A 51,943-nucleotide genomic window follows, 5' to 3' on the forward strand; every position below is an offset into this window, starting at 1 on the left:
GACCTTTGGACCCCTATGTCCCAGGCATTTTTAGGTGACTACCATTTTTTAAGATAACAACCCATTTTGCAAGTAAGAAATTGACAGTTCACGGGAGACGGCCCAGCTGGCTCGGTCAGTGGAGCATGCGACTCATAATCTCAGGGTTGTGAGTTCATGCCCCACATTGGGTGTGGAGCCTACTTAAAAAAGAAAATGAAATTGACAGTTCAGAGGTCTCGGTAATGAATCCAAGGAATCAGAGGTGGTAAGTGCCTCGGCTAGGTTTGAATTTAAGGCTGACCCATTAGCACTCGCTGTTAACTGCTCTGATACGAGAATGTGTTACTAAAGTCACCACTCAGCACCGTTAATTTGGGTTATCAGTGGTGATGGAACCATATTTTGCCAAAGGAAGATCATTCTAGTCCTTAATCGCATGTCTAAGAAGCTGAATAAATAATGGGAAGATTATGTTTTTCTCTAAAGTTTGAACAGGTCAGACATGTTTTAAAGCCTGAAGGTTTTTATTTTTTAAAATAGACTTTCTTAGAGCAGTTGTGGGTTCACAGCGAAATTGAGCAAGAAATACAGAGACTTCCCATATACTCCGGCTCCACGCATGCACAGCCTCCCCCACTATCAACATCCCCCGCCAAAGTAAGACAGTCGTACTAACGTATGACCCGATGTTGATTATTGTCATCACCCGAAGTATAGTTTACATTAGGGTTCACTAATGTACTAATGTTGACATTGTACATTCTTTGTAATTTGGACAAATCTATAATGACATGTGCCCACCATTACATGTCATACAGAGTAGATTCACTGTCCAAAAAAATCTATGCTCTATTGGTCCATCCCTCCTGCCACTTGTAACTCCTGGCAACCACAGATCTTTTTGCTGTCTCCCTAGTTTTGCCTTTTCCGGAATGTCGTGTAGTTGGAGTCCTACAGCACGTAGCCTTTCAGCCTGGCCACTTTTGCTTAGCAACATGCGTTAACATTTCCTCCATGTCTACGTTTATTTATTTATTTATTTATTTAGAGAGCAAGAGTGTGTGCAGGAGGGTCACAGAGAGAGAGGGAGAGAGAGAATCCCAAGCAGGTTCCACACTGTCAGTGCGTGGAACCTGATGTGGGGCTCAAACTCACAAACCCCTGAGATCACGACCTGAGCTGAAATCAAGAGTCGGACGCTTAAGAGACGGAGCCACCCAGGCGCTCCTGTAGCCATTATTTTTAAAGGATCAATTTTTAATTCTCTAGTTTCCATCATCATATGGGCATTATGAACAACTCTGTAATACACTGGCTAGATATGCCATAGTTTTTTTAAATCTTTCATCCATATTGCACCCCTGGATGTTTCTGCTTTTCAGTATTACAACAGTGACTACCTTTGGGCATAATATTGTTTTCTTGATCTCTTAGGTTACATTAGAAGGTAGGAATATTGAAGGCAGCGGTTCTCAACCGGGGAAATTTTACCAGGGGTCATTTGGCAATGTGTGGAGACATTTGGGGCTGTCAAAATTGGCAGGTAGGGGGCTGTAGAGGATAGGTTTATTGGTATTTAGTGGATAGATGTCAAGGATGCCACTAAACATTCTCCCATGCACAGGACAGCCCTCCCCACTGCAACAAATTACCTTGCCCAAAACGTCCATGGCAGTGATATTGAGAAACCCTAATCTAAATTCTCAAGTATTACCTTCTTTTAATTCTTTTTAATTCTTAATGTGTATGGGAAGCAGCGCTGTTCATTGATTAAGGACATGGGTTTTGGAGTCCAACAAATTAGGAACTAGTCAGTAACCTACACCTGAGACAAATCATTTGGCTTTGATTTTTCTTATCTTTTTAAAGCAAGACGAGACCCAACCCTACATAGTTGCTAAAGCCAACACAGTATTTTTTTTAACCAATACAGTATTAATACTGTAATTTTGCCAGACTGATAAATTAAAAAGTGGCTTCGATTTTATTTTATGATTGAGGTTGAACATCTTATTTAAGAGCCGCTTGTATTTTCTTTTGCCGTAAGCTATTGTTCCCTATCCGTTGCCCCTTTTCCTTATTAGGTGGTTGGTCTTAATGATCTTTAAGAATTCTCTCTGCATTAAGGAAATCAGTCCTTAGTCCGTGACTTAAATCTGTCTTACCCAGTTTAGGTTTTGACTGCGTATGTGGTCTTCAGCATGAATTTATTTTAGGTAGAATTTATTATTTTGTATTATTTTGTATGGCATACATTTATTTTAGGTAGAACTTACTATTTTTGTATGGCTTTTAGGGATTTGTTGTACTGAGGCCTTCCCCATTCCAAGATTACGTTGCCATGCTTTTGTCTGGTATTTTTGGTTCTACTTTTTTGTGTTTAGATCTTTTGATCCACCTACAGTTTATTTTATGGTAAGGTATGAAGCAGGATCCAATTAGCCAGTATTCCAATACCATTTATTGAAATCTGCTTTTTCTAGGCTGTTACAGAAAGCCACCTTTATTATATAACAAGTTCTCAGGTGGGTTTGAGCTTCTATTGGGATTTTTAATTCTGTCTCAATGATAGTTTATTTTATTTTAAGTTTTTAAAGCTTTTCCCTTCTTGTTTACATGTTTTTTAATGTTTATGTTTGAGAGAGAGACAGACAGAGCGTGAGTGGGGGAGGGGCAGAGAGACAGGGAGACACAGAGTCTGAAACAGGCTGTCAGCGCAGAGCCCTATGCGGGGCTCAAACTCAGGAACGGCAAGACCACGATCTAGGCTGATGCTGGACTAAGCGCTTAACCAACTGAGCCACTCAGGAACCCCTCAATGATACATATATTTTTTAATAAGGCAGAGGTTTGGGGCACCTGGCTGGCTCAGTCAATAGAGCATGCAACTTTTGATAAATAAACTTAAAAAAATAATGCACAAGCTTAATTATTGTAGTTTTAAATTTTTTTCTTGGGTAATCTTGCTTATTTTTTTCCTAACAGCTTTAGAATTGGCTTATCTGAGAGGTAGCAGGAATGAGTGGGTTTAAATCCTGACTGCCACTTAATGGCCCTATGATTTGGGCAAATTTCTTAGCCCCTTGCCTCAGTTTTCACATAAAAATCGTGCCACCCTCATACGGTTGTTGTGAGAATTAATGGAAATAACATAGGAAAGCTCTCAGGGCAGTGCCACGCACATAATGCATACTGTCTAAATGTTTGCTGTTTTATTAACCAGAATCCTGAAACAGGGCGCCTGGGTGACTCAGTCGGTTAAGTGTTCAACTTTGGCTGAGGTCGTGATCTCACAGTTTGTGGGTTTGAGTCCTGCGTCAGGCTTTGTGCGGTCAGCTCAGAGCCTGGAACCTGCTTCAGATTCTGTGTCTCCCTCTCTCTCTGGCCCTCCCCAGCTCATGCTCTGTCTCTCTCTCTCTCTCTCTCTCTCAAAAATAAATAAACATTAAAAAATAATTTAAAAAAAAAAGAATCCTGAAACAAAATGATAAGTGATGGCAACTGGAGATGGTAAGTAAAGGAATTTAAGGAATTTATCTTATTAAGGGGATATCAATTTTGGAAAGCTTAAGGAATAGAGAAAAAAATAAAGTCAAGTATGGATCTCAATAATTAAGGATACACTGCCTCCAAAACACTTTATTTTTTAAAATATTTATTTAAGTAATCTCTACACCCAATGTGGGGCTCGAACTCGTGACCCTGAGATCAAGAGTCACGTGCTCCTCCAACTGAGGCAGCCAGGTACCCCCCAGAAGACTGACTTTATTTTTTTATTTTTGTTGCTTTTTATTCTTCTTTATTTATTGGTCCTACCACGTGACCCATGTTCCTATGTGCACTGGCTACCAAAAAACTAACTTTAGGTCAAAAACAGTAATATGTTGACAGTGAAAAAATGGGCAAATTATATTCCATGCAAATAGTGACTAAAAAAGTAGCTGGAGTAGTTCTACTAGTTTCAGACAAAATGGACCAGAAGTCAAAAGAGACTTAAGAAAGACATTCTAGGGGTGCCTGGGTGGCTCAGTCAGTTAAGCCTCTGACTCTTGCTTTCAGCTCAGATCATAATCTCACACTTTGGTGAGTTTGAGCCCCGCATCGGGCTCCATGCTGAGAGTGCAGAGCCTGCTTGGGATTCTCTGTCTCCCTCTCTCTCTGCCCCTCCTACACTCACACTGTCTCTGTCTCTCTCAGGATAAATATATATATATATGTATATATATGTATATATATATGTATATATATATACATATATATACATATATATGTATATATATATATGTATATACACATATATATATACATATATATATACATATATATACATATATGTATATACACATATATACATATATATACATATATGTATATATATGTATATATATATAAAAAGAAAGACATTCTCTCTATATTTTTGTTACGTACACATTTTTCTTCATTATAAGAGACAAAGACATGATGTATTAATAAAAGAATCAATTAATTAAGAAGCTATAACAATTATAAACATATGTACCAAACCAAGGAGACCCCAAATATATAAAGCATGCAATGACACTCAATGAAAAATTGAAGGAAGAAATAGAACTTCCACAGTAATAGTTGAGATTTCACTACCCTACTTTCAATGATGGATATAGATCTTCTAGATGAAAGATCAGTAAGGAAACAGCGGGCTTAAAACTCACTATAAATCAACTAAACCTAACAGACTTCACCCAATAATAGGACACTCCGCTGAGCAACAGCAGAATATTCATTCTTCTCTATTGTACATAGAATATTCTTCAGCATGGACTATATTTTAGGTTCCCAAACAAGTCTCAATAAACTCCATAAGACTGAAATCATACAAAGTATCTTCACTGACACAACGAAACGAAACTAGACATCAGTCACAAAGAGAAAACTGGAAAATTCATAGATACGTGGAAAGTAAGTGATACCATCTTTTTTTATTATTATTAAAAAAAAATTTTTTTTAACATTTATTTATTATTGAGAGACAGAGACAGACAGAGCATCAGCCTGGGAGGGGCAGAGAGAGGGGAAGACGCAGAATCCGAAGCAGACTCCAGGCTCCGAGCAATCAGCCCAGAGCCCGACCTGGGGCTCGAACTCACAAACCGCGAGATCATGACCTGAGCGGAAGTCAGACGTTTTACTGACTGAGCCACCCAGGCGCCCCGTGATGCAATCTTAAACAGCCAATGGATTAAAGAAGAAATCACGAGGGAAATCAGATACTACCTCAAGATGAATGAAAAGAACACTGGAGAAAGTGAAAAAGATAAGTGGTTTCTAGGGGTCAGCGGGAAGGGAGAGAGGAATAGGTGGAGGACAGAGGATTCTCAGGGCAGCGAAATCTTCTGTACACTTTCATGGTGGCTACATGTCATTCCCAACCCAAAAAAATGTACAACACCAAAAGTGAACCCTAATGTAAACTGTAGACTTTGGGTGATAATGATGTGTCAGTGCAGGTTTATGGATTGTACAAACCATACGACTTTGATGTGGGACGTTGATGGGGGAGAAGACTGTGAGGGTGGGGGTGGGGGCAGGGGGTACATGGGGCCTCTCTGTACTTTTCCACTCAATTTTGCTGTGAAGCTAAAACTGTTGTAACAAATAAAGTCTATCGAAACACACACGCTTGTGTGTGTACATATATATACACAACATATCAAAACCTGTGGGGATGACTGAAAGCAACGCACAGAGGGAAATTATAGCAGTAAATGCCTACACATAAAAAGAATAAACATCTTTAATGAACAATCTCACTTCACTGCCTAAGGAACTAGAAAAATAAAAGTCAACTAAACTCAGCGTATCTGGGTGGCTCATTCGGTTAAGCGTGGACTCGTGGTTTCAGCTCAGGTCACGGTCTTGCAATTCATGGGTTTGACCCCCGTGTCCAGTTCCACGATGATGGTGAGGAGCCAGCTTGGGATTCTTTCTCCCTCTCTCTCTGCCCCTCCCCTCCTCGAAATAAATAAGTAAACTAAAAAAAAAAAAAAAAAAAGTAAACTAAACTCAAATGTAACAGAAAATAATACAAGTGAAAGCAGAAAGGAACAAGATAGAAAAAAAAAAAAATAGGGAATCACCGAAACCAAAAGTTAATGTTTTGGAAAGATCGACAAAATAAATAAATCTATTAGGTAAATTAACTAAAATAGAAGACAGAGAGGAATCAAATTACTAAAATCAGAAGTGAAAGAAGGGATATTACTCCTAACTGTACAAAACTAAAAAGGATTGTAAGAGAGTGGTACGAATAACTATGTGTCAACAAAGTGGATAATCTAGATAAAATGGACAAATTCATAGACACACACAAACTACCAAAACTAAAAAAACTCAGAAAGTCAGATTAGACCTATAACAAGTAAGGAGATTGAATCAATAATCCAAAATCTCTGGGGGTGCCTGGTTGGCTCAGTTGGTTAAGCATCTGACTTTGGCTCAGGTCATGATCTCACAGCTGGTGAGTTCAAGCCCCACATCGGGCTCTGTGCTGACAGCTCAGAGCCTGGAGCCTGTTTCGGATTCTGTGTCTCCCTCTCTCTCTGCCCTCCCCCACTCACATTCTGTCTCTCTCTGTCTCTTAAAAATAAATAAACACTTAAAAAAGAAAGAATATTCATAAAATAGAAGAATAAAAAAAAGAATGGAGTTCTTGGATGGCTCAGTTAGTTAACCTTCCGACCCTTGATTTCGGTGCAGGTCATGATGACACGGTTGTGGGATAGAGCTCTGCGTTGTGCTCCACGCTGAGTGGGGACCCTGCTTGGGAGTCTCTCTCTCTCTGCCCCTCCCCCAATTGTGCATGTGCGTACGCTCTCTCTCTCTCAACATAAATAAACATTAAAAAAAAATTTTTTTAAGTTTTTAAAAAGTTTTAATATGTATTTATTTCTGAGACAGAGAGACAGAGCATGAGTGGGGGAGGGGCAGAGAGAGAGAGGGAGACACAGAATCCGAAGCAGGCCCCAGGCTCCGAGCTGTCAGCACAGAGACACATGGGGCTCGAACTCACAAATCGTGAGATCATGACCCGAGCCGAAGTTGTCACCCAACCAACTGAGCCATCCAGGCGCCCCCCCACCCCCACAAAAATTTTTTTAAATCACAAATATCTGGAAAGGCTATAAAACTACTTCCTTTCCAGCTACATATCTGTGTGAGGCTCAATCTTCATATGCTTCAACCAAGCTAGCGCAGGCAGCAGTTTGAATGCAGAAGCAGATGTGAAAATACAGTGGTCTTCTCTTAAACCAGAAGTTAAAGAGATTTGCAAAAATGTAAAACGATCTCACTGTTCTCATAATTGTTTTTTTTTTTTTAATGTTTATTTAATTTTGAGAGACAGAGAAAGGCACAGAGTACGAGCGGGGGAGGAACAGAGAGAGAGGGAGACACAGAACACGAAGCAGGTTCCAGGCTCCCAGCAGTCAGCACAGAGCCCGACGCGGGGCTCGAACTCACAAACCGCGAGATTATGACCTGAGCTGAAGTCGGACACTTAACTGACTGAGCCACCCAGGCGCCCCTCATAAATTCTTAAAATATAATTATTTGTCATTTAAAAAGCTATTTACATTGATGTCCTATTTGGTTTATTAGCATTACTTTAAAATGTATTCATAAGTACTTTTTAAATCTCTCAGTTTTTTCCGTTTATTTTTATTTTGAGAGAGGGATAGACAGTGAGTGGGGGAGGGGTGGAGAGAGAGGGAGAGAGAGAATCCCAAGCAGGGTCTGCACTGTCAGCACAGAGCCCGAATTAGGGCTCAAACCCACAAACCATGAGACCATGACCTGAGCCAAAATCAAGAGTTAGATGTTTAACCCACCGAGCCTCGCAGGCACCCCTCTCTTTCTTTTTTAAGTTTATTTATTTGTTTTGAGAGAGTGAGAGAGAGACAGAGACACAGAGAGAGAGAGAGAGAGAGAGAGAGAGAGAGAGATAGCGTGAGTGGAGGAGGGGCAAAGAGAGGGAGAGAGAGAGAATCCCAAGCAGCCTCCACGCTGTTAATGCAGAGCCCAATGTGAGGCTCGAACTCAACAACTGTGAAATCATGACCTGAGTGGAAATCAAGAGTCAAAACCTTAACCGAGCCACCCAAGCACCCCCTAAATCTCTCAGTTTTAATAATGTGAAAAATATCCACAGAGATAACCTACATGGCTCTTTAGTGTCTTCAATGATACTTAAGAAGGTAAAATTATCCTGAGAATACCGGATTCAGATGATCTTCCTCTACCCTTAAAACTGTTTTCAGATGACTTTATATATAGAAAACCCTAACGACCACCAAAAAACTGTTAGAACTGATAAAGGCATTCAGTAGCCTTGCGAGGTACAAAATGAAGGACCCCCAAATCACTTGTGGGTGTGGTTTTTCTAAAGCCATATTGTTTTCCTTTTTTTTAATGTTTGTTTGTTTGTTTGTTTAGAGAGAGGAGGAGCACAAGTGGGAGAGGGATAGAGAGAGGGAGGGAGAGAATCCAAGCTGAGAGCGCAGAGTCCGATTCGGGGACGGATCTCATGACTCCAACGCTTAACTCACTGAGCCACCCAGGCGCCCCTCACTTGTGTTTTTTTATACACTAACCAGGAACCGTCCAATAAAGATTTTTTTTTTTTTTCCCCTGCAAAAAGCATTATTGCTTCTATCTGGCCTAGGGCTTGGGAGAAGGCTCCAGGGTGGTTAAAAAGCTGCCTAGGGGCTGCGGGGAGAGGCTCTGGCAGAAGCCCCCACGCCAGGGGGTGCAGAAGGGCCCCTCAAAAGCCGTGGGCTCCGGAGGCTGCTAGGGGGCAGGAGGGTGAGTCTCTGGAAGAGACGCTGCGCAGTCCGTCCCCGGGAGCTAGGCAGGTGCACCCCATCTTCCTGACGAGGTTCACCTGCTCCTCTAGGATCCGGTTTTCCAGCAAGACCCAGAGTGTGTGTGGGCGGGGCTTGCAGATCCAGAAGGGCCTGCTTGGGGTTTTCTCCTGGGCTGGGGCGGCTTCCACTGAGTTCAGGGTTTTGCCCTGTCAGTCTTGGGAGGCTTCTGCTCGTCCTGGAAGAGGGCACAGCCGCGGTGCGGGGTTGACATCGAGGGGCTCCCAGTGCCTTGGCGCTGGTCCTCTGCCCACTGGCAGAGGAAGTGCCCCAGCCGTCCAGAGCCACACCGTCGCGACGGAAATAGAAGCTGGGAGGGAGGGAGGGTAGGAGGCCCGAAGATGCAGGTTGATTAGGCGGCAGGCCACGTGGGTGGAATAATTCTGGCAAATCTGGGAGCTCAGTAGCTGGTCGACCACAAGGGGCTAATCTCAAAAGCAGGTGTTGGCTGGTCCCGGAGGCAGGGTGTGGTGTGAAGACGGTTCTGAAGGTTGCCTATGGACGTTGATCAGATGTTGGAAGAAATTGAAGCCTGGAGAGAGGTCAGGTAGGCCCACAGATGAAGGTTGATGAGGCAGTACCAAAGTATGGACCCACAGATTACTAATTACAAAGAGATACACTTGACAATAAAGAAATCAGGCGGACACCATTTTTTTTTTTTTTTAATTTATTTTTGGGACAGAGAGAGACAGAGCATGAACGGGGGAGGGGCAGAGAGAGAGGGAGTCACAGAATCGGAAACAGGCTCCAGGCTCCGAGCCATCAGCCCAGAGCCTGATGCGGGGCTCGAACTCACGGACCGCGAGATGGTGACCTGGCTGAAGTCGGACGCTTAACCGACTGCGCCACCCAGGCGCCCCAGGCGGACACCATTTTAACTAAATGATCAAACTTATCCCAAGCCTCCCGATGTGGTACACACATCATCATCTATACAGTACTTCTTCCAAAATTAATATTATCATCGCAAAAATAGTTGGACAAATATCGAGGGACAAAATGTAAAACAACTGACCTAGACTCTTGAAAAATATTAGCCATGAAAGATTTTTTTTCTCTTCTTTTTTAAAAATGGGAAACTGCTTTCTCTTTATGTAGGCCTTAGGAAGAAAATTAACTTTGGTCACATACTCCCTTTTTAAAAAATCCAGTTTTACATATAGAAGACCAATTGATCAGAGAAGTAATTTTTTTTATGTCAAATTGGGCCAAGTTTCATCAAAAATATAACACACTATGTAATTCATATTATGTAAAGATTGCTTGGGATCGTAACATTCCAAATGTATGACAGTTGCCATCCCTTCCTAAGAGATGTGGAAGTATTTCCTTTCATGTTGCTTTGGGTCAAAGGCCAGTACCTAATCTTATGCCAACAATAATTTAGATTGCTATTGGCAGTAGAAATATCCATGATGAATAGTACTACTATTACAAAGAATAATACAAGAATATTTTTCATGAACATATCACAGTATCAGGTAAGATTTTATAAGAGAAAAATATACAGGAACAAAAAAGGTGAAACAGTTACCACAAACTATAAAGTGTCCTCCCTGTAACTGTATTTGAAAGGTTGTAAAAGGATGGGATTGGAAATTTGACGGTGCTGGGGTACCTGGGTGGCTCAGTGGGTTAAGCAGCAGGCTCTTGGTCTCATCTCAGGTCATGACCTCACGGTGTCGTGAGTTCGAGCCCCACATCAGGCTCTGCACTGATGGTCCGGAGCCTGCTTGGGATTCTCTCTGCTCCCCCTCCCTCCCCCATACTCATGCTGTCTCTGTCTCTCTCAAAATAAATAAACTTAGACATTTTTTAATAACAAAGAAGTTTGATGGTGCCAATAAGAAAGAAAATTGAGGGGCGCCTGGGTGGCTCAGTCGGTTGAGCGACCGACTTCAGCTCAGGTCATGATCTCATGGTTTGTGAGTTCGAGCCCCGCGTCAGGCTCTGTGCTGACAGCTCAGAGCCTGGAGCCTGCTTCTGATTCTGTGTCTCCCTCTCTCTCTGCCCCTCCCCTGTTCATGCTCTGTCTCTCTCTGTCTCAGAAATAAATAAACATAAAAAAAATTAAAAAAAAAGAAAGAAAATTGAGTATTGTATTTATTATCTTCTACAACCCTTACTCTGTCAAAATGGTTATAGTCATACCCATACAAGTGTAACCCATAGTATCTGCAGGCACTCTTTTAAATAATTATAATGTAAAAGTCTGTGCTGTATAGTCCCCCACTGTCCATTATAATAAGGCTTTTATTTATATTCATTTTGATTCCAGTATAGTTAACATACAGCGTTACATTAGTTTCAGGTGTACAATAGAGTGATTCAACCATTCTATATCTATACATTATTCAGTGCTCATAACGATAGGTATACTTTTTTTTGTAAGTTTATTTGAGAGAGAGAGAGAGAGAGAGAGAGAGAGAGAGAGAGCGCACATGCACGGGGGAGGGGCAGAGAGAGTGAGAGAGAGAGAATCCCAAGCAGGCTCTTCCCTGCCAGCACAGAGCCCAACACAGGGCTTGATCCCTCGAACCATGAGATCATGACCTGAGCCGAAATCAAGAGCTGGACACTTAACCCACTGAGCCACCCAGGCACCCCATCATAAGAACCTTCTTAATCCCTTTCATTTATTTTACTTATCCTTCACCCACCTCCCCTCTGGCAGCTGCCAATTTGTTCTGTATGGTTAACAGCCTATTTTTTTGGTTTGTCTCCTTTTTCTTTGTTCCTTTGTTTTGTTTCTTAAATTCCACATATGAATGAAATCGTGTGATATTTGTCTTTCTCTGATTTATATCACGTAGCATTATGCTCTCTAGATCCATCCATGGTGTTGCAAATGGCAAGACTTTACTCTTTTTTATGGCTGAGTTACACACACACACACACACACCACATCTCTCTCTCTTTTTTTTAATGTTTATTATTTATTTTGAGAGAGACAGAGAGAAAGAGAATCCCAAGCAGCTCCAGCCATCAGCGTGGAGCCCGACACAGGGCTTGATCCCATGACCATGAGACCATGACCTGAACAGAGATCAAGAGCCAGACGCTCAACCAACTGAGCCACCTAGGTGACTCTATCACATCTTCTTTATCCATTCACGTATTGATGGACAATCGGGCTATTTCCATGATTTGACTGTTGTGAATAATGCTGCAATACACATAGAGGTACATATATCTTTTTGAATTAGTGTTTTCATGTTCTTTGGGTAAATATCCAGTAGTGTAATTACTAGATCATATGGTAATTCCATTTTTAATTTTTTGAAGAACCTCCATACTGTTTTCTACAGTGGCTGTACCAGTCTGCACTCCCACCAACAGTGCATAAGTGTTTCTTTTTCTCGACATCCTCTCCAACACTTGTTTCTTGTCCTTTTGATTTTAGCCATTCTGCAGGTGTGATGTGATATCTCATTTTTTTTAAGTTTATTTATTTATTTATTTAGAGAGAGAGAGAGAGAGAGAGAGAGAGAGAGAGGACGTGGGGGAGGGGCAGAGTGAGAGAGAGAGAATCCCAAGAAGGGACAATCTCTACACTGTCAGAGCAGAGCCCGACACGGGGCTGGAACTCATGAACTGTGAGGTCATGACCTGAGCCGAGACCTAGAGTCAGATGCTTAACCGACTGAGCCACCCAGGCAGCCCATCTCATTGTGGTTTTGATTTGCATTTCCCTGATAATGAGTGATGTTGAGCATCTTTTCATGTGTCTGTGGGCCATCTGTATGTCTTTGGAGAAATGTCTATTCATGTCTTCTGCCTATTTTACAAATTAATTATTTTTGAGTAATCTCTGTACCCAATGTGGGGCTTGAACTCACAACCTTGAGATCAAGAGTTGCATGCTCTACTGACTGAGCCAGCCAGGCATCCCTCTTCCACCCATTTTTAATTGGATTATTTGCTTTGTGGTGTTGAGTTTATATAAAGTATCTTTATATATTTTGGATACTAACACTTTATTGGATATGTCATTTGCAAATATCTTCTCCCATTGAGTAGGTTATCTTTTAGTTTTGTTGGGGATCCTTCACTTCATCCGGGTGCTCAGTTAGCTTGAAGTTCTTCAGCAGATTCTTCTTTCTCTGTGAACCACTTTCAGAGTCATTTGGACTTTCAGAATCAGGTGAATCATTATCATCATCATCATCATCATCATCTCCAGCCATATTACCTTCTGCGCCATGATCCTCCTACCTCACTGAAGCCAAGTCTACAATGTCCTCAATATCTTTCTGATAGTTTACTATCCGTACTTTGCTGATATTAAGACTCCCAGTTCTTCATTACTTTTATCTTCTCCTAAATCGGCTGCCTCCCAATTGCTAGATCCAAGATTGTCATCTGGGAGGCTGAATGCTTCATCTTTCTGCTCATGGGAATCCCTGGCTGCATTCATTGTTCTGGGTACCCAGACGGGAAATGAGGGGAAATACCGAACCCACCCACGATTCTCATCAGAATCCAATCAAGGGGCACCTGGGCGGCTCAGTCGGTTGCGCATCTGACTTTGGCTCAGGTCATGATCTCAGTTTGTGAGTTTGAGCCCTGTGTTGGGCTCTGTGCTGACAGCTCGGAGCCTGGAGCCTGCTTCAGATTCTGTGTCTCCCTCTATCTCTGCCCCTCCCTCACTTGTGCTCTCTCTGTCTCTCAAAAAATGAATACACGTTAACAAAATAAAAATAAAATAAGAGCTTTCATGAGGCATTCTGGAGTGGCACTGGTGGTGGCTGATTGCAGGCTTCTCCTCCCTTCCCTGATCACCTTCCTAATCTAAAAGATCTTTGCTGTCAACTTTGGAACACTTAGAATTCTTTCAGCAATTCTCCAGTAGTCTGTGAAAGCGATTACCTAAATTTTCTAAATTCTTATCTAAATCTTCTGTTGAGGGGCTCCTGGCTGGCTCAGCTGGTGGAGTATGTGACTCTTGATCTTGGAGTTGTGAGTTCGGGCCCCACTTAGAGAATATTTAGAAAAATAAAATCTTTAAAAAATAATAATAAATCTTCTATTGAGTCCTCACATGAACCTATGAGGTTGGTAAGAAACTGGGGTTCATAGAAATTATTACCCGAGGTCACATTGTTAAAATGTAGTGGGTCCAGGATTAGAATTTAAGGTTTATTCCTGGCCAGGCACTTTAAACACCCCGTGTATTTTGTCTTAACTTTGTCCCCAACAGTCTGATTACAAATCAAATGTTCATACTGTATTTATTGAAGACTGCTTTAATTTCTTACAGAAAAGACTGTGCTCTCTACAAGGCTTTTTCCAGACTGTTAACGCGGAACAGTGATTGGTAGCGGGAGGCGCTCACTAAAAACTGGTATGTTGAATGCCATCGGTTAAAGAAGGGACCTACGAGTCCAGCCCCTAAGGGGCGCTGTTCTCACCCAAGGACCAGTACTACGGGCAGCTTTGGACTACACCCTTGGAGGTGGACTTGGCTCTCAGCCAGCTAGGCGCAGGCGGAGGCCCCGCCCCCTAGCGAGCGCAGGCGCATGCGCATGCGGTCCCGCCTCCGGGCTCTGTCCTATTCCGGCTCCCGCCTGAGTGCAGGTAGCGGGACAAATGCTGGGGAGGGGTGCCGCCTGAAGGCGGGGCTGGAGGGGGAGTCTCGGGTCTTGGGGCTCCTTTGTTAGAGCCCCAGTAAAGGTTGCCGTAACTTCCTATCCAAAGCGGAGGTGTTCCTGCAGCTGCCCCTTCTGGGATGAGGGGCAGTTCCTGGGTCTGGGGGCCTCTGAGGCGCTGCTCTGCACCAGCATGCACCTGCTTTTTTTTGTCGCACCAGTCGGTGTCTCCGTACCTCTCCGGCTGCCGGGTCTGTGGCCTCGCAGCCCGAGTCAGGTGTCCTGGGTAGCTTGAGGACACGGGGCTGGGCAGGTGCCGAGAGCCTGCGCCTGGCCCCGTCCTGCTGGGCTGAGCCACTAGGCGCCTGGAGCGAGGAGCCTCCGGGAGACTATGAGCGGTCGCCTGCTCGGCTCTCGCCTACGCCTTCTGCTCCAATTGCTTTCCTAATCGAGCGGAAAAGCCGGGGGCGTGTTGCCGGGGCCCCAGAACGCTAGCGGGCTCGGCAGTGCAGCCTGAAGTCCGCGGGTGGACCTTCCCGCCCACGGGTCGTGCTGTCACTCGCCCTGCAGCCCCCAGCCAGCCAGAGGGCACCCCACACTGGCGTCATAGGGTAAAGGGACCCGAGGCAGCTGAGTGACCATGACCGCAGGCTTTACAGGGGCTTTCAGTGCAACAGGGGCTTGCGCTGGGAAGTTCCCCTCGCTTACAATTCTGCAACTATCCATAAACAGCTACATCCCGATGTGTGCTAGGCATTGGGAGTTACAGGGCTTGAGTCAGCAGCCCTAAGAAGGCTTGGAAGTGGGGGTATGTGTCTGAGTGTGTGTGTGTGTGTGTGTGTGTGTGTGTGCGCGTGTAGAAACTAACCGAGCACCTAGTGCAGTGTCTGGCAACCAGTAAACTTTGGCTGAATGAATGAGAAGGTAGGTGGCTGAGGGAGCAGGGCTAGAGAGGGCAGCTCTGTTTTATCCCACCCCTGCCTCCCCTGGGCTCAGGCAGACAAAAGTAATTAGGTTGAGCCTTTAATCACAGCTGGTTTCACAGGCAGGCGGACAAGGAAGAGCGGAGAAAGGCAGAAATTCTAGGGACACAGCGTGCTGGCTTATGGGCAGTGCCTCCCTCTGGGACCCCCTCCAGCCCCCACAGATTCTCCGACAGTAATCTCCTGTTTTCTTGTCTCCCTCAGGACACTGGGTTCCCTACGAGCTGCCCCAGGCTTAATGATTGTCCAGAAGGTGGCTATAAAGGGAGCCTGGGAGGCTGGGTGGAGGAGGGAACAGAGAAAGCCTAACTCAGCAGATCTGGTCACTGAGAGAGCCACAGGCAGGAGCTGTGGTCGGAGGCTTCGCGTCTTGGCCACTGGGGCCTGCTCCCTTCCACCATGGCCGCCCAAGGCTACAGCTATTACCGCGCTGTGATCTTCTCAGCCATGTTTGGAGGCTACAGCCTGTACTACTTCAACCGCAAGACCTTCTCCTTTGTCATGCCGTCGTTGGTGGAGGAGATCCCTCTGGACAAGGACGACTTGGGTGAGCCACGGAAGGGCAGGGTGGTGGGCCCTGGGACCCAGGACCCGTAGGACAAGTTGGTGTTGGTGGCAGTGTCGTGCATAAAGGCACGTAGCGTGTGTGGAGCGTCTGCACAGTGGAGGGTAGGGAGAGTCGGCACACGCCGACCGGACTCTGAAAACCATACGCCTGGCTGTGGGCTAAGCACCAGGAGTGTGTAGTCGATACGCGTCTGAGGAGGGCTGCCTGTGTGATGTGTCTTCGTGTGCCTGTGACCCACATGCGCCCCCAGAGGTCTGGCTTATTCCGAGTACGTTTAGGGGGCTTCTGGGCATGGTTTCCACACCTCGTGGGTGCGTGCTGAGACCACAGGGTGCACGCTGGCCACTGACGTCGTAAGCAATGGGAACTGGAGACCTGGCACAGGAACTTCACGTGGCCCCGCACGCTACATTTCAGGGGGAATAACGTCCTCGATTCCAATTCTAAGCTCTTTGCCCCATGCCCAGAGGTGGGGGTGACGGAATTGCTAGAAGCCCTGGGTCGGCATCCAGGGTGAGGAGGAAATGTAATCAGGCATGGGTAAATCCCAGGGTGGGGCTGCCCTGTTCTCCCCTTCTTGCCCCCTGACAGCTGCAGCGGGAACTCTCCAGGTTGAAAAGTCAAGGGTCAGCCTGGGGCTAGCGCCGGCGGTGAGGAGGGGTAGCGGCGCCCCCTGAATGGGTGCTGGGATTCCAACACAGGCTGCTTCTGGTCCCCTTGGAAGGAACCTATCTCACCCTGCCAGGCACCTCTACACCCGTGACCCCATGCCTTCCTCCGTCCCTCCTGTGCCCTTGCCCTGGCCCCTAACCCCCTAGGTGTGCTGCTTCCTGCTCCCCTCCCCTGCAGGGCTCATCACCAGCAGCCAGTCGGCAGCCTACGCCATCAGCAAGTTTGTGAGCGGGGTGCTGTCTGACCAGATGAGTGCCCGCTGGCTCTTCTCTTCCGGGCTGCTTCTGGTCGGCCTGGTCAACGTAGTCTTTTCCTGGAGCTCCATGGTACCTGTCTTTGCTGCTCTCTGGTTCCTCAATGGCCTGGCACAGGGGCTGGGCTGGCCCCCCTGTGGGAAGATCCTGCGGAAGGTGAGTGTCTGCTCCCAAGAAGCCAGTTGAGACTGGCCGAGGGGATGCCTACAGGGCATGTGGGAGTACCAGCACCCCCATCCCAGAGCGGGTTCCTCGGGAGTTCCAGTCCAACTCCTGTTGCTCGTCGAGATATTTTAGGAGCTAAACATGGTGGGATCAGGTGGCAGATGAGGGAATTGGCCCTGCCAAGTAGAGGCGCCCTCTTCCTCGTCCCTGTAATGTGAGCTTCTAGGTCCGCCCCTGCCCCACCTGACCCTCACCTTCAACGTGTTTAACGTGGGCACCTACTCTGAACCCTCTGCCCCACAGTGGTTTGAGCCATCTCAGTTTGGCACCTGGTGGGCCGTCCTGTCAACCAGCATGAACCTGGCTGGAGGGCTGGGCCCTATCCTGGCAACCATCCTCGCCCAGAGCTATAGCTGGCGCAGCACGCTGGCCCTGTCTGGGGCGCTCTGTGTAGTTGTCTCCTTCCTCTGTCTCCTGCTCATCCACAATGAACCTGCTGACGTTGGGCTCCGGAACCTGGACCCCGCCCCCTCCAAGGACAAGAAGGGTGAGCACGCACCCAAGCCGAATCCCTGGGGCACCTTCATCCACGATTCATTTGGCAGACTTTCACTGAGGTCTGGCTGTATGCCTGGCCCTGTGCTAGCCGATGGAGGCAGGGGGAGGGATGGTGGTGGCAAGTTGGTGGGGAGTAAATAAAACTCCGTTCCAAGAGACACTTAAGTACCAGACAAGCGGCAGAGCCAACAAATGCTGTGTGACTCATGTTATATCCCAGTCCTTCCTCACAGCAGAGCCAGGCTTCCCTGTCCTGTCCTGGACAGCATCCTAAGCTTAAGTGGCTTGGGTGCCTTCCTCCATGTGCCCTGGTCCCTGTTTCATTTGCTGAGGCCTATAGTGGAGGCGACAGGGTAGAACAGTGGGTGAAGGGGTGCCTTCCTGCTGGTCCCTGGCTGTGTGGATGGACTCTGGCCCTGTGGCTGGCTAATGAGTGGTGGGGGCTCAGTCGGGGCAGAGCAGCAAGAGTGGAGCCTCAGGCCTGGCTTCTCCTGCCCCCAGGCTCCTCGAAGGAGGAGAGTACTTTACAGGAGCTGCTGCTGTCCCCCTACCTGTGGGTACTCTCCACGGGCTACCTCGTGGTATTTGGAGTAAAGACCTGCTGTACTGACTGGGGCCAGTTCTTCCTCATCCAGGAGAAAGGACAATCCGTCCTCGTGGGTAAGATGAGTTTGGAACGGGGGTGGGCCTAGGGAGCAGGAGTCAATGAAGGGGATGGGAAGTTTAGGCCCAGCTTCTCTTTATCCCTTCCTTCTTTCCCTGAGGCCAGGCACTACTCAGACAGCTGTGGTCGGTCACCCTTGGGGACCCTGTACCTCTCTGGGTTTAAGCCAGTCTGGGACAACCCCAGTGTGTAACACCCACCCTTCCTTTCCCTCTTCCCACCACAACTCCCTACTCCAGGTAGCTCCTACATGAGTGCCCTGGAGGTTGGGGGCCTTGTAGGCAGCATCGCAGCTGGCTACCTGTCAGACCGGGCCATGGCAAAGGTGAGTGGGCAGACGGGACAGGAAGGAGGAGGGTCCCTTTAAATCTTCCCAGTGTGACTGGGACAGGCACCAGAGAGGCGGGAGCCCTGGGGCACGGGCAGGCTGGCATAAGCCAGTTTAGGTTGGGGGAGGTTGGAATGATTCCAGGCTGCCATTATTCGCTGGGGGTGTGAAGGTTAAGATTCTTGGGGAAAAGGCTTTAAATGATGTCAAGGAGAGCTGGAATGTCTCTCAGCCTGGCAGTGGGCTTCTCCACAGCCCCAGGAAAACTGGGGTTGAGGAGGAAGCAGGTGCAGCTTGCCAGCACATGTCCCGACCCTGCCCCGTGGTGGAGGAAGGGATGTTGTGGAGTTTGGCCTCTGAACACAACGAGCAGGTCCCGGGGCCTCCCAGAGCTGCCCGGGGCCAAGAGCTGTGGTGGGATTGCCAAAGACCTGTCAGCAGAGGCCCTGCTGTATCAGAGTCCAGGGGTGGAGGTTCTCTGCTGCTTTTAGGCCCTGACATTGCTGGGACTGTATCCACAGGCAGGCCTATCCATCTACGGGAACCCTCGCCATGGCCTGTTGCTGCTCATGATGGCTGGCATGACCGTGTCCATGTACCTCTTCCGGGTCACTGTGACCAGTAACTCCTCCAAGGTAAATGAGGGCCTGGCCCACAACAGGCACAAGGATGAGAAAGCGAGGGCCGCCGACTCTCAGGCTTCCTCTCCCTGGCTCCACCCTGGCCCAGGCCTTTCTTTGCCTCTCAGATCTCCCTTTCCAGGTCTGTCTTACCTCGTGTCCTCTTTGTACTTTGGTGCCCCTCCTGGACTCGGGACTTGGTTTCCTTTTCTTTCCTGTGCTCCTCTAGGATGTTGTTTTCTGGACTCCAGCTCTTCACCCTCTCGCTGAGCTCACAGGCTTTACGGAGCACGAGGTGCCTTATCTCTGGTTTTCTTCCTGGTTTGTCTTACCCTTGTCCTACTGTCTTCCTTGCCCCTAGCCAATCCAGCTAGCATGAGCTCTGAGAAGAGATAGCATCTAACTGGGAGGGATGGCTTCTGTACCTCCTTCACCTACCCACACAGGCCCTCGGGTTGGCTCGGTGCGGCACTCACTCCTCTAGCTCTGCCCTGTCCATTATATCAGAAAGTGGGGTGAGGGAGGTCATTTCCTGTGTCCTTACTACAGTTATTTGTTCTGTCCTCTGGCAGAGGTAGATAGGTAGGTAGGCTCTCTCAAACTCTGAATGCCACTCTGTGCTGCCCTTGCAGCTCTGGATCCTGGTGTTGGGAGCTCTGTTCGGTTTCTCCTCCTATGGTCCCATTGCCTTGTTCGGAGTTATAGCCAATGAGAGTGCTCCTCCCAACTTGTGCGGCACCTCCCATGCCATCGTGGGACTCATGGCCAACGGTAAGCGGAGTCTCCATCTCACCCCTACTTGTGCCTCGCACTTAAGCCAGCTATAGGCTGGGGCAGGCCCCGCCGGCCCTAGCCTCACAAATGACCCAGACTCTTCCCCTCCTCCTTGGCAGTGGGCGGCTTTCTGGCTGGGCTGCCCTTCAGCACCATTGCCAAGCACTATAGCTGGAGCACAGCCTTCTGGGTGGCCGAAGTGATCTGTGCAGTCAGCACAGTCGCCTTCTTTCTGCTACGAAACATCCGCACCAAGATGGGCCGAGTGCCCAAGAAGGCTGAGTGAAGACAGTACAGGCACCTGTGCATCCTCTCCCACCTGTGGACCTTCCCCTGCACAGGGCTGGGGAGGTGCGGGGGCGGGGAGAAAGAAAGTGGGGCTGCTCTGGCTACCGATGAACCTTGGATCGCCTTTTTTGCTCCTTTTCCCTCGCCCAGGTGGCGCTGGAAGTTATCAGTGGCTAATGAGGTCCCAGCTCCCCATCCTGTGCTCTATTTAAAAGACAACTTTTGTTCTTGGACTTCATTAGCTCCAATTTCCTGCCTTCAAACAGGAAACCCCTACAGTGAGGGAGTCTCCAATACCCTCTTCCTCTCCTGAACCCTGCCCCACCCCCACCCCACCCCACCCCACCCCACCCCATCCCCACAAGAGGTGAGGCTCCTCCTGTAGCTGCAGGGCACCAATGGGCCATGATTTCTGCCCTAAGGCCTCTTAGCACACGGTGACTGTTCTTGCCAATACCTCAAGATTCCAGGCAGAGAGGAGGCCATCACTCTCACCAATACCCCGGGAACACCGGGGCCTGGGTGGGAGGGAGGAAGACTTGATAAAGAGATTAAAACTAGATTTGATACTAAACACAGTGAGCCATTCTTTCAAAAGGGGTATTACAGACCAGAGACAGTTTTCCTTGGAAAATATTCTCTTGCTACCTGCTTTTTCCACCCCAAAAAGGACAGACTTCATTTCCTTGGAATGGGAGATCTGACATATACTCCTTTTAGCTTATGTCTCCTTTGCCTTCAACTTTACACTGTATAATTCAATGATCATTTTAGAGATGAAGCTACTGGGTTTCAGACAAATTAAATACTTTGATGGAGGGAATCAGTAAACAGTGGCTTATAATTTTTTTTTTAATGTTTATTTATTTTTGAGAGAAGGAGATAGAGGGTGAGCAGGAGAGGGCCAGAAAGAGGGGGAAACAAGAATCGGAAGCAGGCTCCAGGCTGTCAGCACAGAGCCCGACACGGGGCTCGAACTCACAAACTGTGAGATCATGACCTGAATTGAAGTCGGCCACTCAACCGACTGAGCCACCTAGGCGCTCCGAACAGTGGCTTATGATAGCATAGTCAGAAAGCCTGGGTTCAAACTCACGCAGTTAGTAACTAGCTTTGAGACTCTGAGGCATAGAGTGTCTGTACCTTGCTAAATCTCTTGTCCATAGTAGAATGTACCCCCTGAGATTAGGGTGAGGTTTAAGTTTGATAAAGCAGTAAAGGCTGGCTATAAACATTTGATAAATATTCCACCATCACCCTAGAAATCAGCAATTCTGGAACTAGACCAAGGTCCTGACTTAAAGCCCCAAGTTCATTCATTTAATGAACACTTATTTTTTTTCTATTGGAACATATCTCATCTCAGAATTCTCTTCTCATTCCTGTCTACCCACCAGATCCTTTCCCCCCAAACCATCAATTAGGATAGCAAACACAGATCAAAGGAATGTTTATTTAGCATTTATGGACCTACTCCCTCCATAAATAAGTCTGTACAGAGTTGGGAAATAGGCCCACGATAGACACGGGAGGGCAGAGAGCAGTATTAAGGCTCAGGGATCAGTATGTGTCATCAGGCTCTGCACCCTCCCATTGTCAAGTGCACTAAGGAAGCTGTGAGGATCTCCATCGGAGTGGATACAGCAGACTTCCTGCTGCAGGATCTCTCAAAATTTGGGAGATCCATTGCAGGCTCAGCCTATGACCCAGGTCCAAAAGTTCCAGCCTTCTCTGCCACCTCCAGGGCTAACTTCAGGTTCTGGTCAAACAGCTCACACCTAGGCCAGACCCAAGTGGCACAGATGAGGACAAAGTGTAAAGTCTCAGACTCTTCCCCACTTTGGGTGCCGAGGTAGAGCCAGTGGAAACTCTTCCGTGAAGAAGGATATGAACCCCATAGGAAAGTCTTTAGTCTTTCAAAATAGCAAGAAAAGGCTAGTCACTTTTGTTTTATTTGAAAAATAACTCTTCTTACACTTTTGAAAAATATCCTTGGGGAAGAGCACAAAGAGAAGGGCGAGGACGCTTTGACCAATATCTGGGGAGGGCGACTACCTACCTGATAGGCATTTCCAGGGAGTAGAATGGATTCTTGAGGGCAAAGTCTGAGTAAATCTCATAAATCTTTCGGAGAAGAGAATCTATTCCAGCTTGCCTGGGATCTGCCAGTACCACAAACTTGATCCCTGGAGAAGGGCCAGGAATGGTTACCAAAGAGTGGAGAAAAGCAAATAACATCATCCTGTGTGTGTGTGTAGCATTTTCATAAGCCCATTTTTACTTTTATCCTATTGCTCCGTAAAGCAGGAAAACCAAGACTGTGGATCTGTAAGACCAGAGCAGTAACATGACTTTATCACATCACCCAACTGATTGAGACCAAGCTTTGATTTCTAGCTCTGTCACTTAATTCCTAGTCTTGTGGTCCCTCGGCAGCAAGTGCCAGGCAGGAAACAAATTCAGGAAGTTTTCAATTATCCCCATTAAGGGAGTGAGGCAATGACATGATCCAAAGGTCATTTCCATTTGGCATTCAAGTTTCATTTGGAAACACTTACCAAAACATGTGCAACATTAAGGTTTTATCTGCACACAAGATAACCATGGCTGAGCGTGCTGGGTGGTGTGGGCAAAACTGGCATCAGATTAAATATTGGTTTTAGAGTTGCAAAACAGATGTGTCTGTGCAATTGTCCCAGGAAAAGCTAACCACCACCCCCTTGCTTACCAAAGTTGTCTCTGGTCAGTCCCTTCCCCCAACCAGCCCCCAGTGCATCCCTTTGGCCTATCTGAAGACGCATACCTGTCAGTGTCTGGAAACAGTGCAGTTTGAACGTGTCGGTCTCCAGCATCTCAATGCCTGAGCTGCCCTGTTCTGGAGACAGCTGGGAACCGATTGCGAACAGCCTATTTGCAAAGGAGGTAAGGTTGGGAATGCACCCCACTGTTTTAAGGGAGGGGTGCTGCTCAAACTTTTCCACTGAAGTAACCCTAGCTGCTGAGGAGTTTACATTACACTCTGAGAGGTCAGAAGAGGCAGTGTGATGGTTTGTGAGTTTGAGCCCCGCGTCAGGTTCTGTGCTGACAGCTCAGCCTGGAGCCTGCTTCAGATTGTGTCTCCCCTCTCTCTTGCTTGGGAGCTCTCTCTCTCTCTCTCTCAAAAATAAACAAACATTAAAAAAAAAAAAAAAGGAAGAGGCAGCTTCCTCAATTGCCTAGCAGAAGCACCAAAATTTCTTTAAAATTCATTTGAACTTTGCATGTAGTTTACACTCCTACTCTGCTGTAAAGCATTTTACCTTGAAAGCTTTGGGTGAAATTAACACTGGGACTATGCGCCAGGGTTACTTACCCCATGACTATAATTATCCAGCATAGGTCATACTATAGTTGAGAGCAGGAAAAGGTCTTAAAGATCATTTAGTTCAGTTACCTTAAAGACTTAGAAACTAAAGCTGAGGGAAGTTGACTTACACAAGATCACACCATTGCCAGTATTATCTAAAGCCTAGTTATACTGGACTCGTTCTTTTTCTTTTCATAACACAAGAACTGATGACCTAAAAGGAGGCAAAGAGGGGCGCCTGGGTGGCTCGGCTGGTTGAGCGTCCGGCTCTTGGTTTCCGCTCGGGTCACAATTTCCTGGCTCCTGGGTTCGAGCTCTGCATCGGCTCCCTGCTGACACTGCAGAGCCTGCTTGGAAATCACCCTTTCCCTCTCTTTCTGCCCCTCCCTTGCTTGCGCGTGCTCTCTCAAAATAAATAAGCTTAAAAAAAAGAAAAGGCAAAGAAAGGTAAGCACTGCTGCTCAGGAGACTTCCCGCAGAACCACACTAATCCAGCTAGCCTAAGGGCCAAGTGAAGGCCAAAAGGCACTAGACAGGGTTGGGGGACTTACGAGTGAAACATGGAGGCCAGCATGAGCTTCTCATTGGAGGTGAGGCGGGGTCGGCCGAACCGAATGGACACCGGGTAATTAGCAGGGTTGCCCAGGTACTCCAGCACCTCTTTCCCATCGGCCGTGTACTTGCCGTTCACGTCCACGCCATTGATGGCCAGCACTGCGTGGCCCACTGTAGAGGTGAAGCTAAGGGTCAACGAAGCCCCAGCGTGGGGACTCCGCTGATGGGACCAGCGACCCGGCCTCACCCCCTCTCCCCCCACCCTACTGCCCAGCAGAGACACCAGCCCACTCCGCAGCACCGGGCCCGCCCATCGGACGCAATCCTAGCCCACCCCGGATGCCGTCGCGCTGGCCGAAGGCAACCAGCACACGCTCGTCGTGCAGCTTGAGCAGCAGATCAAGAGGGTAACTGAAAGTTTTCTCAGCCTCGGCCCGTGGCGCGTAGCTGTCCAACTGGTAGATGAGGCCGCCAGCTTTGTTCACCACGTACACGCTAAAAATCGCCATTGCGGCCGCTGCCCCTCAGAGGCGGGGATTCGGCTTCTTCCAGACGGCCCCGCCCCGGAACCGCAGTCGCGGGACCCGCCCCTCGCCCCCGCCCCCTCCTCCCAGCCTCGCAAAGCCGGCGCCTGCGCACTTGTAGCACCACGCTTAGCGGGATCGTGGGGGTAGTTACGGAGGCCGGCAGATTGTTTTCTCTCTTTATTAGTTTCCAGGACCAGGGGATAGCGACGTGTGACTACCTCGCAACTAGCGGCAAAGTCCAAAAGGCCGCGGACAGTGTTCGGGGTGCGCGGCTGGGGAACGACAACCACCCTCCCTGCCGCCCGCTGGACGAGGGGGCTGGACCTACGACCTTCCGCCGCTGGCTCCGCCCCTTGCCCCGGAAACGCTTGCTGAGGGTGGAGGTTTCTGGGCCCGTGCGTGAGCGCCGCTTCCTTTTTTGTCCGACATCTTAGCGAGGCTGCGGTGTTGGCTGTTGCTCTCTGAGCTTCGCTATGGTGAGCTCTTCCGAGTGGGAAACTGGTGCGGCTGCGAGAGCCGGGAAGCGCTGGGACGGGGTGGAGGCGGCACCAGACGCAGGGCCCCAGACTTGCCGGGCTGCTTCGGGCGGGCGGGGGGATTGCTTCACCCATGTGCTCAGGTAGTGGGGTTTGGGCGGGGTGGGGGCGCCGTTGCAGACGGAGCGTGGGGCTGCCGTGTGATCTGGCTGCGTTCTCCCTTTTCCGCACAGCCGCCCAAGGACGACAAGAAGAAGAAAGATGCCGGGAAATCGGCCAAAAAAGACAAAGACCCAGTGAACAAATCGGGGGGCAAGGCCAAAAAGAAGGTAGGCGTGGAGTCCTCCAAGAGTGGGAGACACTGGGGACGCCGGGCCCGTGTAGCTGTAGTAATAAATGACGTGTATAGTAAATGGCTTTTAAGGTTGTGGCGTCTAGAGTCCGAGGACTAGAATTGTGCTCTCAAACCGTTTTGTGTTGGGAAGAATGGGGTGGTACACAGTAAGTGAATGTAGTCTGATGGTCACGTGGTGTTCTAATTGATTTAGTGGGGCTTAGCCTACACCCGAAACTCTTGCAGATGTGTTCGGGGGTGGTTGTTTTTTTTCTTTTTAATCTAACTTATCTTGGATAACGTAAATGGCAATGGGGTCTTTTTTTTGTATCTTGGTTTCAGATTACTTGAATCTTAGTTTGCAGAGTTGCTGTAAATTCTAAATTTCGTAGATTTCTGTAGGGCAAGAACAGACAACTTTGCAGTATATTCCTATGGCTATGGAAGAAAAGTTCCGGTGACACAGATGGTTTGGTGAGGGAAAGAGTAATTTCTTCCAGGGAATGCTGACTGTCCTTTTTCTTTTGGGAGCAGAAGTGGTCCAAAGGCAAAGTTCGGGACAAGCTCAATAACCTGGTCTTGTTTGATAAAGCAACGTATGACAAACTCTGTAAGGAAGTTCCCAATTATAAGCTTATAACTCCAGCTGTCGTTTCTGAGAGACTGAAGATTCGAGGTTCCCTGGCCAGGGCAGCCCTTCAGGAGCTCCTTAGTAAAGGTGAGAGGGGTAAATCGTACCGGTGTGCTTTTGCATGTAAAACTGGCCTGACCATGTTAGCCATCTTAAATGTGTTTTTTACTGGAATTTATTAAAATGGGCGCAGGCTAACCAGTGATTGTAATATTCTAACATGCTATCTCTAGGGTAGACCTCAAAGCGGGGTTCTTGGCCAGTGTTGTGTCATGTGGTGAAGCACAGGGATTTCTTGTGTTCTCAAGTGAATAAATCCACTTTAAGAGTCACAGAATAGGGACATCAGTTGGTTAAGCATCCAACTCTTAATTTCGGGTCAGGTTGTGATCTCCTAGTTCATGGGAGGCTTTGGGCTTATGCTAACAGTGCAGAGCCTGCTCGAGATTCTCTCCCTCTCCTTTCTCTGTTCACACTCTCTTGGTCTCTCTCAAAATACAGTTACAGAAGTAACCCAAATGTACTGAAATACAGTTACTAAAATATTAAAAGCTTTGATAGTAAATCATTTTTTATTTCTGTGTTTTAAAAATCGAGTGGTGGGTCTACTCGTAATCTCACTTTAATAGGAATATATATATTTTAAGCCCCTGGAGTGTCTAGTATGGAAATATAGTGACTTTTAAGTTTTATTAAAGTGCAATAAGGGTAACCATCCCAAGAGCAGATAGTGGGTTCCTCGTTTAGAAAGGATAAATCAAATTAGATGATCACCAAGAAACATAGGCATGCTTGCCTTTGTTATTAAACTCTCATGCTCAAATTCAGTATTTCTCACGTCTGTGAAGTATTTATTTCATAGGATTGTGTGAAAACCTTATCCTTATTTTCTCCCCAGGACTTATTAAACTCGTTTCAAAGCACAGAGCTCAAGTAATTTACACCAGAAACACCAAGGGTGGAGATGCCCCAGCTGCTGGTGAAGATGCATGAACAGGTAGGCAAGAACCTACGGGCTCATCGTGTAGAAAGTATACATCCCCCTGCTGCATAAGGCTTTATGATTGTGATTTTTCTTTTTCTTTTGCAGATTCCACCACCAACTGTACATTTTGGAAAATAAAACTTTATTAAATCAAATAAGTGGGTATGTGTCTTTTCCTAAGAAAAGCAGTTACAAAGGATAAGAGAGAAGAGCAGGTATGGGTTTGTTGGCTTGGCTTTGTGCCTCATGGTGGTTGGAAAAGTATCAGGAAACATTTGGCTTTCTTTCTTTATGTGACTGTTTGCTCCTTGCCGCAGCTTCCGTTTTAAATTGATGTCTGAAAGAAAGTGAAGGGTTAACAGGATGAAGGCTGAGATCTCTCCAAAGGGGTAGTGGGTTGGGGTCCTGGCACTGGGCCCATACCTAGATTGCCAGCGGCGTCCATTATTCCAGACGCGGCCGAAAGAGGGCAGCCAGCCTACACTGGTGCTGGTGTTGTGATCAAAGTTGGCCCCAACTCTGTCTGGGGGGAGTTTCTTCAATTTCTGTTTTTCTTCTACAAAGAAGTAAACAGTTTTCTTTGAGTAGGAAAACTTAACCCATTCCCACTCTGGAATTTTTTTTACTTACTTTCTTTAAGAAATTCTTCATAGGAGGGCCCTATTTGTTGGTTTCCAGAGCTGTATTCCTCATCTTGGACCATCCAGGGAGGTGTAGCTCCTGGAAAAGACCCATTCAGCAGAAATTAAGGCAAAGTTTTAGGCTACTGTGAAACTGCCCAAGGTAAAAGCTCTTAACTGATTGGTAACTAGAAACGTTCAAAAACAAAACCCAGGACCTTGGGAAGTTGAGGGCCCTGGACTAATTTAAAGAAACACACCTTACATGTGACATGATGTGCTGATATTTAATACCTTCGTTGAGGCATAACTGACATACAGCTGCACACATTGAAAGTGTACGATCTGAAAAGAAAAACCCTTAGAAATATTTCCTGTACCTCCCCATATCCCTGTTCACAGCCCCAGGGAACCATGGGTTTGCTTCTGTTACTCTAGTTTGCATTTTCTAGGACGTACCTGGTTTTGGTCTGGCTTCTAACAGTTTTGAGATTTATCTATGCTGCGCTTAACAACAGTTCCTTCCTTGTTGGGCACTACTCTGTCGTTGCTTTGTTGAGGGGCATATGGCTCGTTTTCAGCTTAGAGGTACTACAGATAAAGCTGTGACCATGTGTGTTGTAAGCCTGTGCGCAGGTAAGCTTTCTTTTATCTTGTAACGTCTGTATCCTATAACAGTGGGTATGTGTTTAACTTTTTAAACTCCTGAGCTGTTTTCCAATTGGTTCTGCTATTCTACATTCCTGATAGCAGTATATGAGCGTTAACACAGTCCATCTTTAATTTTAGCCACTCTGATGAGCATCTTTTTACGTGACTTCTGAGTTTTGAGTTTTTCATGTATTCAAGATACAACTCTATCTTGTTACCCACAAGATAGTACTCCATACTGTACTTTAAAATTTTTTCTAAATTTATTTTGAGATAATGCGAGTAAGGGAAGGGCAGAAAGGGGGAGAGAAAGAAACCCAAGTAGGTTTTGCACTGTCAGTGCACAGCCCAACATGGGGCTCAAACTCACAAAATGAGATCGTGACCTGAGCTTAACTGACTGAGCCACCCAGGGGCCCCGGGTAGTACTTAATCAGTTTTACTCTTTAAAATAATTGTTTCTTACCATCTGAGAAACACTGCCTTAGGCCTTACCTGAGTGGATGTTACCAATTCCTGGCGTGTCCTGTAGTTAGAAATGGAGGGGAAAAATCCCAGATGAGAAGCCAGGACAGGGTGGATACTCCTAGCTAGAGAAAGGACAAACCACAGGAGGGGGGGAGGGGTAGTGGAAGCACTACAAGTGCTAGTTCTGTGCCCTGGTTTGAAGTTAAATCCTAAGAGCACAGATAACTGAGAAACAGTCTTGTCCTCAAGAGACTTCTGGGTCTCCGTAATGAAGATGTCCAAAAACAGAATGCCTGCTAGATGCCGGTAAGCAAAACCCTTTACTCATAGGGCGTATGTATCATAGGGGAAGAGAATTGAGCATAAATCACACATTATATTTGCAGCTTTTTACATGGTACTAAGTACATTTATAACAGGCAACCTGTTCAGATAGTCATTCCATGAAAAGGTGACATTTGAACTAGGCTGAAGGAAGGTAAACGTTACTTAAGGCAATGATAACTACATGTGCAAAGACAGGAAGCACAATATGGCTGGCGTAGACAACATAAGAATAGGTGAAGCAGTGACTTTCTGTGGGACAGGAGTGCAGGAGGAATTGAAACTTGCGGGAAAGTGTATGTATCTGGAGGCCACCTTCTAGTCAGGTGATGGAAGAGGAAATAACTCATCCACAGTTAATAGAATAATAGAATGGTAGAGGTTAGCTTCAAGTGCTTATGAGATATTTATAGATATCCTACATTGAGTGGGACTTGGGGGTTCTGCAAAGGCATTGGGGCAAAGGTGTGATGAGATCACTGGAGGGTGAGGAAATGGGTCTGAGAACATACTATGGAACAACACAGAAAAGAAAGGAAGGGTTAGGATAGGTACGAAACCCAGGAGAGATGGTGTCCTGGGAACTAAGGGGACATTGGCCCTTCCTGGCTGGCTTATCCATTGTACCTGATGGCCAATGAATGTCAAAGGTTGTCCTGTTTCCATCCAGTCAAGCTCCGGGGCTGGTGGCAGGTCCAAGTAGGAAGGCTGCTGCGAGGCGGAGGCCACTTGACTGAAAAAGACAGACAGGAGCCAGGCTGGCAGATGAGGTCCTTGAGCCATGAGGATGGCACAGATGAACTTTGTTCCCATTTCCCAGCCAGAAAGTTACAGAAGGCTCTAACATGTCAGACCCTCAACAAGAATCCTTAACAAGTTTACCTGTTGGTCCCTTTCCAGCTTCCAAGCGCTGAAGAGCCTTCTTCTGGGTCTGGCACTGCCTGAGGCTGAGTTTGATTCAGGAAAAATAAATGTGTCTAGGACCCTTTAACAGTCTGTCTTGGCCATGCTCCCACCCTTCAGAAGGAAACTAGCCTATGGAAGGTACTGTCCTCGCAAACTTCCCTCCGTCCCTCCCTCCTCCCTTCCCTGCCTTGCCCACATTGCCACTGACAAGGCCTGCCCCCCTGGCAGACAGTTAAGGGAATTCAAGCTGAGCAGATGAAGCATGGAGTCCATGAGTTCTCTTAGAAGAGCTGGTAGGTGAAATGCTGGACCTGGAGAACCAGGGATCAAATGGATTTGGATACTGCTCTGGCTCCTCCGAGGGAAACCAACCTCTAAGACGGACCGAACCAGCTCCCGCCGGCTGTGCTCCACCTCACGGATCTGAGCTGCCATCTGTGGGAGAGAGGCTGCTTAGCTAGGTACAAGGTCGTAAGGTTGGGTCCTCCAGAGGCCTTTCTTTCAACTCACCTCTTTGATTACTTCATCCTCTTTTTCCTCATAGGAATCCAAACCTTTCACCATGGATTTCTTGAATCTAAAGAAAAAGGGCAAGTCAGCCAAGAACTCCAATCCCTGCCAGTTATGAAAAGACCTTCAGATCACTTTTTCTTTAAGTTTTGGTAATTTCAAAATCAAAATAGAACGAAGAACACCAATGTACCTTTCAACCAGATTCACTGTTAACATTTTGCCATACTGGCTCCACTTCTCTTCTATGCACACATTTCCTTTTTCCAAATCAAAAATGGGCTTTAGAACATCATGAGACTTAACTGAAAACTTCAGCATGCACCTAAGAACAGGAAGAGCCTAAGATACCATGAAACCATTACCATACGTAAGAAAATCAATGATCGGAGCACCTGGGTGCTCAGGTAAAGGTCCGACTCTTGATTTCAGCTCAGGTCATGATCTCGTGGTTTTGAGATCGAGCCCTGCACTGGGCTCTGTGCTGAGCATGGAGCCTGCTTGGGATTCTCTCCCTCTCCCCAACCCCCAACGTGCACATGTGTACTCTAAACATTTTTTTAAAAAAAATCAATTATCCTTTTTGATCAATTATCCTTTTGAATTGGTCCATATTTGGAACACCACCAATATGCTTGCAGTTGTTTTTATCTTACATACACATGTAAAGGTATCAGAATAATACCAATACTACTGATCCCACTATCACAAAAAAACTAAGCAAGCCTCAATTTCTTTGCAGTTTTTTAGTCCTTAGAGCCTTCTTGAGGGTATACGGTCCGAATTTTGTGTTCAAGTTACTTAAATTCTTATTCTTTTGTGATACCAATTTATATACAGTTATGATAACTTGTCACTGTTGGCAGTTAATTTTAGGATTTGCTTTCTGGCCTGATCTGAATATGTAAAACGCTGAGGGAGTGGCTCTACCACGGTGCCCCGGCAGCCTTGTGCCCATCCCTACGGGCAAAGCCTAGAACTGTAGCATCAGAGTCTTAGCCGGACGCTTGTGTGATGCCCCTGGAATACGAGAGGATGGCGGAGCTGAAAAGCTGCTGTGGGGCCATCTGCCACTCGCCTCCCGACCTCCCCCAACACCCCCGGGCCGTCATGAGAGTCTGTCATCGCCTCCGGGCTCTGATGGCAGTATGCTGCTTTCTGCCCGCCCAGATTAAAGCTGTAGGCCAGACTGGGCTCCCCAGCAGCAGGGTGTCCCGTGCTCACACTGCAGTTAGCTAGCTCTTTGTGTTTCGGGGTGGTTCTTTCTGGAGGGTGGGGCCAGGACCTGGGAAGTGGGCACTTGAGGTGTATTCTTTTTGCTGCGTATGTGATGAACAGTCTAAAGAGGGCTCGTGGTATCTTTACTGGTCAAATTAGGCTTGGTTTTGCCTTGTGCGTGTGACCTTGAAATTTGTAAGATTCAGAAGTCAAAACTAATAAAAAGTTCAGGGGCGCCCGGGTGGCTCGGTCGGTTAAGCGTCCGACTTCAGCTCAGGTCACGATCTCACGGTTCGTGGGTTCGAGCCCCGCATCGGGCTCTGTGCTGACGGCTCAGAGCCCGGAGCCTGTTTCCGATTCTGTGTCTCCCTCTCTCTCTCTGCCCCTCCCACTCTGCCCACTTGCACTCTGTCTCTCTCTGTCCCAAAAATAAATAAACATAGGAAAAAAAAAAAGTTCAAAGTGTCCATCCTCGCAATTCTCAATTATAACCTTTTCTGCTCAGCTATCCTTTATTCACCCACCAAAACCATCTGGAGCTGGGTCAGGATGTAAGGAGTGAGTGCTTTTTGGCCTCAGTTTCCCATCTCCTGCCTGTATGAACCACAGATTTGAAGGCAAGGTAGTAAGTTTTAGGCATTTCTTACCAGCCCCTCATCATTCTCCACACTGAGGACAGACATGAGTTTTTCTGTAACTTTGGCTCTGGGATCCCCTTGGGCTCCGTACCCCATAATCTCAATATAGTCCCAATAAACATAGTGTGAGGCTGCCTGTGTCCTCTTCCTGAAGCAGTCAGCACTCACCCCCACTCCGTGCTGACCAGCTTCCTGCACTCCAGTTTCTCAGGGTCCTTCAGAGGCCAGTTAAAATAGAGTCTAAAACTATTGACACTGGGGGAGTACCAGTTTCTTGCACACTATAACAAGCCTGTTCTATTTCTAAAGGACTTCATCTTCTCTGTACCACGCATTTAAATAGTTGGTTATAGTCAATTTTTGTTATATACTATTCTCCATTTGCTAACGGCATTGTAAATCCCCCCCCCCCCAAGTAGATATAAACCTTTCAAGGACTGTCACACTTTTGTGTCCAGTATAGTGCCTAGCACCATGAGTGCTATGAAAACGATAGATACTTATGAAGTCCCTACTGAATTTTCCAATTAGTAGAGGAAGCTCTAGAACCTGACCCAGACCCAGAGAAGCCCTGTTCTGTTAGTTCACCTTTCATTACCAATGACTTACCGTGCATAGTCTTGGGAGGAGATCAGAAACTTCTCTTTCATCTGGAACTCCGCCTTGTTCTCCCACCAGAATCTGTTGGTTGCTTTCTTGTGCTCCGGGCTGAGAAGGAAGGAATCATCTCAATGATCTATTACAAAACATTACTCAGCTATGCAGACATCAGATACGTAGTGCACACTGACATCGGGGTTTCTGCCTCTGGGCAAGGCGGACGATACTGTATCAGTCTCTTCCAGATGTCCAGTCTCCCTCTTCCAAGAAAAACAGAGGCATCTGATAGACGATGGGAGGTAATCCCGAGCCAGCTACCCAGCTGGCTTTCCCACCACTACCGCTGGGGCCATGGAAGCCATAAACCCTTCTACCCCTAGAGAATGCAATGCCTAAAGGTGACTCAATCCACCCTCATCAAACCATCAGAGCGTTCTTCCTCTCCCCCACTCCTAAACCCTCCCTCCCACACAAGCAGGCGAGTGGGCTGGATGAGGCTCCCAGGCCGCTTCTCACCTGGCCAGATGCTCCAGCAGCCCCCCGTGCAGCACGGTCAGGTTTCCGTGGCTCAGGTGTTTCCGCACCTCACGGCCGCAGCACAGGCACCAGCAGCACCGCTCGTGCTCCGGCACGTAACGCTCCACCTGAGCGGCGCGGATGGCTTTGCGGGCGGCCTCCACCTGCGGCGGGGAGAGGCCGTGTAGGACCCCAGGGGTCCCCCCGCACCCCACACCCTCGCGCTCTCACCGCAATGCCCGCATCCCCGCCCCCAGGCGGGCCGCGGCCCCCTTCCGCCTCCCGCCCGCACCTGGGGCAGGAGCCGCTCCAAAGCCTCCTTCAGCTGCCGCTGGTGCTTGCGACTATACACGTGTCCGCGACCACAGAAGAAGGTCTGGCGGCACAGAGGGCAACGCTGCGCGGGCGCCATGGGCCCAAGACCGCGTACCCGCGACGACCTGCCGATCTCCGGCCATTCGGTGACCCCTGACCCCCTCGGGGCGGGGCGAACCCAGCGGCCCCTGCGGCCCCCAGCGGCCGGCAGGCGCCACTGCAGGCCCTTCTGCGGCTGCGCGAGTCCTCTCCGGGGCTCCCCGTAGACGCGCAGACCCAGCCGTCCTCAAGATCCCCAGATGCCGTCTACCTAGAAAAAGTGGCAGCACCGCTGTACAGATGCACCGAAAGGACACACGCAACAGGTGACACTGCAGGACCACAGATCGCACGCATGTCGGGGCATCGTCAAGGACCCGCATCAGACACTGCAACAAATCGTAACTAGTATTATTAGGGTGCTCACTAATGTCCAGAGCTTTACGTTACCTGCCTGACCTGATCCAAACAATGTGACGCACTACCGTTACCGGCATTTTACAGATGGGAAAACAGGCACGGAGAGAAAGGAACTTTGTGGAAGGTTGCACAGGTGTTAAGCATCAAAGGCAGCACCTTGGGTTTCAGTGTTCATCAGTACCAGCTGGCAGTAAGGAATACATGCTGGAGGTGGCCTTAATTTAAGACCTAATCACAGCTGTACCCTTGCGGGGTATTCTGAGCAGCTGTTCCTGTAAAGGGGAAGCTATAAAGGGTACAGAATCATGGCTGAGGGTTAACAGACATTTTTATTCTGTAAACATGCTCATCTAGTGGAATTTTCATTCTTTACAAGCTGCTTTTCCCAGAAGGAACAGCCTTCCTGTCTGTCCTGCTCCCCTGAGCCTGAGGGTCTAAGGTGAATTGCTCCCTTACATGGCTGGAATCCCCAGGCTGTGATCTCCACCTTAGAGCATCCCCCCCCAAAAAACCTGAGGCCCAGCGCAGACCTTACTTACATAATGTGTAATGTGCCTGGGTGGCTCTGTCCGTTAAGGGTCCAACTTCAGCTCAGGTCATGATTTAGCTGTGAGTTCGAGCCCCACGTGGGGTTCTCTGCTGTGAGCACAAGGCCCGCTTCCGATCCTCCATTCCCCACGCTCTCTGCCCCTCCCCCGCTTGCACGCATGCACATGCGTGCTCTCTCTCAAAAATAAACATATAAAATTAAAAAAAATTTTAGAATGTGCCAGACAGGGGCACCTGGGTGGCTCAGTCATTTAAGTGACTGACTCTTGATTTTGGCTCAGGTCATGATCGCAGAGTTTGTGAGTTCAAGCCCTGTGTCTGGCTCTGCACGGGCAGCATGGAGCCTACTTGAGATTCTCTCTCTCTCTCTCTCTCTCTCTCTCTCTCTCTCTCTCCCTCTCCCCCCTCTCTCCCTCTCTCTCTCTCATGTACCCCTCCCCCACTTGCTCTCTCTCAAAATAAATAAACTTTAAAAAAAGATAAGAAAAAGAATGTGCCACACAAAACTAGCACAGAGTCCCAAATTTCCCTTACATTTGTTACCAGTACTGGTGCATTAACCTGGATGGGCCACCATGTCTGTAGGTGGATATTCAGTTAACTATACATAATTCAGGCCCAGAAAGTAGCCAGACTCCCCTTCAGATCTTGACTTCCTCTTTGAGCTCCCCTTTAGATTCAGGGCTCTGACAGATGTGACTCATTTTGAAGACCCCACAACACTCGATTCCTTGACCTCCCATCATTTCCCTGGGAGGGTCCATCCTGAATCTTGTCTGCCCCAAATTGCTCCTTCTCTGAATTCAAATTCTGCAGTTATATCCCGACCACCATCTTCCATTCTTGAAGATGAGCGCTCTAATCAGTTCACTCAGAAAACTATTCAGTATCTACCAGCGACTTTGGTCTAGGTTTTCAAAGTGTGGCCTCCGGGTCAGCAACAGTAGAGCCTGTCAGCTTGTTAGAAATGAAAATTCTTGGGCCCATCACAGATGTACTGAATCAGAAACTCTGGAGCGGGGCCCAGAAAGCTTCAGTTGAATGAGTCCTTCAGGTGATCCCGATGATCAAGCAAGTTTGAAAATTACTGGTCTAGGTCTTCGGTCCTTGGCTTTGCTCTACCCACCGGATCCCAGGACTATTTCTACCATACTTTTATGGCAACCTGTTACTTCACTTGACCTTCCAAAACTTCATTTCATCAAACCCCAAGTGCAGATCAACCCAGTCATCTGTTTTCCTCATTTGTTCCAAAGCTACTTAGTCTACATCGCTTCGACTTCTACCTTCTTAGCCCTCTGCAATTTTGCTTTCGAAGCCGTCTCCCTAAAGTTCTCCACTACCGAGTGTTCATTCAGTTGCCCACCGAACTTGACTTGTGTGAAATGGAACTCAACGTCTTCCACTTCAGAACATCCCCTATTATCATGCTTCCACTGAATACAGCCAAGCTAAAGCCTGGAGTTTGGGGGAGGGTTATCTTGACACTTGCTTTTAGTCAGTCCCCATATCCACCCCACCCAAGTTGTCTTCTTGGGTTTCTGAGATTTCTTTTTATTTTTTGTTATTTTTTTTAATGTTTGAGAGAGAGCGAGAGAGAGAGAGAGCGTGAGTGGAGGAGGGGAAGTAAAAGAGGGAGACACAGAATCTGAAGCAGGCTCCAGGCTGTCAGCACAGAGCCTAAGACAGGGTTTGAACCCACAAACCGTGAGATCATGACCTGAGCCAAGGTCGGATGCTTAACTGCCTGAGCCACCCAGGCACCCCTCTGAGATTTCTTGTATTTATTTATTTTGAAAGAGAGAGAGAGAGAGAGAGAGAGAGAGAGAGAGAATAAATCCCAAGCAGGGTCCATGCTAATAGCCCCAATGCTGGGCTCGATCTTATGAACCGTGAGATCATGACCTGAGCCAAAATCAAGATTCAGGTTGCTTAACTGACTGAGCCAGCCAGGTGCCCCTGGATTTCTGAGATGTTTAAAGCCTGTTCTCTATTTTTTTTTTTTTTTTTTTTTTACTCCTAAGAGCATACCTTGTTTCAATTCCCTTGCTCTCTTACTTGGATTCATACAAAATCTAACTGGTTTCCAAGTGTCTGGTCTATTTCAGCTCCATTTATCCTCTAGACTCTGGTTTTAAGAAAGTCTCTAAAATGACTTTCTGGATAGGGGCACCTGGGTGGCTCAGTGAGTTAAGTGTCAGACTCTTGATTTTGGCTCAGGTCATGATGTCACAGTTCATGGGTTCAAGACCCCATCGGGCTCTGCACGGACAGTGCACCTGCATGTGTCTGTCCTGTCTTTTCCTTGGAACAGGTCACTTTTCCTTCCCACCCCATCGCTGCTCCTCTGTACCTCCCAGCCTCCACCTCTGCCTCAGAGGAGCAGAAGCAGCTACCCGCAGAGCATGGCTGGCTTTGGGTGCTTCTGGACAAGTGCCAGCTATTGTTTTCTAGACCTGGGGAAAGACCCAGGGCTAACTCCTCCTGTGAGAATTTTTCCCTAGCTCTAGACAGAGCTCATTGCTGTTAGGTGTGCTTCCAGAGAATATGGAATCTGCCTGTTAGAGAAGTCACTAGTGGCAAATCATGCATTTTTTTTAATGTTTATTTTTGAGAGACAGACAGACAGACAGGGTGCAAATGGGGGAGGGGCAGAGAAAGAAGGAGACACAGAATCCAAAGCAGGCTCCAGGCTCTGAGCTGTCAGCACAGAGCCTGATGCAGGGCTCGAACTCATGAACCGTGAGGTCATGACCTGAGCCAAAGCTGGCCACTTAACCAACTGAACCACCCAGGCACCTCACAAATAATGCATTCTTACTGCCTAACAGGCCCCACGCTAGGCTTTGGGGGGGTAGACATAAACATGATTTATTCCATTGTCCTCACTGGTTACCAGTGTCACTGTGGGTGAGCACCTCTGGGCAGGGACTCTATTTTATATGTTGCTTGGTTCAGTGGTTCTCTATCCCATCAGCCTTAACACCCGAGGAACAGAGCAGACATTTTGTAGACTGTCTTTACCACCTTGGAATGAATCTTACTAATAACTGACCTACACATGCGATTTTGAAAAGATCAATATAACACTTTAACTGCAATAGAACAGAAAAATAAAGGGAAATTGTATTTCAATGGATAAACTGTATTTGAAAAGGAGATAGTTGGAAATTTGTACATACTTACAGTGAAGAGCTCAGATTTAAGAGCTGACAGTCATACGACTATTGACAATACTTTGTCTTTATATCGGCTGCCTGGATGTAATAAAGATTTGTTTATACATGCAGAATCCCCGTGAGTGCAGCAGACACAAACACAATCTGATACAGGCATGTGGTATTGGTGACTTAAATACCAGAGCAGCTTTGCTGTCAGTGAAGTGATTTTCTGAAATGGCAAACAACTCTTGGTCAACTTCCAAACCAAAAAAAGCACAATCATCCTTCATTTTACATAACAGTTGCATTCCCGGAAACTTCAGTGTATCTTAAAATGGTGCCACAAATACTTTCTGCTTAGGTATAACCCCAGGTCAGCTTCTTGGCTGATCTCATGGCCAATGGCCTGGGGTAGAAGGGTCAGTTCTTCAAGGTCAAAGACTGCCTCCTGCACTGAGGATAGCTGAAGCCCTGGGTTCTGAGGGTGGAGCCCTGTTTCTGTGCAGATCTCCTGGGGGGAGAGGGGAGAGCAGGAGAGGGAATGAGAAAGGTCATTGCAGCCCTGTGGGAAATTCAGTATTGCCTTCAAGCACTGTCTGAATGTCTGGGGTATCCCGATGCGGCTTTAAGCCTCATTCCTCTCTCACTCACTCGGGCATCTCCGTACTCCCCTCGGACCCAAGGCTGGCATCTGGCCCTGCCCTGGACACCGCCCCTGCCGCCAGGAAATCCACAGCGCCCAGCTGGGATCCGAAGTCTCTAAGGACTCCTAATCCAACCAGTGCTGTGGCCTCTGCGGAGCCATGGTGGAGACAAACAGCACGGGGAGGTACCCCATCTTGCCTCCAACTTCCCACCCCTCACTGCCACCCCTCCCACGCTCAAAACGATTAAATGGGGGTGGGGGATGAGGCTTGAGCCTGACCATCCTTTTCCCAAAGTCTTTCCTCTCGCCCTTCTCACTGCTCCTTCTTGGCCTCCTAGGAGGGTTTGCCTTTCCTTCAACAGCCCTACAAGTGATGTGCTTCCTTCTGCTTCTCTCCACTGTCCCCAGTTGATTACGTCCCCTCTGTGCGCGGGTCGTGCTGCTTTGGGCCTTTGGCAGGGCTGGCCGCTACGAGCTAGCATCTCCCGAGACTATCCTCATAATCCAGAAAAATGGGATTTGCTCCAGGCTCCTGAGCGGGGCTGAGAGTTTTCTTCCTTTGAGGAGAGAAGTGTAGGGGCTCGGCGGCGCGCCAGGCACCTGCCCTATTGCCTCTGGAGCATCCGTCAGCTCGAACGGCATCCCATTTCCAGCCCGAGAGTCGACCTCCACCTCCACCCCCACCCCGTCCCCACCCTCAGAGACCACACACACACCACCAGGCTGCTGCAGGTAACTTTAATAAGGGATGGGCTGACTCCTGCTTCTTGGATTTAAAGGTCAAAGAGGAAGGGCATCACATCTGTAAGAAAAGAAGAGAGTCAACAGAATCTACCTGCCCTTTGCGGCTGCCGTTCCCTCAGCCTGGCCCACCTCGCGGCAGAGGACCTATTTTTCCCCTCAAGGCCCAAATGCCACCCGGTCTCCGGAAAAAGAAATGAAACCTCTGCACGTCGCCGCTCATACCGTGCGTCTCTCGCTGCGCCGCCACCCTTTCCCTAGGCTGCCGGGCCGTGAGGCCAGCTGCACCTCAGCTGTTCCTCCGTCAACCCCCTGGACCTCAAGTACATGCCTGGGTGGCTGGGGTCCCACCGGGGCAGGCCCAGGGTCTCGGACCACCGCTATCCCCTCCCCTTCCTACAGAAGGTGTCCCCCGCCCCCACGGTGGGACCCGGTCTCCTTCCCCTCGCGTCAGGATGGTGCGGGGGGGGGGGGGGGTGCCCCTCGGCCCCACGCGTGCCAGGGCCTCACACCTGGCTGGCTCATGCACCGCTGGATGCTCTCCAGCCGACTGGAGGCCAAGGCGCGGGCCTCCTCTGCAAAGCGGCGGCGTCCCTCCTCAGTTAACTTCCAGAGGCAGGAGCGGGGCCGTGTGCCCGCGCCACCCTGCACGCTGGCCGGCACTTTCTCAAAGCTGTCTCGGAAACAGAGATTGTGACGGACGGTATTCTTCCAGCCTTCCGGGGCCGTCCGGAAAAAGGGGAAATGCTGTCTGCGGACAGGGGGGAACGGTGAGGAAAGATACGCTGTCTTCGGGAGACGCCCCGTCTCGAGACGGCTGTCCCCCAGGCGCCAGGAGCCTCGGCCCCTCTGTCAAGGTGGACGGTGGCCTGGAACAGCTCTCTGCTGACGGAGCACGCGGCAAAGCCCGACCCGGTGTGTTGCTTGTGCCAACCCTCATTTTTTTTTTTAATTCTAGAGAGGGCGAGAGAGCGAGCAGGGGACAGGGGCAGAGGGAGAGAGAGAATCCCGAGCAGGTTCCATGCTGAGCATGGAGCCCAACGTGGGGCTTGACCCCCAAGCCCCCGGGATCACGACCTGAGCCGAAATCAAGAGCCAGACGCTCAACTGACTGAGCCACCCGAGGCACCCCGCAAACCCTCGTCTTTTAAACCCAGTTTACTGCTCCCGTTCCGAGACTCATTTTGTCCTGCTTCCCTCTGAGGGCTCATGACTGTGACTTGTGACGTGAACGGACCAGAATCAGGCCAACCCATGCCTGTAAGAGGAATCCTGGTCAAGGAAGGATGCCGCTTGTGGATTAATATTCTGAGACTCTCCTGCTAGAGGGAAAGGGTCTGAGAAACCCCTCACGCTCACGTGTAGGCGACTGTCGAAGCTAAACGCACATCCCTTCTCAGCCGGGTGCCCCCCTGCTCCCCTGGGCGTGCGGGGACCTGTGCCAGGCAGTCTAGCCAAAGGGAAAGCATGTGAGAAACTGCTGGCGGAACCAGATTTTCTACTGGATCATCTTGACAGGGAGGATGGGAGAATTTCTGACCCAGGCGAATTTACGTTTTAAGGGACTAAGACGTAAAACGGTTAGGGTTTTCTAGACGTGAAAGGGGGTGGAGGTGGAGGTCTTCCCTAACGCAGGGTACGTGGACACCCACCTGGGGACAGCGCAGTACCAGTGACTGGGGAAGGAGGCCTGGGAACACACTTATCCTTTCAGACCCAGATGGGGGAACTGAGGCAGCAGCCCAGGGCCAGGGGCAGCTTGGAAGGTGTCAGTCCGAGGGCCCTGACCCCCTCCCGTCCCGTCCTTACAGGGCCCCCCCCCGCCCCGGGGCACCTACCGAGTGAAACTGTAGATCTGTTGCACGTTGAGGCCACAGGGGGCACTGTTTCTTAATGCCAGTGCAATGAGGTGGAAGTAATTGAGAGGGGGCCGGGACCAGAGCCTCCCCTCTTGGCTGCTGGCTTGCCGAAACCTCCGACTTTGGAGGGGGGCCCTTTTGTGAGGGGACGGGAGAGCCACAGAGGAGCTGTCATCCTGGTCCTCAGCCTCCTCCTCTTCTGTGAGCTAGAGGAGCACAGAGTAGGAACTGGTCCTAACCCCACCGCCTCTACTCCAGGGGTGCAGTGGCAGGGAGGGGGAGTGGTAGGGGGCCCTCCTCGGGGCTTCTCCCCAACCCAAGGGCACAGCCTATTTCTGAACCTGTTAACCCTCGGTGGTCCCTAAGGATCCCTCTCTGATCGCATCATCCCTGCACCCTCCCTGCCTACAGCCCAAGTCCAGCCCAGGACCCCAGAAACTCCTACCTCCCAGGTGCTGGGGGAAGAGGCAAACCGCTTCTGAGGGGGAGACTGCTCGCTGGAGGGCGAGGATGGTGGCAGTGACTCCACCGCCGTGGCTTCTGAGCAGCTGGCAAAGTCTTCCTCTTTGGGGGCTGGCTGAGGGGAGGGGAGTGTGCCTGGGAGATCCTCTCCCTTATGAGGTTCTGGGACCTCCAGCTTTCCGGGGGGATACACGATGTTGGGGTTTACCCACATCCACAGGTTGGGCTCAAGAGCTGGGCCTGTGTAGAGAAAAAGGAGACTGTGCGCCACAGCTCACTGGCTTTGGGGTCCGGCCCAGGCCGCGTGACCATGCCAGAGAACCCACTACCCCCTACTCACCATCTTTATCAGAGTTGGGCGTTTTTCCCACAGGTACTCTTGGTGGTTCAACTATTCGAAGTCTATACCTGGCAACTGGCAAAAAGAAAGAAGAGGGTCAAAATGTCCTAGTATTCCCGCTGTGGCCCCAGGGTCCTGGACCATGTGGCTGTGGGCCCTCCCTGGGGCGTTATGACACCATATTCGACTTCTCTGACCTCGTGCCACATACACTGTCCCGGAGCCAATTCATGAATGCCTGTGGCCTCAGCCACTATCTATCAACGTAGGGCTTCCAAATCCGTACCTCCAGCCCAGACTCCTCTGCTTGCCTGTAAGTACCACTGGGCCTTGGAGATCTTTCCTTGCATAACCCGCAGGTACTTCAGACTCCACATTCCTGCAACTAAACTCCACCTTCCTGCTCTCGCTCCTGTATTCGTCTCCGCAAGTGGCACCACCATCTAACCGAAGTGGCTTGGGTCAGGAACGCGGAAGTGTTCTTGCCTTCTCTTTCCCATCCAGCCACACCCAGTCAATCCCCAAGTCCAGCCATAACCCGAATGGTCTGTTTATCTGCTTTTCTCCAACTTAGTCCCCCTGCAGCTGGAGCATCTTCCTAAAATATTAATGCAATCCCGTCACCTTTCTGCTTAAACACTTTTGATGGCTTTCTATGACCCTTGGGCCAAACTGAAGTTTACTGGGACAGTCTGCAAGGCCCTGGCTCCTCATCAGTGTTGGGTCATTCCTCCCAGGCTCTCCAGGTCTCCAACAGACCACACTCTAGATCCCGGGCCTCCCCACAAACTATTGTGTCTTTGCCAGATACACTCTTCTCTCTTCCCGCTGCCCTAGTTAATTGCTATTCACTCATCATGTCTCTGTTGAAACATCTTTCTAAAGCAGGCCTTCTCTGCCTGTCCAAACACTTCCCTAACACACATTTTATCCTAATTACTTTGCTTAGAGCCAATCACCAGGACTGTCTTTTTCACTGCCTGGCACATGGGAGGAGCTCAGCTTAACCTGGAGGAGCTCAGCTTAACTGGATGAATGAATACGTGGTGGGCTAAGAGTAAATCATATGTTTTCACTCATATGTGGATCTGGAGAAACTTAACGGAAGACCATGGGGGAGGGGAGGGGGAAAAAATAGTTATAAACGGAGGGAGGCAAACCACAAGCGACTCTTAAATACAGAGAACAATCTGAGGGTTGATGGGGGGCTGGGGGAGACGGGAAAATGGGTGATGGGCATTGAGGAGGGCGCTTGTTGGGATGAGCACTGGGTGTTGTATGTAAGTGAAAAACCAGGGGAATCTACACCCAAAACCAAGAGCACACTTTACACACTGTATGTTCGCCAATTTGACAATAAATTATATTTAAAAAATTATAAAATCATTTGTGAAAATTAAAAAAATATCTGCATGATAATGTTCAGAGCAGCTTTAATCGTATTAGCCAAAAACCAGAAGTGACCCAGATGTCCTCCAGTGGGTGAACTGTAAACAAACTGTGGTCCCTCTGTACCATGAAATACTAAAAAATAAAAAGGAACAGTTAAAAAAAAAAAAAAGAAAAAGAGTAAATCGAGTGTATATTAGAGCTATCTGCTTGGCCCTATGCTGGCTCCTTGGGGGTTAGTGGCAACTATTTCCACCTCACCCGCCCCCCTCCAAAAGGACTCCTTGGGTGTCATCATACTGCAGCTGAATCTAGGTTTTTGTCTGGAAAATGATGATATATTTATTAGAGAGCTCAGTAATTAGAAAGAATGCCCATTACATTAATAATAATGTCCAACATAGTATTGAAAAGAGGAAAAAGTAGAAAGAGATGTAAAGTCAGAAAGAAACAGATATAAAGTCAGAAAGAAAAAGGCAAAACTAGCATTATTTATAGAAGAAAATGTTAAGACAGAAACCATACAAAATCAATAGACAAATTATCAGAACCGACAAGAGCCTAGAAAGTTTCTGGATATAAGAACAAATACTAATCGCTGTTCCTCCATAGCTGCATGAAGAAACTGGAAAAAATAAAAAAAAATTGTTTTAATTAAATTTAATTTATTTATTTTTATATTTACATCCAAATTAGTTAGCATATAGTGCAACAATGATTTCAGGAGCAGATTCCTTAGTGCCCCTTACCCTTTTAGCCCATCCCCCCTCCCACACCCCCTCCAGCAACCCTCTGTTCTCCGTATTTAAGAATCTCTTATGTTTTGTCCCCCTCCCTGTTTTTATATTATTTTTGCTTCCCTTCCCTTATGTTCATCTGTTTTGTCTCTTAAAGTCCTCATATGAGTAAAGTCATGATATTTGTCTTTCCCTGACTAATTTCACTTAGCGTAATACCCTCCAGCAGTTCCATCCAGGTAGTTGCAAATGGCAAGATTTCATTCTTTTTGATTGCTGAGTAATACTCCATTGTGTGTGTGTATGTATGTGTGTGTGTATATATATATATATACACACACACCACATCTTCTTTATCCTTTCATCTATTGATGGACATTTGGCTATTGTTGATAGTGCTGCTATAAACATTGGGGTGCATATGTCCCTTCGAAACAGCACACCTGTATCCCTTGGATAAATACTTACTAGTGCCATTGCTGGGTCGTAGAGTAGTTCTATTTTTAGTTTTTTGAGGAACCTCCATACTGTTTTCTAGAGTGGCTGCACCAGCTTGCATTCCCATATAAAAAATTTTTTTTAAAGAAGGTACTGTTTGTACACTGAAAACTATAGAAAGCTTATGAAAGAAATGGAAGAAGACACACACACACACACACACGCACACAAAGAAAAAATATCCCATACTCCTGGATACGAAGAACAAATATTGTTAAAATGTCAATACTACCCACAGCAATCTATACATTGAATGCAATACCTATCAAAATAACACCAGCATTCTTCACAGAACTAGAGCAAACAATCCTAAAATTTGTATGGGACCAGAAAAGACCCCAAATAGTCAAAGCAATCTTGAAAAAGAAAACCAAAGCAGGAAGCATCACAATCCCAGACTTCAAGCTGTATTACGAAGCTGTAATCATCAAGACAGTATGGTACTAGCACAAAAACAGACACTCAGATCAATGGAATAGAGAACCCAGAAATGGACCCACAAACGTATGGCCAACTGATCTTTGACAAAGCAGGAAAGAATATCCAATGGAATAAAGACAGTCTCTTCAGCAAGTGGTGCTGGGAAAACTGGACAGCGACATGCAGAGAAATGAACCTGGACCACTTTCTTACACCAGACACAAAAACAAACTCAAAATGGATGAAAGACCTAAATGTAAGAGAGGAAGCCATCAAAATCCTCGAGGAGAAAGCAGGCAAAAACCTCTTTGGCCTTGGCCACAGCAGCTTCTTGCTCAGCCCATCTCCAGAGGCAAGGGAAACAAAAGCAAAAATGAATATTGGGACCTCATCAAAATAAAAAGCTTCTGCACAGCTAAGGAAACCATCAGCAAAACTAAAAGGTAACCGATAGAATGGGAGAAGGTATTTGCAAACGACATATCAGATAAAGGGTTAGTATCCTAAATCTGTAAAGAACTTATCAAACTCAACACCTAAAAAACAAATCATCCAGTGAAGAAATGGGCAAAAGACATGAATAGACACTTCTCCAAAGAAGACATCCAGATGGCCAACCGACACGTGAAAAAAATGCTCAATATCACTCATCATCAGGGAAATACAAATCGAAACCACAATGAGATACCACCTCACACCTGTCAGAATGTCTCACATGAACAACTCAGGCAACAACAGATGTTGGCGAGGACGGAGAAAGAGGATCTCTTTTGCACTGGTGGTGGGAATGCAAGCTGGTGCAGCCACCCTGGAAAACAGTATGGAGGTTCCTCAAAAAATTAAAAATAGAACTATCCAAGACCCAGAAATTGCACTACTAAGCATTTATCCAAGGGATACGGGTGTGCTGTTTTGAAGGGACACATGCACCCCAATGTTTATAGCAACACTATCAATAGCCAAAGTATGGAAAGAGCCCAAATGTCCATCAATGGATGAATGGATAAAAACGTGGTGTGTATATATATATATATATATATATATATATACATATATATATACACACACACACACACACACACACACACACACATACACACAATGGAGTATTACTCAGAAATCAAAAAGAATGAATTCTTGCCATTTGCAACCAGATGGATGGAACTAGAGGGTATTATGCTAAGCGAAATTAGTCAGAGAAAGACAAATATCATATGACTTTACTCATATGAGGACTTTAAGAGACAAAACAGATGAACATAAGGGAAGGGAAGCAAAAATAATATAAAAACAGGGAAGGGGACAAAACATAAGAGATTCTTAAATATGGAGAACAGAGAGTTACTGGAGGTGTTGTGGGAGGGGAGATGGGCTAAATGGGTAGGGGCACTAAGGAATCTGCTCCTGAAATCATCGTTGCACTACATGCTAACTAACTTGGATGTAAATTTAAAAAATAAATTAAGTTTTTTAAAAAAGGTACTGTTTGCAGTAGCAACCAAAAGTATAAAGTAATCAGGAGTTAACCCATCAAAGAACGAACTAGACCTTCATGGGAAGAAGATGCAGTCACTATTTAAGGACATGAAAGCCTTGAATAAATGAAGACATAATACGTATTAAAAGATACCAATTACCCTCAAATTAATCTATACATTTTATGTAAATATGATACATAAAAATTAAAATGTTCTGCAGAGTAAAACCACGAACAACAAAAAAATCAATAGACAACAAAAAAAGCCAGAAAAGAACATTTCAACTCCTGAAGTTCTCAGCTCTCTACCAATCTTTCACTTACTGACTTGCAGAAGCTAACACAAACCTATAAGTGGGCAAAAGACACGAATCAGTATTCATAAGGAAGGGATACCTGAATTACTAACAAGATGTTCTTGGCCATACTAGTAACAAGAACACAATAAAATAATGAGATAACACTTTACATCATACTGACAAGTATGAAAACAGGTAATCCCAAGTGTTGGCAAAGATGCAGGGAACTAGAAGAGAATCCTTTCTCAGACTCCAGATCTGAACAGCAGCTGGTGCTATCACAGTGAAGGGCTGATTCAAGACACCAAGGTCTACTCCTGCGTGTGTCTATTCAAGTCAGTAGGGGAACTTATATGCTAATCTTCTCTGGTACGATCAGTTGGGTGTAGACATTGATTAACTGATTTCACAAACAAATTAAAAATCTTAAGTTTATTTATTTGAGAGAGAGAGAGAGAGAGCAAGTGGGGTAGGGGGAGAGAGAGAGAGGAGAGTGAGAGAATCCCAAGCAGGCTCTGCACTGTCAGCACCGAGCTCATGCAGGGCTCGAACTCACAAACTGTGAGATCATGACCCGAGGCAAAATAAAAAATCGGCCGCTTCACAGACTGAGCCACCCAGGTGCCCCGATTTAATAAACAAATTAAAAAAAACATACTTCACCTATCTTTCCAGCTAACTCTCCCCACTCCAACTATCCTTGGATACCATGATATCACCAATCCGTTGGTCTATGGCTTTGGAGTACTCTTTGGTAGAGCTGGCTTTAATCGGGGTGGTGGTTTGGCCAAGCGAGTGCTCCAAAGCCAGAGAGGGTCAAAGGAATCGATGGAGAGCATGTTTGACCACGGGATTACAGGTTGGTTAAAGAAGGAAAAACACCCAGGGCTCGAGAGCAGAAAAAAAAAGGGTGACATCAACAGGTTGGTGATCTCAGGGAGATCAGAGCATAGTGGCTCTGTTTCCCTCCCTCCCTCCCTGGCACAGATGCTCTTGAGCCTTCTCAGGGATAATGTTCCAACCAACCACTCCTCTATTTCCTGTTATTTGTGTGTGTGTGTATTTACTGGTGGATCATTCTTATTAGCATTCAAATATGATGTTAATTCTCTCATCTTATTGAGAAGACCTTTTGCCCTGGTTTTCTGTGCCAGGCCACTGCCCTATGTTTTTGCTTTCTTTTGAGGAAGAACTCCTCAAAAGAACTACCTGTTCTTTCGGACCCCACTTCCCCTCCTTCCACCCTTAAGCCCTTGCCAATCAGGCTTTCGTCTCCACCGCCCCACCATCATCATGGTCACCAATGACGTCTGCTTTGCTAAACCAAATTGTCCGTGTACCTCCCACCTGACCTCACAGGGGCAGTCCTCTCATCTGACCAGTCCTTCCATGACACACTTTTTTCACTTGTTTCCAGGAAACCACGGTTTCTTGGTTTTGATTCTCAATGGTCCTTTCCTTAGTTTGGGCTGGTTATCTCTCTTCTCTCCGGTATCTTTACAATGGAATGTCCCCAGGGCTCATGTTTGGTCCTTCTCTCTCTTCTCGCTTCTCATCCTTTAAACGCCACCCACATACCAAAGACTCTCAAAATAAACCTCTCTCCAGTACTCCAGACTTACACATCTACCTGCTCACTCAACATTTTTGCTTGGAAATCTAAAAAGTATCCTCAAACTCAGCAGGTCCCGAACAGAATTCCTGATCTTTCTCTCTGTCCGACCAGAAGCTTCCCCCATCTCAGTACTCCATCCTTTCACCGGATCAGCCAAAAACTTTGGAGGAGTCATCCTCTCTCCTTCATACACTCCACATCCGATCCATCAGCCAACCCAGCAGGTTCTGCCTTCTCTGCCACCACCCTAAGGGTCCAGCCTACCACCATCTCTGGTCTGGATTACAGTAGTGGCCTTCTAGTCTGCTGGCTTCTTCTACGTTTACAACGTACCCTCAACACAGCAGCCAAAGCGATCTTTTCAAAGTATAGATCACGCAGGATTGGGTTACCTAACTTGCAGAGCCCAGTGCAAAGTGAAAATGAGGGGTTCCTTGTTCTAAAATGAAAATTATCTCAAGTTAGAAATTATCCTCCTATATATCCTACAGAAATTATCCTCCTATATATCCTATAATAGATAGAAACTATTCCTCCAGCAGAGGAAGCAACTACATGGGTCACACACTTGGGGAGCCTGAATCATGGCACTCCACTGCTCAAAACCTTTCAACCTCAAAGTCAACCCCAAAGTCCTTAGAGTGGAAGATGGGCTTGTCCTGATCTCTGCTCCACATGCTCTGAACTTCCCTCCGTATTTCCTTTCATCCAGCTTCACTGGCCTCTTTCCCGCGCCTCCAGCACTCCAGACATATTCCTTCCTTAGGACTTTCGCCCTGGCTATTTCTTCTGCCTGGTAAATTTTTCCTCTAAATACCCTTCAACTCTCTGCTCCAAGGTTATGTTCCCAAGGAAGCCCAACCTGACGACCCTATTTAAAACCGTGGCTGTCACCACCTCCCCACATTCCTGAGCCCTCTTACTGTATCCTTTCTCCCCCATCTCAGTTATCACCTCATACTATAGATATATTTTTTATGTGGATTGTCTGCCCCCGGTGGAACGTAGGCTCCATGTATATTGTCTGTTCTGTTCATTATGTACCACGGGTGTCTAGAACATTGCCTAGCAAATTACAAGTGCTCAATAAATATTTGTTAATCAACGAAGATACAGGAATTCCTTAGCATTACTTATGGTGGCAGAGAGCTGGAGGCGATCCCGGTCTCCATCAGCAAGGTCCATGCAAAAGGTAGTATATGCAGATAACAGAATACCACCCAGCCATCAGAAATAATGAACCAGACCTTCACGTAGCAACCCGAGTAGCTCTCAAAAACAATGCGAGGAGGCACAAAAAAGCAATGAGCATTAAGTAAATGAAGGTCATCTATAAACATAAAATAACGTTAAATCGTTTTCAAAGATAAACCTATCTAAAGACATTAACTCACTTAGGGTAGTTACAAGGGAGTGTGCGAGGTGATGGAAGGCAGGGTAGGGGTGGAGGTGAGTGCACTGAAGTGGGGGTAAGGGGTTAATCCAAGGACCTTGCCTGACCAGATGGCAATAATATACCACGACCGACCGTAGGAGGGGATCGTCTTTGCCTCTGCCTTTGAGGTCCAAAGAAAAAAATCATTTTTTTAAAAGACCATAACGGTCAACCATCCGTTCGGCAAAAATCGAGCACCTCTAGGTGTCAGCCAATGTACTAACGGGGGTGGGGGTGGGGGTACAGCCTCGAACAAAACCGGTAACATTTTAAAAACAGAACGAGTAAAATGTTCGTGGCGCGCCAAATGGCGGTAGGCACCATGGGAAAAGGGCCGAGGTGAGGCCTAGAAGGTTCTGGGACGCAGCGGACGGTGGGGGTGGAGGTGGCAGGCGGTGTGCTGTGGCGGGACCCACTTCCTGGGGGCTCTGGGTCGAGGCCAGCGTCGCCATGGCCCCGGTGGGGGTGGGGCACGGAGGGGCTCCCGCTCGGCCGCGGTGGGGGGAGGGGGGGCGCGGATCCCGAAACCGCACTCGGGCGCCCAGCTAGTCCGCGGGGCCGAAGGTGGGGGGTGGGCTGGGGGCCAAGGGGCCGGGAGCCCCGCGAACACCCCACCCGGGCGCCCACCACGCCCCTCCCCCACGCCTCCCGCCCCCCACGCACTCACGGTTCTGCTCGGCCAGGGGCAGGTGCGCCGTGGTGAAGGCCAGGAACGACTCGTTGCCCATGTCCCAGTCCAGCAAGCCCGGAACCTGGCCATGGAGGCTGGCCCAGAGGTCGAGGTGCTGGAGTTTCAGGTCCACCTTCAGGGAGAGGAGAGGTCGCCCGGCAGGGGGTGGGAGAGTCCGGGGCTGAAGGCCTCGCACCACTTCCTCACTTCCACGGGCTCGATCTGGTTAGTTGGCGCCCGCTCAGGTGTGGAGAGTCCCCAATTTGACGCCTTTAATCGCCTCTGGCCTCCACCCGGTACTCCTGCGACGTGTCTCCTCAACCCCCTACGCTTTCATTTGGGGGCTTGGGGACCCTGGGGGTCCAGAAGGGAGGGATCCCAGGCTCTCCTCCCGCTCTGCATTTGCACAAAGCTCTTCCTGTGTTTAGTAAGTTTCTCTACCACTTAAGAATGATCCCGTGATAGTATTAATAGCTACTTTCTGATAGATTTTATGGCTTATCGAAGATCTCATCCGTAGCACCTATGGCGATAGGATTGGAGGGTGGTTTGTTTTGTTTTGTTTTTTAATTTGGTTTTTAATCATTTCGAATTTACAGAAAAATGCCAAGAATAGTATAAAAAATTCCTGTATGCCTAAATCCTATAATCCACCAATGACACTAATTATCAACATTTTATCACATTACAATTTTTCTTTCCATATAGAAGACATCGTTGTTGTTGTTGTTGTTGTTGTTGTTTCTGAACTCTTTAAGAGCAATTTACAGACAATGCCCCTTTCCTCATAAATACTTCAGCGTGTGTTTCCTAAAAACAGGGATACTGGCCTGTATCACCAGAAATGAGAACATAATCAAAACCAGTAAATTGAACACTGATTCAGTACTTTATTTAACATACAGATTCCATTCAAATTTCACTGATCATCCCAATGATGTCCTTTGTATAATTTTTTTCTCTGGTCTAGGATCGAGTTCAGCATCACGCAGGCATTTCTTCTTCATTGTCTCTTTAGTCCTCTTTTCATGTGAAACAGTTTCTCAGCCTTTTTAGTCATTCATAACATGGACATTTTGGGAAGAGTGTTGGCCATTTGTTTTGTAGAATGTCCCTCGGTTTAGGTTTGTCTGATGTTTCCTCATCATTCGACTTACACATTTTTGGCAAGAACACCACACGAGTGCTGTTGAGTGCTGTTTCTTTCTCAGTACCCTCACAT

General features: G+C 47.6%; 5 protein-coding genes across 12 annotated transcripts; 2 read left to right on the forward strand and 3 right to left on the reverse strand.

Annotated features, from left to right (window-relative positions):
* The first annotated feature begins 14,392 nt into the window (after positions 1–14,392).
* SLC37A4 (solute carrier family 37 member 4) lies at positions 14,393–23,203 on the forward strand. 3 transcript variants are annotated; one of them, XM_060604948.3, is made up of 10 exons: positions 14,393–14,459; positions 15,658–16,000; positions 16,871–17,103; positions 17,416–17,659; positions 18,172–18,330; positions 18,574–18,659; positions 19,184–19,297; positions 19,512–19,577; positions 19,915–20,053; positions 20,176–20,918. In XM_060604948.3, exons 2-10 carry the CDS (start codon positions 15,853–15,855, stop codon positions 20,340–20,342), a joined length of 1,356 nt encoding a protein of 451 aa, XP_060460931.2. In that variant the 5' UTR covers positions 14,393–14,459; positions 15,658–15,852; the 3' UTR covers positions 20,343–20,918. The 3 variants fall into 3 exon arrangements, with proteins under 3 accessions (XP_060460931.2, XP_060460933.2, XP_060460932.2); XM_060604950.3 differs by lacking the exons at positions 14,393–14,459; positions 20,176–20,918 and adding an exon at positions 23,092–23,203 and having other exon boundaries at positions 14,507–16,000; XM_060604949.3 differs by lacking the exons at positions 14,393–14,459; positions 19,512–19,577 and having other exon boundaries at positions 14,516–16,000.
* TRAPPC4 (trafficking protein particle complex subunit 4) lies at positions 21,778–24,834 on the reverse strand. The gene is made up of 5 exons (XM_060604958.2): positions 24,580–24,834; positions 24,242–24,416; positions 23,148–23,251; positions 22,404–22,530; positions 21,778–22,122 (listed from the first exon to the last, which is right to left on the reverse strand). Exons 1-5 carry the CDS (start codon positions 24,752–24,754, stop codon positions 22,044–22,046), a joined length of 660 nt encoding a protein of 219 aa, XP_060460941.1. The 5' UTR covers positions 24,755–24,834; the 3' UTR covers positions 21,778–22,043.
* Positions 24,835–25,131: 297 nt separating this feature from the next.
* Positions 25,132–27,356, forward strand: RPS25 (ribosomal protein S25). Its single transcript, XM_060604959.2, has 5 exons — positions 25,132–25,248; positions 25,482–25,577; positions 26,117–26,300; positions 27,112–27,210; positions 27,304–27,356. Exons 1-4 carry the CDS (start codon positions 25,246–25,248, stop codon positions 27,204–27,206), a joined length of 378 nt encoding a protein of 125 aa, XP_060460942.1. The 5' UTR covers positions 25,132–25,245; the 3' UTR covers positions 27,207–27,210; positions 27,304–27,356.
* On the reverse strand, positions 27,320–34,131 carry CENATAC (centrosomal AT-AC splicing factor). Of its 3 annotated transcripts, XM_060604952.2 has the most exons (12): positions 33,942–34,131; positions 33,650–33,813; positions 33,143–33,241; positions 30,871–31,002; positions 30,678–30,744; positions 30,540–30,602; positions 30,144–30,208; positions 29,889–29,994; positions 28,965–28,995; positions 27,829–27,918; positions 27,622–27,754; positions 27,320–27,535 (listed from the first exon to the last, which is right to left on the reverse strand). In XM_060604952.2, the coding sequence occupies exons 1-12, from the start codon at positions 34,059–34,061 to the stop codon at positions 27,463–27,465; spliced, it is 1,143 nt and encodes a 380-aa protein (XP_060460935.1). In that variant the 5' UTR covers positions 34,062–34,131; the 3' UTR covers positions 27,320–27,462. The 3 variants fall into 3 exon arrangements, with proteins under 3 accessions (XP_060460935.1, XP_060460936.1, XP_060460938.1); XM_060604953.2 differs by lacking the exon at positions 30,871–31,002; XM_060604955.2 differs by lacking the exons at positions 27,320–27,535; positions 27,622–27,754; positions 28,965–28,995.
* Positions 34,132–39,501: 5,370 nt separating this feature from the next.
* Positions 39,502–51,372, reverse strand: FOXR1 (forkhead box R1). Of its 4 annotated transcripts, none has more exons than XM_060604946.3 (6): positions 50,719–51,372; positions 42,182–42,256; positions 41,825–42,081; positions 41,359–41,585; positions 40,033–40,271; positions 39,502–39,581 (listed from the first exon to the last, which is right to left on the reverse strand). In XM_060604946.3, exons 1-6 carry the CDS (start codon positions 50,777–50,779, stop codon positions 39,553–39,555), a joined length of 888 nt encoding a protein of 295 aa, XP_060460929.1. In that variant the 5' UTR covers positions 50,780–51,372; the 3' UTR covers positions 39,502–39,552. The 4 variants fall into 4 exon arrangements, with proteins under 4 accessions (XP_060460929.1, XP_060460926.2, XP_081646314.1 ...); XM_060604943.2 differs by lacking the exon at positions 50,719–51,372 and adding an exon at positions 50,011–50,276; XM_081790188.1 differs by lacking the exon at positions 50,719–51,372 and adding an exon at positions 42,468–42,659 and having other exon boundaries at positions 40,033–40,193.
* Positions 51,373–51,943: the final 571 nt, after the last annotated feature.

Source organism: Panthera onca, chromosome D1 (assembly GCF_046562875.1).
Source record: "Panthera onca isolate mPanOnc1 chromosome D1, mPanOnc1 haplotype 2, whole genome shotgun sequence".
NCBI lineage: Eukaryota > Metazoa > Chordata > Mammalia > Carnivora > Felidae > Panthera > Panthera onca.

Bases quoted from the DNA above. Each gene is read 5' to 3' on its own strand.
- FOXR1 (XM_060604944.1), bottom strand. From the start codon at position 42,624: ATGGTGGTGCCACTTGCGGAGACGAATACAGGAGCGAGAGCAGGAAGG. The intron at 42,082-42,181 runs GTGAGTAGGGGG...TTCTCTACACAG, and splicing joins GCCCAACTCTGATAAAGATG to GCCCAGCTCTTGAGCCCAAC. The intron at 40,272-41,358 runs GTAGGTGCCCCG...CCCTGTCCGCAG, and splicing joins CAGATCTACAGTTTCACTCG to ACAGCATTTCCCCTTTTTCC.
- CENATAC (XM_060604952.2), bottom strand. From the start codon at position 34,061: ATGGCGCCCGCGCAGCGTTGCCCTCTGTGCCGCCAGACCTTCTTCTGT. The intron at 30,209-30,539 runs GTTGGTTTCCCT...AATCAAACTCAG, and splicing joins TGGTTCGGTCCGTCTTAGAG to CCTCAGGCAGTGCCAGACCC. The intron at 27,919-28,964 runs GTAAGGCCTAAG...GGTCTTTTCCAG, and splicing joins AATTGGTAACATCCACTCAG to GAGCTACACCTCCCTGGATG.
- SLC37A4 (XM_060604948.3), top strand. From the start codon at position 15,853: ATGGCCGCCCAAGGCTACAGCTATTACCGCGCTGTGATCTTCTCAGCC. The intron at 19,298-19,511 runs GTAAATGAGGGC...GTGCTCCTCTAG, and splicing joins TGACCAGTAACTCCTCCAAG to GATGTTGTTTTCTGGACTCC. The intron at 19,578-19,914 runs GTGCCTTATCTC...CTGCCCTTGCAG, and splicing joins CAGGCTTTACGGAGCACGAG to CTCTGGATCCTGGTGTTGGG.
- TRAPPC4 (XM_060604958.2), bottom strand. From the start codon at position 24,754: ATGGCGATTTTTAGCGTGTACGTGGTGAACAAAGCTGGCGGCCTCATC. The intron at 22,531-23,147 runs GTATGCGTCTTC...GCCCTTCTCCAG, and splicing joins CTGTTTCCAGACACTGACAG to GGATCAAGTTTGTGGTACTG. The intron at 22,123-22,403 runs GTAGGTAGTCGC...GGTCTGGCCTAG, and splicing joins TCCCTGGAAATGCCTATCAG to GTGTGAGCTGTTTGACCAGA.
- RPS25 (XM_060604959.2), top strand. The intron at 25,578-26,116 runs GTAGGCGTGGAG...TTTTGGGAGCAG, and splicing joins GGGGCAAGGCCAAAAAGAAG to AAGTGGTCCAAAGGCAAAGT. The intron at 26,301-27,111 runs GTGAGAGGGGTA...TTTTCTCCCCAG, and splicing joins TCAGGAGCTCCTTAGTAAAG to GACTTATTAAACTCGTTTCA.